The following is a 72,089-nucleotide window of genomic DNA, read 5'->3' as shown; positions in this document are numbered from 1 at the left end:
TCTTGCAAAAGACGTTAAGTTTGTCTTTGATGATGCTTGTTTGGAGGCTTTTGAGAATATTAAGAATTTACTCACTACCGCCCTCATAGTCCAGGCACCCAACTGGAACTTACCCTTTGAGATCATGTGTGATGCTTCAGATTATGCTATTGGTGTTTTGCTAGGTCCGGGAGAAAACAAATTACTTCATGTGATTTACTATGCTATCAAAACTCTGAATGATACCCAGTTGAACTATAACACTACCGAGAAGGAACTATTAGCCATTGTGTTTTCCTTAGACAAGTTTAGACCCTATCTCTTAGGTTCTAAGATCGTAATATATACTGATCATGCTGCTTTAAAATATCTTCTATCTAAAAAGGATACGAAACCTCGATTGATTAGGTGGATCCTTTTGTTGCAAGAGTTTTCTCCAGACACTAGAGACAAAAAGGGTGCCGAAAATGTAGTAGAAAACCACTTTTCTAGGCTAGTTGTTGATTCCCCTGATGATTCCCTTCCTATAAGGGATAGCTTTCCTGATGAGCAACTGTTCTTTGTTACCCAATTACCTTGGTATGCAAATATAGTGAACTATCTTGTTACTGGTCGAATGCCCCAGCATTGGGGTAAACAAGATCGTTGTAGGTTTTTAGATGAGGTTAAGCACTTCTTTTGGGATGATCCTTATTTGTTTAAGGATTGTCCAGACCAGATTATTAGGAGATGTATACCTAAGAGTGACCAGTCCAGTATTATTTCCTTTTTTCATGATCATGCTTGTGGGGGTCACTTTAGAAGACTGCTGATAAGATATTGCACTGTGGATTCTATTGTCCTTCGTTGTTTAAAGACTCCCATAGTCACTGTGTTACTTGTGAGCGTTGCCAGAAGTTAGGAACCATTTCCTGTAGGAACATGATTCCCTTGAACCCTATTTTAGTTGTTGAGGTCTTTGATGTGTGGGGTATTGACTTTATGGGTCCGTTTCCTAATTATTTTGGTAACTTATACATCCTTATCGTTGTAGACTATGTCTCTAAGTGGATTGAGGCGGTTGCGTGTAAAACTAATGACCATAGGGTTGTGATTGATTTCTTGAAAGATAATATACTTACACGTTTTGGTACACCGCGATAATTCGTGATGGAGGGTCGCACTTTTGTAATGGACCTTTTAGGCTTTTGATGAAGAAATATGGTATTACACATAAGGTAGATACACCATATCATCCACAGACTAGTGGTCAGGTAGAGGTTTCCAATAGGGAGATAAAGCGTATGTTAGAGAAGACAGTTAATCATAATCGGAAAGACTGGTCGTCTAGGCTTACTGATGCCTTATGGGCTTACTGTATTGCGTTTAATACCCCCATTGGAATGTCACCTTATCGACTTGTGTATAGCAAGGCATGTCACTTACTTGTTGAATTAGAACATAGAGCTTATTGGGCTGTTAAGCAGCTAAATTTTTCCCTAGACAAGGCATGAGCCCATAGGAAACTCCATCTCAATGAGTTGGAAGAGATTCGCAGAGATGCATACGATAGTGCTAAGGAGTATAAGAACAAAATGAAACTTGTGCATGATAAGAATATTTTAAGAAAGTCATTTTCTCCATGTCAAAAAGTTCTTCTGTATGATACCCGCTTGTATCTTTTCCCTGGGAAGTTATGTTCTCGGAGGACGGGTCCTTTTATTGTTCGCACTGTCTTTCCTCATGGATCTGTTGAGATCGAGACACCGGATGGTGGTAGTTCTTCGAAGGTTAACAGTCAAAGATTGAAACCATTTTTAGAGCCCTTTCCTACAGGTGATGTTGAGGAGGTCCCTCTGGAGGACCATGTTTACCCTTGATTGACCATCAAGGCGATTGTATGTTGTATATTAGTTTTTGATTTCTTTCTTCACCAATACTATCTTTCCGACTTCTCTCTTTACTGATTCCTCATGTTACCTTACTTTTTGGTATTGCTCTTTCATTAGAAACATTGAGGACAATGTTAGATTTATGTTTGGGGGTGGGGAAGAAACTTTTTGTTAGCTTTTAGTTGCAGTAAATAAACTCCAGAGCCAGAAATTGATGCTTATTAAGGTTGGCACTAACCAATCTAAGTGGATGGGAACATCTTGGTTATAGGAGTTAAGGAACCAATCTGATTATATGGGATCATCTAAAGAATCTATTCATAAAAGCACAGAGCTCATGTGTTATAATTAAAAAAAAAAACATGGTAGTTTCGCCATATCTCGTTGAATCCTAATCCTTCTGTTTTTATTTTTTAAGTGACTTGGTGGGGCACACGATTCATGTTGTTACCTTTGCTAGGGTGAATTAGGGTGATTGAGATAACAAAATAAAAATAAAAATATTGATACCAGACCATCAGACCAACCAGAATAAATTCAATAAATTCGACCACTTGTGCCCTTGTATATGCCAGTTGTGTTGATCTAGAGTTAGGTTTATCGACCACTGGTCCCCTTGTATATGCCAGCTGTGTTGATATTAGTCAGACCGGTATCTCAATCCATTAGGATAGGTTCATCTTGGCAGAGTCCTTCAGACAGATATGAGAAACACCGTTCACTTTAAACCATCTATTTTTCTCTTTATCCATCTTCTTAATCTTTCCATGTGATTGGTTGACTCCGGTTATGATGTTTAGAAACTATCTGAGTAGAGCTCTCTCACTTATATATGAATTTTAGTATGCTGAGTGCAAACTCGTGTACAACAATTGGAATTTCGCATCAGGGTACTTCCTCCTATAGTCAATGATTGTATGCCAACCAAGGAGATTCTTTAGTGCCTTCCAAGGTTCTGCGTAGATAGCTAGGGTCTGGAGTAAAGGTTTTGTGGGTACACCTCTGGTAAACCCTCCGGAGACAACACTCCACCGCTAGGGCCACCTAGCGGTTTAACGGCTTGTTGCACGTGCTAAGTGTAATTATTTTATTTTCTAGATTAGTTTAAGTTTGGGGGTATTTGATAGACACATTTATGTGTCTATATTGTCCTTAATTTTTTGTATTGTTGGTACTCGATTTCGTACTTATTGTGGTGTTTTTTGAATTTGTAGGTATTTTTGGGAAATAAACATTTTTGGAAAATCCGGCTCGAAAAGTTGCTCGGGGCACCCCGGAGAAAAGTACTAAAGGCACCCTCATTTTAGATAAGGGCACCCCCATGCGCCCCTGCTGTTAAAGGCTCCTGCGTTTTGGATCAGGGAACCTCTTCTTCTTCATTTCAAATTTCAAAATTGGCGGGAAGATAGTGCAGACGCAGACAGCATTAGGGTTGAGGTTTTGATCGTGTTCTAGGGAGATTCAAGGGCTGAAACTCATTGGGCTTGTCCATTTTGATCCGATAGAGACAGTAATGGTCATCGTTCATACCAGAATTGTCTAGAACGGTAGACATAAGGGTTGCGCATATTCCATGGTTTTTCTTCCTGTGGAAACTCTGTTAAGATTTTGGTCACGTTGGAATGAGATTCGAGCACTGGATTTGGTTTCTTTGGGTCTGTTTGGACCAAAAAGGGATGGTATGGTCGATGGTTTCGGTTAGAGTTGGCTGCATCGTGAGTTTGAAGCAAACAGAGCAACACGTTCGTGGGAGAGTTTTCACGGGACTTGCTATGAATTTTGTGTGCTGTTGGGACTCTAATTCGTGTACTGCACATGTATGGAGAACTCTGAGTTGCAATAGACGCGTGAAGGACGTAAAAAAGGATTTTTTTAAACCATAAATTTAGAAATAATATATTCCCGAGTAATGGCTTTGATGTGAGAGAATTTGGAGACACTATTACGAGATATTTTGAAGTTGTTGTGTATATAAAGCGTGTTCTGGCATCTTAGATGTTTTACTGAGAGTTTGGGGAGAGTTTTGGAGAAGACAGAGGCGATAATCAGAACCACCAGAAATACTTTTCTGTTGCTGCTCATATGAAGAACACGAAGAACAGACCATCCAAGACAGTCGTTTTTCAACAGTGGAAACGACACACATGCGTGGGTCGAGAGCTACAGAATCAGCGACAGTACTGTTCTATCGTTCTTTTCAGTTTGTAACAAATATAACTGTTACAAACCCGGTTTTATCATTGTTTCTCTCATTTCATCTTTGTAAACACCCTTTGAGCAATAAAAATGAATATTGAACGTGTTTCCATGATGATGAGCTAATTCTCGCGCAACCAAGGCAATGGATGAAGCTATCTATGCATGAATGATTGGTAACAATTTTATTTTCTATAATTTACAATTTATAATTCATTCAATCACCGCTTTTGCGGAGTTCTAAATGTTCAAATAATTTTCTTAACTTGTGATTCAATTTGATAGATTATACTTTGTTTAATCGATTGATAGTCTATTCTTAGGGAATACAATTAATATTTGGGAATATGTCTGATTATGTGTGAATTAAGAATTAAAGGACTTAGTTAGAGTTTTGAAACATATTTGGTATCGTTCATTCATGTGTAATAGTGGAATCTAGTGTCTTGGTTACTTTTAATATCTTGAAATCAATTTTGCAATAAATTTTCTATTTTTAAGTTTTATAAGTCTGAAATCTTTTGCTTTCACAAGTCTCAACGAACTTATTATTATAACTCAATTGAAAATCACATCAGGAAGCTTTGCTGCAGTGTGATTGTCTTGACTAAAATCACTAATGTCATCAATAACAACATTAATTGATTCCATCATGACTTTGGTTCTGATGTTATATACCCGGAAGGCACGGCTATCGGATGCATAACCAAGGAAAATTCCTTCATCACTTTTGGAGTCAAATTTACCTCTGTGTTCTCTATCCTTGAGAATATAGCATTTGATACCGAAAACCCTTAGGTAGCTCATATTGGGTTTTCTTCCATACCATAGTTCATATAGAGTGTTTAGAGTTTTGGATCTTAAGTAAACTCTGTTTATTAAGTAGCATGCAGTAAAAATTGCTTGTCCCCAGAAACTTAAGGGCAGTTTTTTATTGTCAAGCATTACTCTTGCCATTTCTTGAATATTTCTATTTTTTCTCCCAGCTACGCCATTCGATTGAGGAGTAATTGGAGCAGAGAATTGTTGGGTAATCCCAAGAGTATTACGGTATTTATATACTTTTGTATCCTTGAATTCTGTACCTCGATCGCTTATAATTTTCTTAAGCTTGCGACCTTGTTCATTTTGTATCCTGTTTACAATAATCTTGAACTCTTCAAGAGTATCATTCTTATATTTAAGAAAAGCAACCCATGTGAACCTAGTATAGTCATCGACCATTACCAAGGCATACTTATTACCTCCAACAGAAGCTTTTTGAATTGGACCAAACAGATCCATATGAATAAGATCGAGAGGAGCACGAGTGGCTATGTCTCGAGAAGATTTGTGAGGAATTTTTCCTTTTTACCTTTTAGGCATGCTCCACAAACACCCTCTACTTTAGTGTTGATTTTTGGAACACCTTTGACAAGTTCACGATTAATGAGCTTTCCTAACATACGTTAATTGATATGACCAAACCGTTCATGCCACAAATGGGTTGACTCAACCTTAGTCAAGTTACAATACAGATTAGATTGTATATCAAGGAGATAACAATTATTCATGCTTCTTCGTCCTCAAAAAATTATTTTTCCGTACTTATCTTCAATATCACAGCTTTTCATATTGAAGATAACTTTGTTACCTTTATCACAAATTTGACTTACGGACAGGAGATTTGCTTTCATACCTTTAACATAAACAACATCATGAATTTCAGGAATGCCAGGAAGTTTGATAGTACCTCTCTTGCTAATAAGACATCTGCTTCCATCTCCAAATGTTACAGACCCTCCCTTATAGTCTTTTGTCCTTGTGAACCATGAGAGATCACCTGTCATATGTCTACTACAACCACTATCTAGAAATCACTGGAAAGGTGAAGTTGTTTTTAAAGCAAAATCTCCCAGACAGTGTTCGCCAGTTTTACGCAGGATTGTTAGATTCTTATGAAGATTCATAACACGATTAATCAGAGTTTTTGTAAAACAAATTTTCTGACATAGATAACTCCATTCTCCTTGAAAAAATTTCATGGACTGTTTCTTCTTAGTATGTTTACAACAACAAGATGTCGGAGTTGAACAGTTTAGAGGAATCTTGGAACCATCCAAAGTTTTTCCCCGTTTTTCATCACTCATGATATTACTGATCTCAGCAGCAAGAAACTGGTTTTGTTCCATTCTGTTGTCTAAGGTCTTGATAAGACTTGTGGAGTATTCATCGAAGTCTTGTGAAAGAACTTCTGAAAATCTTGAGACATTAATTAAATCGAACATTTAGATTTAATTCTTATAGGTTGGATCACACCAAATACAGATTGTTAGATCTTTTCGTGTTTGCCTGCTCTGATACCAATTGAAAAGGCGAGGGTACCCAAATATACCTCAAGCTAAAACTTTTCCTACATATAAGTCCTTTCTCCGAAAGTGATTGTCTATGGACTGAGTCGAGACAATACAACTAATCTGTTCACACTTCGTGTGATCGTCTATGGATACGAAATCGACACAATACAACAACGAAGTATGTTTACTTGATATAAAGGTTCAGACTTAACCAAACACAAAAGGATTGCTTATCAAGTAAATAGGAATTAACGTTTGTGTAATTTACTTTAATTATAATAAAACAATTATAATGCGGAAAATAAAAGTAAATGACACAGCAAGATTTTGTTAACGAGGAAACCACAAATGCATAAAAACTCCGGGACCTAGTCCATAATTGAATACTCTTAGGATTAAGCCGCTACACAAAATTACACCTAACTTCGTATAGTTGAGACCAAGTAACTAACTCTATAGTTTACCTAGTTCCGTCTGTATTCCCACGCCTCCGAATTGTGAATAAGTCACGTACTTGGAACAATCCCTTTGGTTCGTATTTCAAACAGTAAAGGAACAAGAAATATGTTTGGTATCAACTCTATTCAACCAAGTGATATGAGTCAGACAAAGGCTCTTCCGTTTATCTCAACATAAACTCCTTCGTCGGGTCCATATCTATCTTATGTTCAATCACCCAAAGGTAATCGGTTAAGATTAAGCCAACAACACCTTTAATCCAAATAATCTTGTTGATGCCGATCTACTCAATTAATCAATCCAATCTACCACAAGGATAAACCGATTATTAATTGGATCCTCTTTTCCCAAACAAGTATTTTGCACACCAAAGATTATAAAACCCAAGTCAGATCTTCAACATCTTCTTTGTCTTCAAATATTGTTAAATCTTCAATAAACACCTGCACACAATCACTTGAATCTCTTTCGATCAATCACGCACAGAACAGAGTCTGTTAATAATAGATTATCACAAGATCGTCTTTAGAACTAACAACAGTCTAAAGATCCCTTTCGAAATTCTGAACTAGTTTGATTGAATCTTATATCAGAATAGATCATTCTCAAGAATAAACAAACTAGGTGAAATCAAATTTCAACTACCGTTAGTCAATCAAATCAACCGAAAACAAAGATAAACCGCAATTATCTAGTTTCCCACCAACGGGTCGTGCTAGAGCTTCTCAATCCCAAAGAATACTTTAAAACGAGCGGCCGTAAGAGATTTCACCTAATTAGATTACTCTCCTCTCCGATTGGCGGCTACACCAGTAACAAAGACAAAGGAGGAAGTCTATTATTACGAAGGATTAGTTTGCTAGAAAGGAAAACTTCGTGTGTTTATAGACAAGGAAGTTTGGACACCAAGGAATTTCCAAAACCGAAAATATTCTCAAGATATTCATAAATGCACAGATTCGGTTTTCATAATTCCTGGAAATGCTCTGTCCAAAAATAACAATTGAAATCTCTCGGAAAATCTAATTAGTAAATGCACATTCCTAATTCCATAATTTCCCTACAAAGTTAAATTAATAACCTTAATTAAAAGATTCTTAACTTACTTATGTTTCGATCCTGGGATTATCTTCCCTTAGCCTTTAAGGAATATCTTTGAAAAATTATAGAAATAAACATTCACAGCACGTGTTCAAAGTTTGTCGACGTCTTTACTTTGTAAGTTCTCTTTCACACTTACAACATTGAAACCGGTTTGCCACACCTCCAAACAAGTTTAGAATTGGTTCATCAGACTTTCAAGAACTATGTGATTGATCAAACCAACATTCAATCACAATCATGGATTTAACGGTTCTATCAAAACAAGTTTTGGTTCTACCTCCATGTGAGTACTAGGCATAGTCACACTAGCTTTCCAAAGATTCGGTTGACTAGGTACTAGGATCGGTTCCCCACATATATATGGTATTAAACTTAAATGTGTTGCACATGTCCATAGGATCGGTTCCCCTTTTTTCTATAAACCTTGTTGCACCCATACAAGGATCGGTTCCCTATTGCACTGCACCCCTTAGGTTCAGTTCCCTTTCCCTCACTAGGATCGGTTACCTACCCCCAACAAGGATCGGTTCCCTTTCCCCAACAAGGATCGGTTCCCTTTCCCCAAGGCACACACAATCCGATCATACCAGGTGATTACTTAAGATTGGTTTTACTAATAAAAGTTATACCAACACAAAAGTCAGGACTTTGTGAATAGTTCTACTAAGAACACAACAAGTTGTGAGCGGTTATACTCTACCACACATATTGGTTGTTCATAAGATATGCAATGAATAACAAAACCAATAATTCCTGGCAATTTCCTTTTTGGTTCACAAACAAGTTTATAAACTTACTTCCTTAGAACACATGTAAACATTGTTCCCTATGATGAAATCCTCACCTTATACCCATACACAATCACAATAACATTCAAATGATTATGGCGATGTCTTATCTACAAAGTTTAATGGTTAAGCAATAAACCTCGTATTGTATTCCTTAATACTATGTCTATATAGAGTTCAAACATGCTTCGCAGTTATGTTTTCAATATGCACGACTTGAAAGATACGTTATGGAATGAAATAGTTCAAGTCAAATATCACTAACCTCAAGTGGAATGATGATTGTTGTCGTTGTAGCTCCTTGCTTCTTCACATCCTCAAGACTTCGCAATACTTGTAATGTCTCATATCCTAATACGTTCAAGCTAACCTATACGAAGTTTAATTATAGTACATAATCAAGCGACTCTTAACATGAGTTTTGATTTACTAAAATATGACAACCAAACTTGACATATTAACGCTTGGTGGGTTCAACCGAGCTCTGCTCTAACAATTATATATATATATATATATATATATATATATATATATATATATATATATATATATATATATATATTTGGGAAATGTATGCAAGTATTTGTTAAAATTTAAAGAGTAAGTGTTTGCAAATTCTTTATTTGCATGTTATGTATGTATGCCCCTCTTTCGGTTTCGGAAGCTGGTTATCAAAGTTTGTGGAAACAAAAGTAATTGCCCATGCGGAGTCTTCACTGGTGCACTGGATGAGCTTTGGTTATTGCTGAAGTTCGCTCTCAGCAAGTATTCACTTTTTGGACCGTCTTCCTAAAATAAAAACTAGAAATGTTTGCAGGCTCCATTTTTGTTGTATTCCATCTTCGTGCCACTATATGCCCCTTGTGTGCTGAACTGAACTTTTTCTTCCTTGGCTTCGTATGAACTTAGGTTGCAACAACTACTTAGCAGCGTCAATGTCTCTTGTTACTTGATTTATCAAGTCACAGCAGCTACGCAGAAGTTTTGCATCATCGTGGCCAGACTTTGGCTCATTGTCTTGGAAATTGGATCATCCTCGCTGGACTAGGTGCTAATATCGTTGCAAGGCTTTGAACGATTCTTGAGTGATTCATTTCGTAAGAAGTATGAAGTGCTGGAAGTAAGAAGGATCGATTGTTGAAGAATTATACGCTCCTCGTGGTTAATAAGAAGTACTGCCCATCATCGTCGTTTGGCTTTAGTTCAACGTAATTGGTCTTTGGTTCTTCGTTGGAAGATCCTGTATCAACGTCACAAGACTTTGGTACCATCGTCTTCGTACTTTGGATCTACGTCTTCGTACTTTGAGTATCATAAGAATAGTTGGACATTGATTTGTAGCTAGTTTAAACGAAGCTACGTCATCGGGACTTAGAATCAAAGCTGCACAAGAATGAAAGAAAACTTTATATGCGGGATCCTCTTCGGAAGATTTTTGAGTTGGACTACAACTCCTCTTCAATCGTGCTCCGTTATTCTTTTAGAAAAGTGAGCTGCATCTTCGTGATAGGATAGGAGCTGCATCTGCATTATCGGGTTGAGGAGCGGAGCTTGAGTTAATCCTAAGTTCCAACTGTTCTTTTAGGTTAGCAATCCAGCTTGCACGGAAGCTACATCTTTGTTGGGACCGTAGGTATATATCATCGGATTTGCATCGTCATTTGGCGTTGCATCGTTGCTAACGTACTTTGGTTCACCTGCATTCAGCTTCGGGTTTTCGCAAGCACCACCGGCATCGGACTTTGGCTCATCTATGCATGGCTTTGCAATATCGGCGTCAAAACTTGAATTCGTCCTCTGGTCTGCATCGTCTTCATCGAACTTTAGTTGCTCTGCAACGCTGGTGATGAGGGGTAATCATCGGAATTGAGGTGTTCTGTATCATCGTCACCCGAATTTGAACACTTCAAGTTTGCTTCTGTATCATCGTCACCCGAATTTGAACCATCGGAATTGAGGTGCTCTGTATCTTCGTCTTCGGTCTTGGATCATCGGGATACCGGATGAACTGTGCTTTGGTTTGTTTCCGTCGGCGTGGCGCTTTCCTGGTCATCAGTTCATCTTCATGAACTGACTTCCTTTGTAGATTTAACTGCATGTACACAACATTACTTCTTTCATCTTTATTGGGCGTGCATCTGGGATTGAGCTGGTCCACATTTGATTATCCTCACGTCTCAGCAATAACAAGCTCCTGCGTCATGAGAACTAGTCCATCGTTACAAGGCTTATCGTCATAGGCACAAGGACCGGATCTATCATCAAAGCTTTGGATCGAAGCATTATTTCTTAGTTCCTTCGTTGGGATGCTCGCACAAGCTAGAGCAAAGATTAATTGAGGGTGTACTTCTAAGTTTATTAATCCATAAAGACTAGGACATCATTAGGATAAGGTAGTACTTCACAAGATAAAGAAATAAAGTAGAAAAGATAAAGACATGAAGTAACAAAGATAAAATTAATAAACTGACATACATTATTCAAAACTTTTTGTAGTCCATAATCAAATCCTGAAGAATTCAATGATTCCCAAAAATGATATTGGGATGAAAAACAACATAACCATCTGAATTTGGTTTCCTAGCTTAACACAAAACAATATCTGGTACCACAGTTCATTGAGTCATTTTCTCAAACAACACAAAGGCACGGTTAGAAGTTCATTTTCTGGAAAACATCCCGGACTTGAGGACCCATTTTAGAAAACTCCACAAAAAGCACGAAGATTAAGGCATCAAAAGGATGATTCGCTGAATTGTTTTTGTAAACTTAAGCATACACACTGATAGAAGCTAGTACAAAGCTTTAAGTAAGTTGGAAAACGAAAGCTTCATAACACTTTTAATTTTTCAGCCACTAATGACAAATAAAATTCAACAAACCTTTGTCTCAAACTCTGGGTCAGAATCTTAGAAGACATTTGAAAGGATTTTCGTTTGGTATTCACGTTTTGAAGAAAATCTCAGGTAAAGAAATTAAATTGAAAATTGAAAACCAATTAAAAGATAATAGATTTGGGACGGGTAGAATAAATTCTTTACCCGTCCCTATTTCTAGCACCAAATTGTTACTAACATTAATTGATAGCACAACAAAATAATGCAATGATAAAACAGACTGTAAACACCAAATATGGATCGAAATCATAAAACGAAATTAAGATGCAGAGAAATGTAAATAAGAAATTGGACACAAGATATAACGTGGTTCGGCAAAGCCTACATCCACGGGGGTAAAGGAACTGTTTATTATTTATCTCATCTGTTTACATATGGTAAGATTGGTAATTCATTCATGAAGATATGAAAGAGATATCTTCATATCTCTTTCATATCTCTTTGGTCAGGGATATCTTCATTCATGAAAATATGAAAGAGATATCTTCGTATCTCGGTATCTTCATTCATGAAGATATGATGTTCAGAGAGTTGTAGAGGGAAGAGAGAGGAAAGGGTCTTCAAAAGTGTCAGTGGGAAGAAGGGAAAGAAAAGTCCCCCTTTGCCCGAACCTAATTGTTCCCTATTTATGGGAAAAATATCTTCTGGAAGATTACGTTTTTATCATTAGCTTAGGATTGAAGCTGTGTTGGGCCGATATGGTGCGCGCTGCTGTATAGTTGCATCATGCTTCAGCTTACGATCTCTTTGGTCAGGGATATCTTCATTCATGAAGATATGAAAGAGATATCTTCGTATCTCGGTATCTTCATTCATGAAGATATGATGTTCAGAGAGTTATAGAGGGAAGAGAGAGGAAAGGGTCTTCAAAAGTGTCAGTGGGAAGAAGGGAAAGAAAAGCACCCCTTTGCCCGAGCGTAATTGTTCCCTACTTATGGGCAAAATATCTTCTGGCAGATTACGCTTCTATCCTTAGCTTAGGATTGAAGCTGTGTTGGGCTGATATGGTGCGCGCTGCTGTATAGTTGCATCCTGCTTCAGCTTACGATCTCACTCCACGTCTCAAGGTATTTTTTGGTGTATACAATTTTCTATTTGAAAATTTCTCAACTTCTATGCTAAAATCGGTGATTCAGGTTCTACTTGCACTCTCTTTGAAAGGATGACATCTTCTCTTGTTATAGGGGTAAAGTAAAATGAACGTAATTGGTCAAAATGTAGACTTTTTTTCGGGGTTGATATGGAAAGTGATCATAATTCATGCAAGGAAACTCACCTGTAATTAGGAAACTCCCCTATAAGGCTATAAATTGGAAATTCACCTATCAAGAGGTTTGTTAGACTTTCTGTATCATGAGTCTATAAATACTAGCAGTTTGGTTATTGAGTTTCCATACAATATTAACTTACACTCCCTCCGTCCCAAATTAGATGAGTTAGTTGGTTTTTAATTTTGTCTCATAAACAGATGATTTATCTTATTAATCAAGAGGATATTACTAAAATTACCCTTTTAATCGATTATTGTTACTATAAGAAATATGTATAATTTAATAGCCATGTTTATATTCGTTACATAGGTGTTCTAAAATGTTTTTCAACGGTATAAAGTTTACGAACTGAGCTACCACGGGATGTCGTCCGCAGATGCGGTGGCCACTCACAGATTTATGGTCCTACACGGGGCCATTTTTCTGTGGCGTATCTCATAAGCTTGTGAGGGCCACCGATGGTGTGAGAGATATCCCCCGATCAATCTATCATTTTTGTTTCTAAGGCTTAGAGCAACTGCAGTGGTGCGAGTATAACCAAAGATCAAAGACCAAAAAAAAAACGACCAAATTTGAGTTTAGTCTGGTGTGTGACGCTACGGGTGGAAAACTAAATTTGATCGAGCGTAACACTGTGCATTCGCCTGATGTGGGGCGTGTGACTATACGTCCGCCCGTTGTTTTATAAAAAAAAAAAAAAAAAAAATTGGGGCGGAGGATTAAATCTCCGCCCGTCCCACTAAAGAATCAAAGTCATCTTATGGGGCGGAGGTGTAAACGTCCGCCCCATACAAAATTGAAAAACAAAAGAATGGTGCGGAGATTAAAAACACGCCTGGTGTGGGGCGTAAACTAAATGTACGCCTGGTGTGGGGCGTAGCCTTCAGGTTCCGCGCGATCAAATTTGGGTTTAGTCTTGGTCCCAGACCAAATATAGTCTGGGATTTAATCGATGGTCAGGATTTAATCGATAGTCCGTCCCACTACGTCTCGTTAATAAACCAAATATTTGGGTTTAGTCGCCCACCGTGGATGCTCTTAGTCTAATAGGATCCAATTTTCAACATTCACAGCTGAAAACTGTGGATGAAAGTGGTGATTATAGATTGCGTTCAATAGTTGCGTTGAACGCGATATAAAATTAACAATGAGACGCCAGACAATTTGGCGTCTCCAAAAGTTCCAAACGCCAAATGATTAGGCGTTTAGAAAATATTTAATGGAAATTCTAATGTCAGGAAGATATAGACTGTAGGATTAATAGTTCTGTTGGTAATCTAACGGTGGATAGATCAGACGCCAAATGGTTTGGCATTTTCGACTTGAAATCTTGAATTCTCATTAGGCTTAGATGTTGAATTTTAATGACGTGTAGGAGGCGTGAAAGTCGAACCATGGACACCCATTGGACCAAGCCTAAGCACAATAGAGTTATCGTGGGTCATACGTATCGCCCTAGTTAGTACTATTCTAAAAGGGAACACCCCTTGGCACTGTTCATCTACGGTAAATAAGCTGTAAATTTTGAAAATACAAATTTGCCCGTAATTTCATAACTGCGTTAAATATACTATCTAAATTAAATGAGGCTAAAAAGGTGAAAACGAAAAAAAAATAATCAGGAGAGAATAAATGAGTGGAGAGTTGGTCAGGTATGCAAGGGTCCCGTGAGCCTAGTTAGTAAGTTCGTGAATGATTCGCAAATCATTCGCGAATTTTTCCTTATCACGAATTTTTCTGTTTTATTCGCGTACGGTTGCAACTCCGAACCCAAAACGTGTATTATGTGGCATTCCCGGATTATTCGCGAATCGTTCACGAACTTTACATATCCCGAATGATACGTCCGCTTAATTCGCCAGAAATTCTTTAGCTTTTATGTTTTCAAAGGCCCTATTTTTTTGGGCTTTACTGCCTCCCAAGCATACACGGCCCAATATTAGACGTTGTTGTAATTTTTATGAAACAAAAATGACAAAAAAGATTTGAAGGTGAAGGTGAGAGAGATCTAAACCACTATACCACGTCCTCTTTGACGACTAATGTTGTATATATTATTAATATCATCATATTAAGTTTATTTTTTCTTTAAATAACTCACATGTATGCATAAAAAATAGTCTATGACCTTATAAATACTAATTATTTATTATATATAGATATCTAATTTTCAAATCCGAACTCACATTTATAAATCGAATTATACACGTACGTATGTCGTTCCGAATTACTGACGAATCACGTTCCGTTGACCGAGTTTTGGATCGAATTTGAGTTTTACAAAACCGTATAATACTCGTACATTTGCCGTTCCGTACGTTTGTCGAATCCCGAATTGCTAACTAGGCCCATGAGAGGGCAGAAAATAAAAGCACGTGTGAAGCGCGTGCCAGCATACAATCAAACCTTATAAATGAATTCCTTCAGAACCAAGAAAAAAAATTCGTTTAGCGGTACGGGTTATTAATTTATCGATAAATGAATATTTTATTTATTTATCGACAAACGAATATTTATTCATTTAGATAATATTTACTTTATTAAAAAGTTAAATTGTATAAGAGAAGATGTACAAATATATGTAAGGGGTAATGGATTGAGTCAGTAATGAATGATGAGAACGATTCTGAACCAGATGATGGTAGCATCGTACCAAATGTGTCATCTAAAAATGCCTTTCAAGCGATGGTTATTTTAAAAAATTACTTGTTATAACACGAGCAAAATATACCAGAAATTGTGCAAGCATTGCATAAAATTAAGGATGGGTGCATTTTGGTTTGGGTGGAAGAAAAAGACCATCAATCATAGATGAATTTTTTTGAGTTAATTCCTACACGTATTTTTATGTAAAATTTTCTAATAATGTATTTTGGTTTATTCTTATATCTGTATATTTTTATATATAATTTGGTGATTATTCGTTTATATTTCTATAGGGTCTTTAAGGAACGAATTTTATTTATTCATTAATGCATTAATCGAGGTTATTCATTTATCACCTTGGTTCAAATCGGGACCGGAGACAATTATTCATTTGGCAAGGTTATTCATTTGTCAAACATTCGTTTATCTCGAGGTTTGACTGTACTTGTTACTTTCAATGCTAACATCATTTACTTTATTAGTATTAGTTTTCTTATTTAAATATAATTATTGTTTCTTCTGATACCTTAAAGAAAGAAAAAAATCATGCGGAAAGTATAATTAATCTAATTGCAAATGATACATTTTTGTTTTGTGAGTTTATCTTCATTGTATAAATTGCATTTAACTGTATTGATATATTTCTCATGTTCATTTTTTTTTTTTTTTGATAAACTGAAATTTAATTCAGAAAAATTAACTGAGCTTTACATACCGGGGAAAAGCTCTTCCCCTAGCATCCTCCAGCAATATTGGACACAAAAAAGAAGGACGAATACAGACCCACAAACCATTTAAACATTCATTAACTGCTTTTTTTGCTAACAAATCAGCAGCCTCATTACATTCCCGAATCCCTGTAGTTATGTACAAAAAGTACTGTGTCTGCACAAAATGAACATCCTTCAAAATGTTAACAAAATACCAAGGACATTCTACAAGCCCCTTACATAGATTAGCTATATACATGGAATCACATTCAACCAGTATCTTTCGGTGATCCAACTTCCATGCAGTATATAATCCTTCTTTAATGGCTCGGAGTTCAGCCATATTGTTTCCATTTTTTAAAATATGTCTAGCATAAGCAGCAAGAAAGCATCCCGAGTCATCCCGCAGTACACCCCCTATACCTGCAAATCCTAATTCATTAGCAGCTCCATCAGTATTTAGCTTAACAAAAGAAGACGGAGGACAATCCCAGCTAACAATTATCATGGTCTGGGTCTTCATACAGTTACTCAGAGGAGCCTGGGCTTGGATGAATTCAAAAGCTTTCTGTATAGCTGAAGCAATAATAGCCAATGGGTCAAAAGTTGTACCCTGGAAAACAACAGAATTTCTATTACACCAGATGCTCCACAACAGAAAAGGGAAGAAACAATGCTTAAGCTGATCTTAGTGAGGTGGGTGAACTGAAGCGTTAGACATGATACTAGTACCATCACCAATAGACCATTTAAGGCTAGTTCTTAAGATGTCCCTGCCCTTGAGAATACTCCTCCAGCACCATGAAGCTTTACTAGCTCATGTTCATTCACTTTTCCAGTGCATCCTTGGCCGACAAAATTGTAAGATACTGGTGGAAACTAATATATTTCAAAAATAAAAATGGTTATCAGTTAGATATAAGACCACTTTGGAATTGATTGTTAACAATGTATTTCCTTGTCTTGGATTTATTTATTTTGTGGGAAAGGCTGTGATGAACATTTCTTAAATGTAAGTTGTGATTTTAGTTAGCTGTTACATTTGGGAAAGAGATTCAGTATCCTTAATCGTAACCATTTTCTGTGATGTACTTTTTTTCTTTTTTGTTATGTTTCAATTTTTATAGTTGTAGTGAGCAACTTAATTTTTATTGACCAAGTCAAGCCAATTTTCACTTCTCTTTTTTTTTTTTTTGACACGAACTTTTCACTTCTCAACTAATGAAGATGGCGTCAGTCATTAAATGGTTGTCTTCACTTTTCTTACTTGCGTAGTCAATGAGGTATCATCATCCATCCTTACTGTTAGTGCTACAAAACTCCTGTCCGACTTCTGTTTAAACAATGCAGAACTTAGCCAAAAACACAGTTGACTACACAAGATGCTCCTGTACCAAACTTAATTATGAGTAATCGAAAATCATTTCTTGCTGAAAATCAAACTTAATTATATTTTGACTGGCGCCTATTGTGGTTGTGTGTTTTGGTTTTGAGATGCCACTGTCATCCATAATTGGACGGTTCCAACTTCCAGCAAAAACAATTTGGAACGCATTATATGACCATGTTTACTACCAACAGAAGATATAAGACCATAATCAACAAGCAAAAAACTGATTCCAGTCCGGTGCTTTAAAGGCAGGCATTAAAGGTAGAAGAACACATGCGAATAATCAAACCAAGTACACAACATTTATTATTAACAACAATTATCAAAATGAAAAATTGATGCACTTAACTTGAAGGTTCAGCTCACTAGTGTTGCAGTTTCTTCTAAACAGGCAAAAGATTTTCCACCAAAGTTGCACATTCAATACTGCAATCTTCCGGGGAGGAAATTCCTTTGACTTTAAACTTCCTGAAAGTCTTCTTTATCCGATTGTAAGAATAAAAGCAGGAAAACTTTACACCCTTCTGAAAACCACCATATACTTGTTCACACATCCTAAGTGGTGGATTACAGGTTTCTAAGGTCATCTGGTCTTTTCCAGCAATTGAATGAAAGAAAGCAGGCATACGAAAAGATATATAAGAAGGTAGCCTGATACTCCCTTCAGTCCAGTGCAATAGTAGATGTTTCATTCTCTTTATAATAATCATGAAATTTACACATCCTCACCGTGTGATCTCTTCGACGTATCACGGTTGGACACCCATCCATTTCTAAGAATCCGTAGCAGTTATTCTCAAAATACTCTAAAAGGGTGTATTTGGGAATTAGGATCACCCTGAACTTCTCAGATCCAATATCAAATGCCATTATGGATTCAGAATACTCAACTGCCTCTCCCTAATCATGGCCACCACTCCAAGGTGCAGTTCTATTGTACATCAACCATTGGCATAAGCACTGATATATTGTCCCCTACAGTCAAGACCTCATAAACTGAAAGGTTTCTGGATTTACCTTCATACTACAGAAAAATAACTTTATGCTTTCCAGTAACATTGGAAAATAACATTCATAAGTACTGTTGACCTGATGCTCATAAGATTTTATAATGTCATTCTGTTTCTCCACATTCATAAGTACTGTTGACTTGATCCATGGTGTTGCTTCTCGGGTGCTGACATTGAATATCTGTACAGCAAAGATGTCAACCAAACAGATGAATCCTTTAACGGGTCCTCAAATTCTAAGATTTTGCAATCGACTGTATTTTCCTTACACTGTGAACATTGGCTCTTCTGCCAACACTTGAAGCATTGTATGTCTTTTCTCAAATCACATGCAACTGAAATAATCTAAACTCACAAAATATACGACTGCAAACTATTTTAAAAACAAAGAAAAGAAAAATTGGATCCAGAAAAGATCACATCAACCAAAATGATAGATTGAATTGTAACTGCTCAACTAGGCAGAATTTATGACCCCCCACAATTCTACTGTCCTCATCCCTCCCTCTCCCTCTCTAAAACTCTCTCGGAGTGTCGAAAATGTTCGATTGTTGATTTCACATATAACTGACAAATAGTCAAAAATAAATTGGACTCACATAAGATGAACATCAAGTTATAAACAGCAGGAGCTCACTTGTCAAGAGAGCACCTTCTGAACCTCTGAAGTCACATCTTTTGGAGATTTCTCGGCATGAAGTGCAGCAACAACGCCCTTCTTCCCATAGTAATCAATGACCTGACAAGTTCAAATGCACAGATGACCGTTAGCAATTTTGCAAAGAAGAGAAGAGACAGTAAAATCTTGTAACAACATTGTATTGTACAAGTAATAAAACTAATAGCTTTGAAGAGGAGATTTTATTGAATGAAGACAAATCTTTCATCTTTAGATTCTTCTAAGAACAAGCTCAAATTTGTAAGAACATATATAACAAGAAAAGCATGCTTACCGGCTTGGTTTGCCTGTGGAATGACTCCAGCCTCGATTTGAGAACCTCAGCAGTATCATCTTTCCTCTGAATCAAAGGCTCTCCAGTAACCTTCAGGTAAATAGGGGTTTCCGTAAGAATACAAGCCAAATTAACTAAATAACACCAATCAGTGACCAGTGACCAGTCTATAAGTGAAAAAAGCTGGATTGGTCGCTTCCAAAAGAAGCAGATGAAACTTATAACAAACTAATTAACTCCACTTGTAGTTAGCATGCCTTCTAAGACGATGGGATTTAATTTTTATTCGCTATTATCCTTGACTAAAAAACACAAGTGGTAAAGTTTAGAAGTGCATCAAATGTAAGATAATCTCAAACGTGTGTGGCAAACATAAAAAAGTATCACCATATTCCAATGACAATAAAACACAAAAAAGTTGGGAAGTAAAAAAAGAGGAGAGTCAGATATACTTACATCATCAACACCGGGAACTTTAGGGGGTGCAAATTTTGTGTGGTAGCTCCTACCACTTGAAGGATGGATCCACCGACCAGTAATTCTCTCCTCCAAGATGGAATCATCAATCGCAAAGTTCAGCACTTTGTCAATTTTAGCTCCCTGCTTCCCAAGCATCTCATCAAGCTGCACCAAAAATTAAAAATGGAGTGACTAGCTGCCGATGAAAAACTATTTTGGACAAGTAAATGGAAAGAAGTGATTACAAAATAGAGAAAAGAAGGGACAAGAATAAGATAGAGATAAGACCTTTTCTGCTTGAACTACTGTTCTTGGGAACCCATCAAGAATGAACCCTTTTTGACATGATGGTTTCTTCATTGCCTCGTCAATGATGCCAACAACTAAGTCATCAGAAACAAGATCTCCCTGAAAATTTGAAATGAAGCGATGAGGGATGCATTGGATTAATAATCACAAAAAAAAAGATAAACTGGAATATGATGTGTATCGTGTCCCAAGGTGAGACAGTTCGAAAAGAAGCTCACTCTGTCCATAGCCTCTTTAGCCTTAACCCCAAGAGGTGTCTTAGCAGCAACAGCAGCTCTTAACATATCCCCAGTCGCTAAGTGACACAAACAATACTCATCCTTAATAATAGGTGACTGAGTACCTTTCCCTGACCCAGGTGGACCTGCCGGACATAAAACATTAAGATAAACTGTATACATCAATATAAAGATATGCCGAAAAGATAGATAAAACAGTAAAAAAGTGGTGAAAGAAATTCACTATCAGCAATTGGATACCATTCATTCAACAGTTTCAAAGAAACATTTATACACCTCCTTCCTTCAGTTTTTCCAACTACAGCGTTTTTTTCAAAAGAAAAATGGAAATCAAAGGTTGTAGGGTAGAAGGGAAAAGCCAATTATAAATGGTGCTTACCATGTGCTCATTCAGACTGTTGGGAAATAAGATAAATGGTATAAATTATGACCTTTTTACATCAAAAGTCCAATTATAGATCTGTAAAGAGCTGAGAGCATCTATGTAATAGAGGGATAGAGCTGCATCTTTCCACATAGTCCAGGTGAACAGCCCTATATTTCTAGCTTAATCGTCAAGAACTGCAATTCAGAGTTGCGATTTCCTTTGAAGTTTACCGTTTCTATAACAAAACCAATAATCTTAAATAAGACATCAAGAAAGGCGCACAATACATGGTAACTAGAGTCTAGACCCCAAGCACTAAACTACCACCGAAACCACACACAGGCACATGTTAACAATTTTGGATAAAATAGTTAGCAATTTTTTTTAGTTTACAAGTACCATATCCACAGATCCAGCAGAAAACTACCTTAAACTAAAGAAGTTATATTTTTTTAACGACTAAGTAAATTCAAAAGGGAACCCACGCATCCAACTGAATCCATAACTCAGGCTAATAAGATGTAATTTTTTATAATAATCGCAGAAATTTTTCATGCTGAAAACCCATCCAATCCCAGCAAAAACCCTGACTCAAACTACCATTATAAGCACTTCTAAAAAGGATTCTCTAGTTCTGGAAGACCAAGTACTAAAAAAAAGATGCAATTTTGCTCGGCCTAGAAAAGATGCAATTTTTAAGATCTCCAGAGCTGCAATTCCTAATACAGTGCAAACACATTACAAATTCCAATAATCCTCATACGGTACGCAAATATCTTCAAAACTAGATCCCCATTAGGAAAAAAAACAGGCTCCTTGTACTTGAATTCACAAAAACTACCAGCCCAAATTCCAAAATCCAGCAATAGTCAACAAGATGCAACTGGATCCAGTGATCGACCAAAAACCCTAGCTCACAACTGAAAAAGCTACAATTTTTAAAATTGGTTCAGACATAATCTACAAAAACAAACTAACCCACATTACAAAGCTCTATAATCCTCCAAAAACAACATTTTCTCACCGATTAAAAAAAAAACTTAAAAGAAAAACAAGGTTACAAAAGAAAGAAAGGTGCATATACAAATAAAGAGAAAGCGAGAGGCTATACCGATGAGAATAAGACGTTTGTCAGGTTTGGTAGAACACTTCATACGACGAAGAACCTCAGTCATGAGACTAATAGAGTCCACATTCTCCAAGTCTACAGATGACATTTTCGCCGGAACAAAATCTCTCTGGTCTGTGTTTCTTTGGGTTTGTAATAAGGTTTACAAGGAGAGATGAAATAGAAGAAGCAAAGAATTGATTCTCCCAATGCTTCCTTATTACCCTTCTGTAACCAAAAAGTGTTCTCGAATTACCATTATAACCTTTTCATTAATAAATTATTTTAAATAAATTAAAAAAAATCTAAGAAACAACACGCCAATTAAAGTAGATAGGATTAGCAAAGATCATACCTTGGGCATTTCCTAGTGCTAATTCAGAACTGACTGAATCACTAATTGGGGATAGAGGCGATGATAAAGAGAGAAGAAGGTAAAATTTTCTTTGAAATTCTCTCGGTTTCAATCTCAGTCTGAGTCAAACTCAATCGCTGATTATAAGCTCTGATTTGTTTTTGTTGCAGAAAAGTATGAAAAAGATGCGAACAAGTATTGGGATTTTTGGCATCAAGATAAAGTTTGTTCCTTTACTTCATACACTCATTCATTCTGCCAGTTCTATTCTCAGAATCTGATCATTTGTGTTCTTTTTTTTTTTTTTTTTTTGAAAATTACAGTTCTTTAAAGATAGGCATTGTTTAGATAAAGAATGGGGTCATTATTTTCAGGAAGATTCAGAGACAAAAACTATTTTAGAGGTAAAATTTTAAGTTAGCTAATCTTAATTTTTGATTTTTAGGTTTGGGGTTTTGTGTAATTAGGCTGAAAGTGTGTGTTTTGTTTTGATAATAGATTGGTTGTGGAGCTGGAAACACTATATTTCCATTGGTTGTAATATCTTCGTGCAGGCTTGTGATTTTTCTCCTCGGGCTGTTAATTTAGTCAAGGTTTGAGTTTGTTTCATCTTTAGGATGTACTCAATTGTTTATGTTTAATGGTATATCGTTTAGTAACTGGGCTGAGTTAATGAATTGCAGTCACATAAAGAGTTCACAAGTGACTGTGTTAATGCATTTGTTTGTGATCTTACGGCGGATGACATTAGCAAACAGATATCACGGTCTTCAGTTGACATGGTGACCATGGTACATGAATTTTCTCAGAATTGATCTCGCTCAATTTTTCTTTTCTTTGATGTCAACCCAGCTGACATTTTAAAGAGATATTTGTACTATCTGCAGTTTCTCCTGAAAGATGAAATGGTAATATAGCAACGATTGCTGTGAACATTCAGTTGTCTCATACTTCGTGGTCAACTTTCCTACTGTGATGTTAATGTGCAGCCAAATGGTCTTGTACTGCTGCGGGATTATGCTGTTGGAGACCTTGCTCAGGTTAATCCCTTTCGTGATCTTCATTACATCTTTTCTCGTTGTTCGTGTATTATAATGACCCTAGAAACTTATCGTCTTAGATTACTGATTCTTTATGTTTACCAAAATCGTCCGACCTTATAGACATAGTAACTTTTCTATCTTTTTTAGAGGATATTATAGACATAGTAACTTTTCTATCCTTTTTAGAGGATATATTGGTAGAAACAGTTTCTTATTCTCCCCTAACATCAGTTGTTTAGGTGGTGAATGAAGATCTGAAGATGATATCCTCATCCTGAAGTTCATGCCTTCCAAGATTCACTAAATCATGAAGCTCTAATCCGAAGGAACCGAAGTGCAAGTTGTTCCGCTCTAGGCTGTTCAATTTTGTAAGTTACTTTGGTAAGATTTAGTATGACTAGAAATTTTAGTATGCCTCATTGTGGTGAAAATTGCGAGGTTTTGCTCTGATGTTACCGTGAGATCTGGTTGATCTACTTAATTTTAAAACTGAGCGGAAAAAAATACCAATATCCTCAAGAGCTCTGCTCTGTACGCGAAACTGAGCCTCTAGAACTTAAGTGGCTTCCTAATTCTTTCTTTTTTGCATAATTGATAACTCCAGAAGTTCTCTTTGTACGTTTCCCCTTATTATCCATTTTTTGAGTTTTTCATGTTTTACAGGAAAGATTAACTTGCAAAGATTTCATGTTTTACAGGAAAGATTAACTTGCAAAGATCAGATGATCAGTGAGAATTTCTATGTCAGGGGAGATGGCACTGTAAGTTCTCGACGCTGATTATTGGATTATTTGAATCTTCAGATCTTGAAGGCTTGGTAAGATTCGTGCTATGGAACTGGTGGAAGAACTTAGAACACAGAGGGCAGACAAACAGGTGATCTAGACTTATTAAGGAAATATATAACTTGTCTTGTCTTGTCTTGTAACTGAAGTTTCTGGAGCTTATTCTCACATTTGTGTTTCGTATTGATATTTTGAATGCTAATCAATGCTTCTTCTCAATGCCTTCAATAAGGACAGAGCTTCTTTACAGCAGCCGCTTCCACCTCCTCCACCTTTGGCTCCATTGCCTGTGCTTGCTCCTCCAGATCATCGAACTCAAGAGATGATCAATGAGAAGTTGAAGATCTTGGTACGTCAACTATTACCCATTGAGCTGTTGGTTGAACTTTCGCTATTTTAATTATTTTAGTGAAGATTTCAAAAGGTTTTTGACCTGTTAATTGTTAACCTTCTGTATGCCCTTGTCATTAAGCTCCTTCAATGTCTGTACAGACAGGGTGTTGCTGATTGGTGGGGGAGGAACAGTGGGCCTATCTGCAATCCAGCTTGCAGTAGCTACAGGTTGCCATGTATCACCTACATGTGGAGTTCAAAGTGTCGATCAAGTTCTTGCAGCTGGTGCTAAGCAAGCTGTTGATTATACAAGAGAGGTAATTATAGGGAGGGTTGGGGTCTATATTTTATCAATTTGGTTCATCGTCTTCACATATAAAATGTTATTTAATGCTTCCAGAAAACCTTGCCACTTCACTTCTAGATTTGAAATCGACGTTAGCTTCTTGGTGGTCAGATTGTAGGATCAAGTCTTTTTGTCTCAAGTTTATCGCACTTGGAATAAGAGTAGTTTACTTTGCCATGAGAAAGCGAATTCCTTAGCTTTGAACCTGTTACACCTTTATTTCTCCCGACATTTTCTGGACCTTTTAAGCTCATATGCAGCTCTATCTAGTATACTGATATATCGACGCTTCTAGCTGTAAGCTCTATTTTGTGATGCATTTGGCGTTGAACAGAGGCTTCTCAAACTTGATCACATAGGAAAGTCATTCATTAGGTGGAGGAAGAAATAGAGAGTTCAGTGAAAATTATGTGAGTTTAAGTTCGGGACTCTTTATGTATTTGGTTATCCCTGGAGGGCGAGCCCCAGAATATCTCGCCATGGACGAATCCGTTCTAGCCTTAGTAAAAAAATTCTCTGACTTGGGAAGGCCAATTGCCTCTGTTTGCCATGGACACCTGATCTTGGCAGCTGCAGGTGTTGGTAAAGGAAAGAGGTGCACAGCATTTCCCGCTGAAGCCCACGCTACTTTCTGTAGGTTCTCACTGGGTTGAACCACAGACGATGTCAGCATGTGTTGCAGATGGCAATCTTATAACTGCAGCAGCATATGAAGGACATCCCGAGTTTAACCAACTTTTCATTAAGGTTTTAAGAGGAGCTATGTCTGGTTCAGATAAGCGAATTTTGTTTCTTCGTGGGGTGTGTGGTTTTTTTCCTTATACATTTACACCTGACTGAGTTATTCATTTCTCTAGTAAAAGTTATCCAAGCCAGTAGTTTGTTTGGTGCTGAAATGGAGCATCTGGTTTTATGCATTGGTTTTCCGTGATTGCTAACTTCTGGATTGTAAACAAACTCTCATGGTTGCAGTTGGTCAAGATAGATGGTGGAATAAGGTTGATGTTGTCCGCTGTGTAAAAAGAAAAAAGAGAAACTGCAAATCTATGTGAAATCTTATTTCTGCACCCTTCTTCAATAGACTAGCAAATTTACAAGGATAGTTACCGAAGGACACTAAATTGATAGATCGTTCAAGTAATGATTATGGCTTACACATTTCTGCACCTTTTTTTATGTGAAAACTTATTCCTGCATCCTAGTAATACCAATTTCGTATCGCTCAGAGTGATAACAGTGTTGTAGTTGTCAATTTTTGTGGTTTTTGTAGAGAACTGAATTTAGTGGTAAAAGCAACTTTAGTTAATATGACAGTTTCAACGTATGTCTACTCAATTGCAACAAAAAGTTCAGAAATCTAGCATTTGCTCCAGTATTTGTTGATGAAAAAGAAATTGTAAACCTATTGTAATATATTTGCTAGTTAATATATTTACAGTTTCAATTGCATGCTCATTCTTTAGAATTTTTTATACCTAAAGGTCATTACACTTTACAAGTTGCTTAAGAATTGTTTATGAATCCTATTATTGGGGCGATTGGGGATGTACTTTTGGGGGCTTAAAATACTAATTGCAATCATGGGGAGACCCAATTTATGTAAAAGTTCAAAAATATCCTTAATTATTTTAACTTATTATCCTTCTACCTTTCCATTGATTAATCAATTTAACAAAAGAAAGAAAAAACTAAAATCATAAAAACAAAAAAACGGAAATTCTCATTCCCTTCTCCTTCTCTTCTTTTTCTTTTCTTCTTCGTTGGAGACGATTAATCGTCGATTCAAAAAAAAAATCGTCCTCGGTTAAATTCATTGTATAAAACCATGAAGCCGAAAGAAAAGCTAGGTCAATCGTCGTCGAATCCACCTCCTCCTGAAGCAGAGAAATCTACTTCATTAATTGAAAATGAAACTGAAGATCAAGAAGAAGCAAACGAAGGAGATGAACCAGCCGGCGGGACTCCTGATATGACTGCAATAGGGTATGAATTGAAAAACTCACTCTTTATTTAAGCGTTTTAATGATTATTCAGTTGGTTTCGAAAAATTTAGTTATGAAAAAACAGTTTCTGAAACTGCTTACGGCTGGGAGTTCTTGTTTTCCCAGCCGTAAATTGGTCTTACGGTTGTGTTATCTAAGAATAGCAAGCCGTAAATATGTCTTACGGTTGGGATCTCTAAGAACTCCCGGCCGTGAAATAGTTGATGTGTATGAGAATTTAGAAATCCTAGTCGCAACAAGTTGTTTACGGGTAGTTTATTCCTAGCCGTATATTCTCCTGTGTTCGATTTTTTTTCAGCGGTAGTGTTTACGTCCAGGTTTTCTCAATCTGTAATTATGTTTCATAACCGTAAGTGTTTTTTCGTAGCCGTGTTTTAAGTAACAGATAGGTTTTTCCTTGCCGTATATATTACTGTGCTGAAAATTAAACCACCTGTATCTTTCACGTATAGGTTTTTCTATTCGTAATTTTAGTAACCAAGCCGCAAATTATGTTTCCTAGATGTTAAATGTTTTACGTCTAGGTCGATTACTAAATATCTCATCCGTAATTGTTTTTGCATCTAGATTTCCCAACTGTTTTTTCTTATTTGCTTTTGTTTTTTGGTCTTGTTTGTCTTTGAACAGAGCAAAAGAAAAGATCACAAGAAGTAACACCTTGTAATGACCCGACTCTGCAACCTCGTCACACAAAACCATTGGGTGCATACGCAAGGAATACAAGTGGAGTTGTGACTAATGGAGGAAGTGAAGGTAGAGGAAATAGAGTTGGAGCTGGAACTGGAACTGATGGAGGAAGTGGAGTTGTAGTTTTCACAGGTGGAGGAAGTGAAAGTGGAGTTATTGTTACTGGAGGAACTGAAGTTGTAGTTGCCACAGGTGGAGGAAGTGAAAGTGGGCTTGCTGTTACTGGAGCAACTGAAGTTGGAGTTAGTGGATGAAGTGAAGGTGGACTTGTTGTTACTGGAGGAACTGAAGTTGGAGTTGGCACTTCTAGAAGAAATGAAGAAGAAGAAAACTTGGCCGAAACAAGTGGTGCTGCTATTGATAAAGGTAAATCTATAGTTGAGGAGGACAAGAGGGAAAAGAAGAAGTATCCACCAAAAGAAACGGCAAGACGAATCACTGATCTATGGTGTTTTTACCTCCCAAGAAGAATGGGAGACCTTGGGAGTGAGCCAAAAGATAGATTCGTCTTGTTTGGTTACTAGACATCATGGGATGCTAGGGTCTGTGCCGCAAAGGTAATAAATCAAACTTAATATATGTTATTTTCATTTTATTATGGATATTTAATTGTAACAACGAAAATTTTATATTCTTTGTAGTTTTGCGATAAAGTGGTCCCTAAACTAAAGCACCAACAAGGAAGGTTTTGGCCGTTGGAGAAAGAGCATCCAGATGTGGTAGATTTGGTACAAGCTTCGGGGTTACGGTCTGGAATCGAGGCTTTGCAGAAGACCTATGATGTTGTGACAGTTTGTGGTTTAGAGAAAGATTCTGGCCCGAAACCATGAATTTTCTACTCCTGTTCGGCGAGATGACTATCACTCCAGATGATGCAAAGAAAATCACCGGTCTTTCTTTGGAAGGAAAGGCTGTGTTTGAGGGTTTCAACAATTCTATTCCTTTTGATCAACTTTGTGTCTTGGCGAAACGTTGTCTTGGGTGGGGCAAAGATGAAGCGGAAGAAGAGTTTGAGATAGGTGGCGGAGCCGTGCCTAGAGCTGAAAGGGAATTTAGTCTACCGGGTGAACATCGTGAAACAGTTAATATGGCAAGGAAGATTAACACGGTTCTTCTGAGGGAGAAGTTTGAAGATTCTGTCCGCAAGACTACTAGTGGAGAGGTGGTGATGGACGCAGAAAGAGCTCGACATACATTTATAGCTTACTTGTTGCACGCTCTTGGGACCGTCTTTTTTCCCGATTTCTCAGGAAATAAGGTAAATTCTTGTTATTTGCAGTGGTTGAAGACTCTCGGTCTCGATCCGGAAAAAAAACGAGGTACCTAGGTACTCGTGGGGAACCGCCCTCCTTGCTAGTGTGATGGATAATCTTTGCAAAGCTTCTGGGTGGAGCGAAACACAAATTACGGGATGTGTTGCTCTTATATCTAGGTATCTTTTTGTTTTAATATAACAAAATATTTATTTATTTTACTTTTATATATTGGTTTCTGTGTAATATCTTATTTATAAATATTTTTTTCGTTGTCATGGGCTTACGACCATTTTAAATCCTTGAGGCCTTCTCGGGATAAGAATTGGGTTCTAGAGAAACCTACATGAGGAAGATAGCCCTTTCGAGGGACCCAACACAAGGTTAAAGAGACAAAAATGGTCGAAATGAGGAAAAGGTTGGATGCTTTGACAATCGATGATGTGGTTTTTGATCCGTATTTGAAACTTGATGAGGATGGAGAAGGTGAAGTTGGTGATAAAGTATTTTCTGACGTGGCGACCTATGTGGGACCTTTGTTTCATTCAACTGGGTTCGTCATTTTAGATCCTCGTAGAACACTCCGCCAAATTGGTATTGTCCAGCCTCTCGTTATAAACTGAGCGTAGCCAACTCCCAATTTAAGAACAAAGATGTCAGATTGACCTACGAACCAGCACCGTTGATCGAGCATTGGAATGCTCGTTCCGAATAAGTAAACCAAATGAGTAGAAGAGCGCTTGAAGATTCTCATGGGACTTCCAAAGCGAACACAAATTACATGGAATGGTATCAAGAGTGGTCTCATCTTTATGTGGAAAATTTGGATCCGGAAGCGAATAGAAACTTCAAGAAGGCAGAGAATTCAAAATCAAGGACATCAAGGAATGAAGAAGATGATTGGGAGAAGATGGTGATACGTATACTACTAATTATGTTTGTATATGTTTTTTTTTTAATTATCTATGAATAATTACAGTATGTGTATTTGATATGAAAAAATAGCTTGAACGAGTTAATTGGGTGGTCAAGGACATGACCCGTATGATTAATTAGGGTGACAATTTAACGGTCCATGAACCAAGGTTACTCCGGAATCGAGTTAAAGGCATAATAATCCCTGAAAAAGGAGGTCTATATACTTATGAAGAGGACCGACCAAGGAGAGGTAAGAGGGATAGGTCTCCTTCTTCTAGCGATGACTCAAATACTCCCTCCGGTGAGCAAGTTCAATCAAAGCAAGGAAAAGGTGGTCGAGGTTGAGGTAAAAAATGTGAAAAATATGGCCGTGGTCGAGGTGAAAAAGGTGGTTGTGCTGGAACAAGTGCTCGATGTGGACGTGGTGGAGGTAAAAAGACTTCAATTCAAGGTGGCAGTGAAAGAGGTAAAAAAGCTAGAGTTGTAGAACAGGAGCAAGAGGACGGCGATTTGGATGCGTTTTTGCGCTCGGATTCAGAGGAGGAATCAAGTGAATGACTATTTAGTGGCTTTTTAGTATTTTACTTTATGGATTTTTTTATTATCTAAGATTTTGTCTATTTACTATTTTCGTTGTTTGGTTATGTATTTGGACGGATGAATTTTTATAATTTTGCATGTATAAATGAATGTTAGTTTTTCCATTTGTCTAATCTAAGAACAAAGAGGAAAAAATCAAAATTATTGAAATTTTTGGGCACTTTCCGCTAGGTCGATGCTTCACATAACCTAGTCGTAAATGCATATAATTGATGTCAAATAAACTTGCACTTTTTATCGGTTAGAAACTCTCGGACGTTACCAAGAAAACGATTAGGAAAAGCATCCTTAAAATGTTTAAGGATGGGAAATACCTATATGTATATTACTCTGGTCTCCCAAAAATAAAATGACTTATGGTTACGACTACATATCCAGGCCGTTTATCTTTGTTACGGTTTGGAGTCCAAACCGTAATTCTGACATAAAGTTACAACTATAGTTTACGACTTGGTCGATATTTCTAGTTCCTGGCCGTAAAATCAAAACGGTTAGGAACTACATCCGTAATTTGTTTACGATTGGGAAATACCTAGCTGTATATTACTCTGATAAACCAAAAAGAAAATGACTCCTGGTTACGGCTATATATCCAGGCCGTAATTCTAACAGAAAGTAACAACTCTTATTTACGGCCAGAAATACTAGCCGTAAATCTGACACACCACAAACCCTGCAGGTTTATACTTAATTACGTCTTGGTCAACCTATTGATTTCCTGGCCATAAACACCTATAATTTCCTTTTATACCTCATCATATCAGTTAGTTTTTTGAATTTTGAAAAATAGATCTGTTTGAAGACTGATCTATAGAAGGTTCTAACTGTTCAACCACTTATTTAAACTTGAAATAACTCCACCTGCATATAACCACCCGTTTTAAATCAAAATGACACCTTCTACATCAATAATCTCCACCAAAACTCCTACAAACTCAATGATACTCAAAGTATAAACCCAACTTTACTTTGGAAGAAGAATCTCTTTGCAAAATTTTTGTACTATGCGATCCAAAGAGGGAAGAAGAATGAAGGAAAAGTGGTTTACCAAGTCAATTGTATTGGAGTAAGATTTTTGAAATTTTTTGTAATGAAAGAGGTAACACTAACAACCGCGATGGGGTTGAATTGTATCTTCGATTTTCAGACATACGCAAAAAAGTGGAAGAATATATGGCTTTATTTATCAATTGAATAGCTAGAAAATAATTCTAATCGCAATATTCATCAATTGAATACCTAGAAAATAATCTGTTTTTTATCATAATATCTCATTACCCGTTTCATGGCTTTTCTCAGCTAAATTCCATGGATTAGTAATAGATATTCACTTTTCGGGAATTTAGGCTACTATCGAGTAAGCCCCGAGAAAATGGTGTGAGTGTACTTATCACTAATGCACCAACGAGCACCTAAAAATATGGACGAACGAGGAAATATGGAGACCTATGCAAAATAGGAAAGGAAAAAAAAAAGAATTAAGAGGCGTGCAAAGGATCGAGCCGACCGGTCATGTCGCCGTGGCCGGTCCAACTCCTCTCCACTTTCTTTTAACCCTATTTTATTATTTTTGCTGATCTCTTGAAAACTCCCTTGTTTGAGCAAACTTCCTCGTTTGAGCAAAACTCCTAGTTTTCCATATTTCTTCACGCAATTATAATAAAAAATAGGAAAGAGCGTCACGAGACCGGGCCCACCGGCCCGCCGTCCATGCCACGGCCGTGGCTGGTCCCACGCCTCTCTAATTCCTTATTTTATTATTATTGCTTCTCTCATCTCATGAAACTCCCTCGTTTGAGCAAATTTCTCAAAGATTGCTCAAATCTAGGGGAGGAAAACCCAAAAAGTCAAATGGTCCCACGACCGTCCAGGCTTCTCACGGTAAATATTAAAATATCAATATTTTAATATTATTAAAATATTGGTCACACGAGCAAAGTCCTACTTGCTCATTCGTGCAAAATTGAGAGTTTCAGTCAAGATCAAACTCTTCTGAAAATCGCTCAAACGACCAACAAAACACTTAAAACTTTCAGGAATGAACGTGTGATGGACATGGTGTCCCGTGCTCGGACCTGGCCGGTCCCTTGGCCGTGATGGCCTGCCGGTCCCACGCCTTTCCATTATTATTTCAACAATAATAATTCATGTTTTCATGATTCTCCAATAATGAATCCTCGTTCAAGGACATGTCTCCCCACTCATTAGTCGGCTATCATGCCCATTGATTGGTCAATATTTCTTCATCCACGGTGAACAACTCTCTATCTCCAATCCAGAATTCTCAGAAATTAGGGTTTCGAATTTACGATAATTCGATAAACATCGATAACTTTTATATTGATCCAGCAATCAATGTTTTAATTTATATTTAATGTTCGGTCCTGCTACCAACATTTTTGCTTGATTGAGCAACATGGTTCGAACGGACGACCATCCAATATTTACATCGAATACTCTGATCCTTACTTTGTCATTCGACCATAAGATTAGGAATGAGCATTCTGCATAATTCAACAACATATCTGTCAAATACTCGACATATCATAATAGGTTCATGATTGAGCAATCTCATCGTACGCGCGTCGATCCAGATTATTGAAGCATCATTATTACCTCAACTGGTAAAATGATATATCACAAGTCATCAAGACTCAACTTATGTCCATTATTCTGTCTCAGCAGACACCTTATGCTCAATCCATGAGTCTATGAGCATACCACATTCGTTCATTATGCTAGACTCATCAAGGCTAAGACTCGTGTCTAGTCAAGTCAACAATTGATCAATTAAATACACGTCTTCCATGCAGACTTCACATTCATGAGACATCAATTATGTCACATGGTGGGATATTCACTAAGTTTTTTGTCTGGCAGCCTACGGCACGTGCACGACTTACTCACATTTCTCATCTTGTGTACACCCACGATGAGAAATGTGAGTAAGTCGTGCAAGTAGTTGAAGGAGTTAGCAAAGTAGTGGATGGACAATCAACCAAAATACCTGCACGGTGGTTCAAACACAATTTCCATTTTCCCACTGTTCCACTCCTTTGCAACCGTCACACTTACTGGGATCAATGTGTCTAATACTCCTGCAATATAAATAAGTTTCTCAATCCACGATTGAAAAATAATAATTCCGATCTGAATAATAACTCTCGGCATAACAGAATTCAATCGATCAAAATTTACCTTATTCGAACTCAACAGTTCACAGAAAACTTGCAAAAGTCTCCAACACATCCACAATCCTTGATCATCATTGATCTCACACACTTCTCAGCTTCCATCCTACAGATCGACCCTCATCTCTCTTTGTGACCGAATTGACTCTGGAACGACTATTGTCTTGGTTTAGGCCGGAGTTTTATATATTGATCTCTCGATCTCAAAGCACTCCCGTGCAGTGCATTTATTTCCTAAAGGTTAAGGCAATTTGCTCGTTCGAGGAACCGCTCGTCTCACCGATTTTCTCCAAGAACCAGAAAATCATTTTCACCCGTCGACAGTAGTATTTTAAAGAATATTTTTGTCATTCTAAATTTGACAATTCCAGACTTTACGCACAAATGTGTACATGTTCAATTGCGCAATGTTCTAACGATCTCTCATTTGTCAATTTTAGTGACAAATTTTATACAAATATGCTTTTACACAAATTTAAACATTCAACTCTTTGTCATATACTTTGAATCCCAAGGCATTCTCTGTAACTCTTCTTCAATGATTATGCACGTGATCATTAGCTCATTTCTTGAAGCTTTGATAGGCACTTTTATCCCGCTTGGATATATTAAATCTATTTTTAGTTATAAATAATATTCTTACTATCAAAGTTAGCAATAACACTTTTACTATGATATTTATACCCTTTATACTTCTTTCTGCGAGATGTATCGTTAACCGCACATATAATTCTCTCTCACTGTTAAACAATGCTCTGCATGCAAGTCTTACATGTCTATAGTAGTTGAACTACTAATATGTCTACCCTTTTTAATTTTTTTACAAAAGTTAACAAAAGTAAGAATTAATTTGGATATTAAGAGAACTCAATTTCATAAGAATTCGATTATCCTATAAGGGATGAACTCAAAACTCTTTGCGAATATATGTTAAATCTATCAACCAATCGATTTATAAGAAGATAACAAAAGGAGGCAATCAAAAAACCTAGATTATGCATTGAAAATGTCCATGTAAAATGATACTCAATTTCAAATCTTCTTTATGACTTTCAGACATGATTACTGCTAAAATGGAGGAGTTATCTGAGATAGAGGAGTTATCAGGGACTGAAAGTATATCACTTCATTTGGGTGTTGTATATATATAGGCGGTAATGCATACAATTCAAAATCTAAAAACGTACAATCCGAAGATACATAAAAAAAACAATGGAAGTATACATCTGGCAAACAGAGATTCAAAAAAAAAAAAAACATCAACCACCGAAAACGGGACCCTCAGTAGAGGATACTAAGAAGTAAAGAAAGTAAGTATTCATATATCGTTACCAAGAGATGTAAAGCTTGAAGGTAAAATTAAATCATTTCATCCAAAGGACGTGCTTGATTTATATCACCAGATTATGATGGTGGAAAAAAAAATATTTTTATATATCATTCATCGATTTTAAATTTGCTGGTTATAAAAGAGGTCTTTTTGTGAAGAAACTTACTTAATTAGTATGGAGTAGTTTAGAATTACGCCTTTTTCACTTGCAGTGCTATGAGAAAGCTGCATTTGAACTTGTTATCAACATGCGTCGAGTTTTCTATATTCTTCATGTTTATTGCTTTTGTAAACAATAATATATACCTGAAAACACATCTTCAGCGCGTTATACAAGCCTCTTTGAGAAAGTTTTCCCCAATCGGTATATATAAACTTACATGAACATCGATATTTCAACATATCTTTGTTCGAATTTTCAAAATATATATTACAGTTTGCTAAACCATAAGCTTGCTTCCATTGCATGGTCGAAAATATGATAATTTGAAAAGGACTATCCTTTTGTATGACATATCCTCCATCATTTAAAGAGCAATATCCTTTTGTCCCATATAAGAAATACTTCGGGAAAAAAAGTATGTTTCTCCAGAAATAATGTTGTAACAATTAACAACCCAAACGTGTGGCGTAACATCCCAGTGTCAAAAAAAGATAGAACTATAAGGTCATACCTAGTTGCTAAATATAAACATCAGGAACGTGTAAAAGTATTGTGAAAGATTTTCATGTTGGACTTACATAAGTTTTGTCTCATTTAGAAACAAAAAACCAGTAAGAGATAGATACTTGAGAGGAGAATACAATACGATGGTGTTATTATTCTTTTCCCCTCTTTGGTTCTTTTAATGTTCTTCTTCTCTTCTCTCTCTAGTTTTTTTTCCATTGCGATCACACAAAATAACATTATCCGAATGTGTTAAATTTATCCATAAAATAAGTGAAGTCAAAAGGTGTTGAGATATCTTCACTGAGAGATGTAAACTTGAAGGTGAAGCGAAATCCTTCGATTTTGGTGTTTTTAATATATCACTAGATGATGGTGCTAAAGAGATCTATTTTCATCGAAAATCCGTCATGTTCAAAGTTAAGATAAGTCTTTATGTTGATGAAAAAATTGAGCTTCGTATGATTTGCGACATGTAGTCTTTATATTGATCGAACTCAAACATTGTTTGCATACACAACTTTTAAAATTAATAATTAATAATTATTATTTGTAAGATTATTAAATAGTAATTTTACAGAGTATTGTAAACATAATTATATGTAGGATACATAAATATTCTTATAAAGTATTGTAATAATCATCGTCAAACATAAATATATGTAGGATTTTCCACTATACATCATTTCATTTTTATCCTCCTATGAATATTTATCGATATCTAATACAAAATATTTATTTCAAGATCTTCGGTTCTTGGTTAATATATAAAGAAATAGTCAAGAGACAATATTTTGAACACATGAGACGAATAGAATTTTAAGAAACCAAATATTAACTTCCAAACATCCATTGGTAAGTTTGTCCATACTTGTGAAAAAACCAATTTGGAAGTGATGATCCTTAAGCATTCCCTTGTACGTGCTTTCACGGTATAAAAAGACAACAAAATAAATCATATCGTGTAAGGAAAATTGTGTGTAAGAATATATTCGTATGCAAAAAAGAAAATCATGTAATGAGACATTGTATTTTGAGCATATGAGAGGAATATAATCCTACGAAACCAAATATTAACTTAAATGAAGCTTCTGTTAAGGTTATCATTACTTGTGCATAAAATAAGTTGGAAGTGATGATTCTTAAACGTTCTTTTGTAGATGCTCTTAAGGTACAAAATGTCTCATTAACTAACAAAAAGTCCTTATGAAAAGACTTGATGCTAATAAGCCTATCTTTATATTTGATCGGTATTAAGGTACAATAAGAGGAATGAGGATAGTCTTGCTGATCAAGAAGGTTTAACGCGAATATGAACTTGTTCGTATGTACTACATAGTTATCAAATTTATGCAAAATATATTTCTATGTATATCTTTATTCTATTAACAAAAGTACTCTTTTATTAAATATTGTGTTCACTAATATTGAAATCGGTTGGAAAAATTGCAATACTTGTTCTTTATGATTATGTCTTTGTATAGCATGGTGTCCATGAGATAAGTTTAGGAGATTTTATAGATATGATAGAGAAATTTGATTAAATCTATTCAAATGAGAAAGTAAGATTGGGAACTTAGTATTGGTATATTTAACGTTAATTTTGATTTAAACGAATTCTTATGAACTTGATTCTTGTCCTAAACTAGACAACTTGAAATGCAAGATCCCTTCTGTATTTTAAAAACACAACCTATTTTTAGATTTCTCATTCATTTCCTCAATAAGTTACATTGCTTCATATTAAATAGGGTGACAAAACTCTAACCATGTGAGTCCCCTTTCAACCATGATACAACGGTTCAAATATTCCCTAGTTATTACAGCTGTTAGATCATAATTAACGTTAAGTAACTATTTAATTAATCTAACCGCTATTTTTATTAACCAAAAGACCAGATACTTAATTAATTACTTCTGTGTGCCTAAATCCTGGCCTCCCTTAGTTGGTATGTGACATTTCCCTCTCCTTCTCAACATCATTATCCTCAAGGATGATATCTGCAAAATGAGCCTCCAAATTTTTCTTTCTTCCCAAGTAACGTCTGTGGGGGATAAGTTGGTCCACTGCACCAGCAATTGTTGTACCGATGCTTCATTCCTAACAATGACCCTCTGATCCAGTAATACTTGTGGATTAACTTGAATTTGTCCTTGATGATCAAAAAGAGGCAAGGTACACATGGTAGCAGCTGTAGATCCAATCCTCTTTTTCAGTTGGGAGACATGGAATACATGATTAATTTTGGCACTCTCAGGAAGTCTAAGATTGTAGCAAATGCTCGAATCTTCTCAATTACCTTAAATTTCCCATATTATTTAAGCACTACAGAGGTCTGTCTATATGGTTGTAGCTTCAGATAGACCCAGACTCCTACTACAAAGCTTCTATCTGTCCTTTTCTTGTCAGCATACAACTTCATCCTTTCTTGGTCTTTGAGCAAAGACTCTTTTAACAGCTCCAACATGTGGTTCCTTTGAGTCAAGTATTCTTCCTAATTGTCAACTAAAGTTGTCACCATGTGGAACGTGAGATACAAGGTCTTGAATGGTGTCATCTATTGGCTTGTATGGTGGTTGGTATTGTGGCACCACTCAGCTAAAGCCATCCATTTACTCCATTTTTTTGGCTTATTCCTTGTCATGCACCTGAGGTAGTTTTCCAAACATCCGTTCACCCTCCTGTTTTCCCATATGTTTGTGGATGTTAGGCAGTATGAGGTTGAGAGAAGCTCCTAAATTATTGAAAAGATCTTGCCAAAAGTTGCTGGTGAAGACCCCGTCTCTATTAGAATTAGTTGAAGATGGTAACCCATGTAACTTGAATACATTATTGAGAAAAGCTTGATCTACAATGGTTATTGTGTAGGGATGACTCATGGCAATAAAATGACTATACTTGGTTAGCCTATCCACTACAACAAAAATCCCCTATTTCCTATCTGATTAGGGCAGACCTTCTATGAAATCTACTGTAACATGTTTCCAAGCATGCTCTGGTATGGGGGGGGGGGACACCGAGTTGTAGTCAACGGTGATGTCAAAGGCTGCATCCAATATAAACGTGTTTTGCAAGGCTCGGAATGCAAGACATTGGAACTACAGGTAATCCATACTACCTCCAATGGGCGGAATTGAACACCGAGATGTAGAGGTCTGCATTGAAAGTCGCCACTGTTACAACATCCAACTGACAAAGTTTGACTATTATTATACAATTTTCCAGATAATCCTTCTCATGATTTTTTCTTTCGCTTCCCCTGTTTTTTTTTTGTGAAGATTAAAACTGAATCTTCTTCTTCCCTTTTTTTATCTCCTCCAAATATCAAGATCAAGTTTTATTTTCACAATGAGATATATAAACAAAAGTTAAGAGTTCTTGATTGATCAACATCCGAACGTAGACACCTATAATTTTTTATTATCATATCTTTCATAGATCCAGATCAAGTTTCATGTCTTCTGTAGATTAAGATCATGTATATTGTATGTTCTTGCTTGTTATCTCTCTCTGAAGGTTAACAATTTTTAGTTTCTAGGGTTATGAATTTAGTAAGCAAAGGGAGATCTTTATGGTTTTGAAACAGTATTCCATGGGAGATTTGTAGGGTTTGAAATTCAAATTAAAGATTTTCTGGGTTCTAATTCAATCTACAACAAGAGATTTTATTTATTTATTGATGCAATCTACAACAAGAGATTAGGTTAGGGATATATGATCAGGACTCAATTTTTCTTTTTCTTTTTTGATTAATTTGTTCTTCCCTGTTTATTTTTCTTATAAAATATGCAATAAATGAATCTTTACTTCTTGAAATGTGCCAAACAACAAAACCACAATACAAGTGATTCAAATGTCGTACCATTCAATTACCGGCAGTTCTAACTAGCTTGCGTTGAAAAAAAATCGATGCCAAATGGAACCTGAGTCTTTCTTCATACCCGACCAATATAAATATATAGGCTTTGGCTATAGAGTAGCTTTCTTGGATACAAAAATGTCCTCCAATGGATGAGGAGTGAATCGAGTCCATGATCTTATTCCTCATGTCATCTCCAAAACCCACATGAAATTTGTCCTTGTACCTTAGCACCCGTTCCTTGAATGAGTACACCTCACTGGCTTCTTTAGACAAAATCAACTTGGGAATGAGTAATTAGCCATTGAGTCTCCCTTGTAGCTGGAAATCAAGTCTTGAGTCTCTGGTTGAGAGATAGTGATAGCTTGACAGGCAGACATTCTTGAAAGGGCATCAACTGTTTTGTTCTCTAGCCCCTTCTTATACTTGAGGATGTAGTCAAATCCTAGCAACTTTATCAGCTATATCTGTTGCAAGACTGTTGTGATTCTTTGCTCCATAAAGTATTTGACACTTTGTTGGTCCGTGTAGATAGTGAATTTATTACCAACCAAGTAACCTCTCCACTTAGTAACTGCTAATACAATTGTTAATGGCTCTCTCATGAGTTGGGAATCCATAGACTTAATTCCTAGAGCGTTGTTACTGAAGAAAGCAATAGGTTGTCTTTATTGCATAAAAAATGCACCAATTCCTTTAGCACAAGAATCCGCTTCCACTATAACTCTTTGTTGAAGTCGGGAAGGGATATAATTGGCGCATTACACACAGTTTCTTTGAGAGTATTAAAAGCTTTTTGGGCTTGCTTATTGGGTAGGCAGTACTTGCTGTAGGGAACTACTGAAATGATTTTTTCTTAAGTAACTTTGTAAGTGGCTTGTTGATTATTCCATACCCTCTTACGAACCTTCTATAATAGCCTGTCAAACCCAGAAAACCTCTTAATTCTTTAACATTCTTTGGAACTAACCACTCCTTCATACTAGCAATTTTAGAGGGATCTGCAGCTACTCTTTGGCATGCGATGATATGTGCCAAGTACTCTAACTCCTCTTGAGAAAAACAACACTTTTATTTTTTTTTGTAAAAAGTTGATGTTGTCTCAGCAATGAAAGTACAATTGTTGTCCGTGGCTGCATTGGTTAACCTAAATGGCATCACTCTAAACTCATGGTGGCTTTGGTGTATTTTAAATGCAGCTTTTGGAATGTTTGGCCCATATACTCTTATTTGGTGATAACCAGATCTCAAATCAATCTTGGTGAATACTTTTGCTCCATGAAATTTATCTAAAATCTCATGAATGACTGGTATGGGAAACTTGTCTCTGATAGTAATCTCATTTAATTTCCTGCAATTGGCACAGAACTTCCATCTTTCATCCTTCTTCTTGACTAATAGAATTGGTGATAAAAATGGGCTATGGCTGGGATGAATGACCTCATTGAGCAGTATTTTCTGAATAAGTTTCTCTACCACTGTTTTTTAATATATGGACATTTATAGGGTCTTTGGATGATAGGTTCTGAGTTGGTCTTGAGAGGAATCTTGTGATCAAGACTTCTAGTGGGGGGTAGATTAGTGGGTTCAGCAAACACATCATTGTAGTTAGAGAGTAAGGTGTTGATTTTTGGTGGTATTGGAGCGGTATTGGTATCTGGAGTAGCAGATATAGAAAAAAATTGCCCAATGATCCTATGGGTGTTTTTCTTGAAGAACTTCTTAGAAACCTTAAAGATCATTGCCATCAAGGAAGTGTTGTTTGTTGTTCCAGTGAGAGTTATCTTCCTTACTTGATGCTTGAATGCAATCCTGAGCTTTGAAAGATTAAACACCACATCTCCTAGCCCCCTCAACCAGTCATCTCCTAAAACCATATCACATCCCTTGTGAATGAATTCCCTTACATCTCCCACTTCAGGTTAGCGCACATGCCAAAGTTGATTGTTCTTTCTCCATTATATTTTTTCGCCAACATGTGAGTAGTGGGGTGGATTATACAACCAATTTCCTAACTAAATCACTATCTATGAAGTTATGAGTACTCCCTGTATCAATCAAAATGGAGATTCCATGTTTCTTAATAGTACCAGGAATTCTGATGGTCTCCCCATTGGCTCCACCAGTCAATGCATTTAAGGAAATTTCCATATCAGTATCTATGGGTATAGGAGAATCTTCTTCAGTAAGTGTCTCTTCTTATATTTCTTCCTCCTTTCCTTCTCCATTAGCCGCCAACATAAATAGTTATTGAGACTTGCATAAGTGACTAGGCTTGTACTAATCATCACAATTATAACACTATCCCCTGGCATGTCTAGCATTTATTTGATCTTGAGTAAGCCTTTTAATAGCTTGGATAAATGGTTTTTGTCTGAGTTAAGAGATAGATGGATTAGACTTGTTAGTGATGAGCAATCTTTAGGTGTTGGGGTTTATAGTTGTAGCTCTGGGTGATATGAGACTTGAGTTGCTGGTATCATATCTGGGGTATGAGGAGGTACTTGGATTTATTTTTAGTGGTGATTTTGAAGTTTTTGGTTGTATACCCACTGATCTCTTGCATCTTAGCTAAATAAAAGCTTGTGATAGGGTGGTTGGCTTAAACATTTGTATAACACTCTTTATCTCTTCCTTCAACTCACTTAAGAAACTCAAAAAAAAAAAAAAAATCTTCTGTGAGATGTTTATTTGTATTCAACATCAAGGCCTTTAGAGTTTCAGACTGTGAATAATATTCCTCTACACTTGTCATTTGAGACAGATTATTGAATCAACCAACATAATTGTCGTTTGCTAAATCTTCAAATCGGAAACAAATATCTTCAATAAATTCAAGCCAGAGAATAAGTTCCTTAATTATCAGTTTGATAATATAAGAACCATGAGTCAGCTCTTCCGTCTAGGTACGTGGAAGCTATGTTCACCTTCTTTATATCGTCTAATTGGTAGAGGTAAAAGAATCTTTCACACTTTCTGATCCAAGATCTGGGGTTGTCGCCTTCGAATATGAGAAAATTAAGCTTAGGACTCTTAAAGAAAGATCTGCCTTTATCAAAGATATTATATGTAATAAAGTCTCATTCCTGCTCTCTTGGTGTAAAACTGACGTTCCTAGCTGCAAAACTCTCTTATATAGTTAAATGATTTACTAGTTATTGTAAAGCTGCGGTACCCTGCTTAATCTCTTTTGTGTTTGTTTTAGCAAGATTCACGAGCTCATGTAACAGATCCGAGCTTTCTTTTAATTTCTTTGAAATTTCTTGTGCTATCACTCTCGTATTATATGCTTCACGTGCAAGATGATTACTCAAATTCGTAATCTTTTATCTTACTTCCTTCATGGTGTTGTCAAGATCATTCATAGTTTCTCTAGCCATCATAACCTGCTTTTGATACCAGTTGTCCTAAATTAGACAACTTGAAATGCAAGAACCTTTTGTATTTTAAAAGCATAGTCTATTTTTAGATTTCTCATTCATTTCTAAACAATTTACATCGCTTCACATTAAATAGGGAGACAAAATCCTAACCCTACGAGTACCCCTTCAACCATAATCCAGCGGTCCAAATATTCCCTATTCATTACTGCCGTTAAATCATAATTAATGTTAACTAATCAAAAGACCTGACACTTAATTAATTACTTCTGTGTGCCTAAATCTTGTTTGCCCTTCATTCGTATGTGAAAAATTCTCTTAATATCCAAATTAGTTCTTATTTTTGTTAACTTTTGTGACAAAAAGGGAGAGAAATATTAGTAGCTTAACTATTATATACATGTAAGACTTGAACGCATAAGATTTTTATAGGAGAAGAGAATTATTTTTGTGATTTCATGATATATATTGCAGAAACAGAGGAGTATGTATACACAAAAAGGGTAAACATATCATATTGGAAGTATTATTGCTAAATTTGTTTGATGAACACATGCAGAACCATTAAAGAAGAGTTGTTGAATATATTGAGATTCAAAATCATATGACAAAGAGTTGAATGTTTAATTTCGATCTAATATCAACCAAGATAAATATTACCGAAATAACAAATCTTATTTTACAAACTGTCAAAGCAATTATCAAAAGAGAAAAAACTAGATAGATTTTTGATCTTTACGACAAGTCTAATATCTATCAAAATAAACTACTTGTTTGGATATTTATTTTTGAGGTCGTCCAAGAACACTTCTACACAATCAGGTATACTAACCTTTTGTCTATACATATTGATCTCGGAAGAGAAAGATAAAAAAATCTATATGCAATCTTGTCCAAGGGTCTTTGCTTTGACCTATTTGTGATTGTATTAGGTTTTTTCCATACAGGTAGTTGAACGAAAAAGATGGTGGTGTACTTGGTACCCTCTTCTTTTCAGATGATTACAATCACCGGTCATCAACGGGTAGTGTGACCTGTGAAGCCGAACCCGACCTACCTGACCCGTTGTGCTCCCTTAGGGAATAGTCATTCGAATAAAACTAACACTAATAAGGATGATTTGTGTCAAAAGAGTATAAACTTTCACGTGGAGCGGATTCTAGACATCTATATTATAAGGAACATTGGTGTTTTTCCTAATGGACGGAGATCTACAGTTTGGACACATAAAGGATGGCCCAGATTGAGATACATATTTAAGTTATTTAACTACATTTCTTGTATATAAAGAATGGTCCAGATTAAGATAAATATTTAAGATTTTCAATCCACATTTTAGACATATAAAGAATGGTCCGGATTAATTCACATATTAATTTTCCACATTTTAGGCATATAAAGAATGGTCCAGATTAATTCACATATTAATTTTACTTAAGACAATGAATGTAGATTTTTAATGTCATTTATTTGGGAGTTATACCTCACATTTAATGTCAAACCATTTCTTTTATTCTAAATTAACAACTATATTCATCCTTTGCACAACTCTACTATCAAGGTATGATTCTTTTTGTTTTGGTTGATTGAGATAATTTTTGTTAGCTTTTCTCTTTAATTTTTGTTAATTTTTGTTAGTTTTTCATCTTTGCACAACTCTATTTCCAAGGTATAATTCTCTGTTATTTTGTTTGATTGAGATAATTTTTGTTAGCTTGGACACATAAAGGATGGCCCAAATTGAGATACATGCTTAAGTTATTCAACTACATTTCTGGCATATAAAGAAAATGGTCCAGATTAAGCTAAATATTTAAGATTTTCAATCCACATTTTAGGCACATAAAGAATGGTCCAGATTAATTCACATATTAATTTTTCACATTTTAGGCATATAAAGAATGGTCCAGATTAATTCACATATTAATTTTACTTAAGACAATGAATGTAGATTTTTAATGTCATTTATTTGGGAGGTATACCTCACATTTAATGTCAAACCGTTTCTTTTATCTAAATTAACAACTCTATTCATCCTTTGCACAACTCTACTCTCAAGGTATGATTGTTTTTTGTTTTGGTTGATTGAGATAATTTTTGTTAGCTTTTCTCTTTAATTTTTGTTAATTTTTGTTATCTTTCTCTTTAATTTTTTGTTTAACATCAATGGATTCATGGTGCCTCACGCCTAATATTTGTGTCATTTATGCAGTTTAATTTCTCTAGATAATTTTTGTTAGCTTTTCTCTTTAATTTTTGTTAGCTTTTCATCCTTTGCACAACTCTATTCTCAAGGTATGATTCTTTGTTGTTTTGCTTGATTGAGATAATTTTTGTTAGCTTTTCTCTTAATTTTTTGTTTAACATCAATGGATTAAGGGAACCTCGCACCTAATATTTATGTCATTTATGCAATTTAATTTCTCTTTGTTACTCTTCGTTAATACTGTATTTTGTTATCTCGAATTTTTATTTCATTTGTAGTCAAAAGATACTGATCAGATACGATTGCTATCTATTCATTTTTATTTTTATGTTAGGTTCTTTTTAATCCCATACCATTTAATTTCTATTTTTTTACACTAAATTTTTTATTTTTCCCTGGACAGGAAATTGTCCAATTAGACTTTGACTTCTTCCGGCAAAAATCATAGGATTTACATGGAGTGAAAATAAATGACGAAGAAAACGATGTTTCCATTGTTATGCACTTAACTTGGGTCGGTAAATAGCATTTTTTAACTGTATTGTTACTGCTGTTAGAGAGTTCGTACTCTTTGTTGGATTAGAGTCGTGTACATGTTCGTATCAAATGGATTAAAGTTTCTTGATTATGTGTGTGTGTTATTCTTCAAATTTTTGGATCATGTGAAACTTTAAATTACATTTCTTCATATTTATAACCTTTTGATGGTTTACAAAATGAATATTTTTTTATCTTAAATTCTTCCTGCATAGTCAAATAATGATCTTTCATTTTCTGATTTCAAGAGATTATTTTTAAGCAATGAAGAAAGCGGTTTAGGGAGCAATACAATAATACAATTTTTTTTTGTGTGATGCGTCACTATATCTATATGTGTCGGGACTACACAAATTTTCATTGCATGCATTTTGTCATTGATGCAAATGAAGAAGTTTTGGTATTCTAGAAAGGTACAAGTATAATTTTTGCTAGAAGATGTGGTTCATATACACATATGTGATTGCGATGACTAAATTGTCGAGTTTTTTTAAAGATTATCTTGGTTTAAGAGAGCTTAGTGCATAGGAAGTCATCTACATTTTTCATCTAAAGATACCATGACTAATACTTGACATTACCTATCTTTTACTATGTGGATGTCATATAATACTTAAGCTTCTTTTATTTCATTGAAGATACCAAGTAACCAAAGTCGGCACAAATATCTTACACTTTATAGAAGTTGATTTAAAAAATATCTTAATATTCAATTGTATTTTCATGTTCATTTTATGCTAGAAAATTATAAAATTATGGATGTTTTAGGTCTCTTATGTACTCTTAGGTTAAGGTGTAATATCAGTTCCATTTCCAAGTTTTCATACCATTCATATTTATACTGGGTCTCTTATTTACTTCTAGGTATCAAACACATATGCTGATAAAGAGCAACTCTCTTATACATGTATCATATTATAGGGGAAGATTTCTTTTGTTTGGATTTATTTAATGCGAGTCTTTCACTACTAAGTTAAGACAATAAGATTGTATTATTAATTTGCAAGGAAAATCATATTTGGCACATGATATATGCAATATCATCACGCGCGTCATTTTTCACCGCTAAGAAAGATTCAAGGACGCTTCATATCACTAATATCCAAGGGAATGGTGTAGGATTCAATGTTTTACATTTTTTTATTTTTTTGTGACGTTGTAAGCTGAGCGTTTTTCATATGTTAGTTTAAACCATAAATGTATAGTTATCATTCTTTATCAAGAGGTTTCATATTAAAGTATAACGTCTCTCAAACCTAGAATATTGTAGGGAATGCTGACGTTTAATGACCGTAAAATGACTGGCCGTAAATTATATTTACCTAACCGATTAATTTTTTTACCATGAGTTCAAGTATTACTAATGTGTAACCATGCCAATTATACATTGATACAAGCACAAAGTCAATATTTGTATTTTAAAACAGTTACAGGTTCCAAATATTAATGTAGATATAATACTTTTTAAGGATATGAAAGAAGGATTCCCAACTCATATTCCACTTTTTGAATTTTTAAAAAAAAATTACTAATTTTTTTAGCATAAAATGATAATCTATCTAAATGATGACTGAACTGCATTTGTAATTTGGAATGCAATCGACAAGTTACTTTTATTCATACCTGGAATTTCTACGTGTTCCCTTTTGGGACATTAGGTTTTCAAGTTTGTTGGTATTATTTGCAACAACTATGAATGGATGGTTATCTCAATTACCATAAATGAAAATGGATGAAGATCCCAGTGTACACACTTATATTGGATATCTTAATCACCAAAAAAGTACTTTTTGCTGTATATATCTCAGTGTACATCCATGTGGACATCTTAACAAGAAACCGGTCTGGTTGATGTTAATAGTATAGATCAAAGCTTCGAATTCAGTTTGAGACAGATTATAATTCCATCAGGGTTCCCACGCTCAGCTCTTGGTAGTCTCACAAGAAAAAAAATATCTAACCAACACAAAAACAACTCATAGCCCCGTGCCGTTACGACACGGGTCATATCCCAAGAGTTCACCCATTTTAGTACTACTCTCGCCCAAGCATGCTTAACTGCAGAGTTCTGATGGGTTCTGGTGCATTAGTGCTGGTATGATCGATTGTTGAAGGTATTTTACCAAGTTATGCAAAGGATAAACATGTGACAAAGGAATCTAATTTTAAAAGGGATTAAGTTAAGGGAATTTAAATTAGAATAAAAGAAAAGGTTTGACATTAAATGGGAGGAATAACTCCCAATAAATGAGTGACCAATGCACATTAAAAGTCTATATTTCATTATCTTAGGTAAAATTAATATGTGAGTTAATTTAGACCCTTCTTTATAAGCCTAAAATATAGATTGAAAATCTTAAATATGTAGCTCAATCTGGACCATTCTTTATATGCCATAAATGTAACTGAATTACTTGTATTTGTGTCTTAATCTGGGCCGTCTTTTATGTGTCCAAACTGTAGATCTCCATCCAAATAGAAAAGCAAACTTCATGAATCCATTGATGTTAAACAAAAAATTAAAGGGAAAAGCTAACAACAATTATCTCAATCAACCATAACAATAGTGAATCATACCTTGAGAATAGAGTTATAAAAAGGATAAACATCTGACAAAAGAATCTGATTTTAAAAGGGATTAAGTTAAGAGATAAGTTAAAGGGCATTTAAATTAGAATAAAATAAAAGGTCTGACATTAAATGAGAGGAATAACTCCCAAATAAATGAGCGACCAATGCACATTAAAAGTCTATATTCATTATCTTAGGTAAAATTAATATGTGAATTAATCTGGACCCTTCTTTATAATCCTAAAATATAGATTGAAAATCTTAAATATGTAGCTCAATCTGTACCATTCTTTATATGTCAGAAATGCAACTGAATAACTTATATTTGTTTCTTAATCTGGGCCGTCTTTTATGTGTCCAAACTGTAGATCTCCGTCCAAATAGAAAAACACCATTGTCCGAACTTTAGAAGAATAACAAATATAATTAAGAAACTTTAATCATTTGATACCAACATGTACACGACTCTAATCCAACTAAGAGTTTCAACTCTCCAACAACTGTAGCAATATAGTTAAAAAATGTTATTTACCGACCCAAGTTAAGGGCATAACAATGAAACCATCGTTTTCTTCGTCATTGATTTTCACTCCATGTAAATCCTCTGATTTTGTCCTGAAAAAGTCAATGTCTGGTCGGACAATTTTTTTGTCCATAGAAAATAAAAAATAGAAACAAAGAGAAATTAAATGGTATGGTATTAAAAAAAAAACTAACATTAGAATAAAAATGAATAGATGACAATCATATATGATCAGTATCTTTTGAGTGCAGATGAAAAAACAAAATTGAGATAACATAATACAATATTAATGAAAAGAAACAAAGAGAAATCAAACTCCATAAATCTATTGATGTTAAACAAAAAATTAAAGGGAAAAGCTAACAACAATTATCTCAATCAACCAAAGCAATAGTGAATCATACCTTGAGAAAGTAGTTATGCAAAGGATGAACATCTGACAATATGAAAAGGAATTTGATTATAAAGGGTTTAAGTTAAGAGCTAAGATAAAGGGCATTTAAATTAGAATAAAAAAAACGGTTTGACATTAAATGCGAGGAATAACTCCCATATAAATGAGTTACCAATGCACATTAAAAATCTAAATTTATTGTCTTAGGTAAAATTAATATGTGAATGAATCTGGACCCTTCTTTATAAGCCTAAAATATAAATCAAAATTTTTAAATATGTAGCTCAATCTGGACCATTATTTATATCCCAGAAATGTAATTGAGTAACTTAAATATGTGCCTTAATCTGGGCCGTCTTTTATGTGTCCAAACTGTAGATCTCCGTCCAAATAGGAAAACACCATTGGGGATCAAATGAGAATCCTTCTTTAATCTGGACCCTTCATTTCAGATGATTACAATCACCGGTCATCAACGGGTAGTGTGACCCGTGAGGCCGAACCCGACCTACCTGACCCGTTGTGCTCCCTTAGGGAATAGTCATTCGAATAAAACTAACACTAATAAGGATGATTTGTGTCAAAAGAGTATAAACTTTCACGTGGAGCGGATTCTAGACATGTATACAAAAGGAAAAAGGTTAGTCTTTGTGGGATTCAACTATTATAAGTTGGAAATGAAAAAGGAGTAAATTTTAGATAGATTTTTGGAAAAACTCATTTCTCTTTCGTATCATTGACCAAAATGCATTCATACTTATCTCTATAAAGGGGGCTGTAGTTGATGAATTTATTTATGAAGACAAATGGAGAATTCAACTTGAGCATCGTCCTTATGAAGTGGAAACAAATGAACTCACCAATATGAAATTTTCTAAGAAGCCTTCCCTCTTCAGATGCCAATAAGGACTCAATATAAGTTATATCAACTCTAACAACTACTCTAGACTAAAGAAGGTTACAATTATCAAATACAACATATGCATTCCTCCAATGTGGGCTCTTATGATTACGTGTGGAGGGAGTGTATCTGCCTCAAAAGCCAACATTTTGTTTGGTTAGTTGTACAGAACGTTATCCCCACTGTAGATAATTTGAACAAGAAAAACGTCAGATTACCACATCCACTTGATATTTTTGCTCTACTGTCCATGAAGATGTCAACTACATAATTCTGGATTGCACATTCTTATAAGCTATCTTGAATAAGTGTGTCTTTATAATAGACTCTACCTGGAATCATAAATATATGGTGAAGGAATAATTTGAGTCTTTTCATACCATGAAGTGTAAGAAGCTGGCAAAAAAAAAGTCAAGTACATTATTCCTTTCGTAATTGGTTAGGCGTTATGGTCGGAGGGAAACAATAAAGTCAGACACTCGGAGAGGAAAAAAGAAAAGAAAAAAAGACTAAGATACAAACGTGGTCGTAATTATGACCAAAAGATTGATATATCAATGGGGATCACCGAAAGTGTGGTTTAAGTTGATAAGCTTCAGAGATTTGATCACAAAACTGGGTTTCAATTTTTGATAACCTTTAGCCACTGAGCTTGTGTTGCTAATGTCAGGCCTGGTATCCTATTTTCCGGTCCGACTTTTAATTTAATTTATTTCATTTTGTTTAATAAAAAGCGAAAATGCTATTCCCTTCACCATTTAACACTCTACTCACCACTCAAGTGACGTGTCACAATAAGATAATGAAACGTGGGAGAGAGAGGGTGCTCGGTCAAACTTTATTTTAATATTATAAAAATAAAACCTATATTTCTCTGTCTCTTTATTTATTACAGTTGTTGGAAAGAGAAAGTAAAAATTAGATCTCGCTTCTATTTATATATCTGAGCCGAGAGAGAAAATATGAGAAATAAGTAAAGATCTGCTGAAAATTTTCTTCTTTGGTTGTTGAAGAATAATCGAAATCAGTAAATGATTTCACGGATTCTCTTAGATTCATATCTTGTATTTGATTTACAATAAGTGATTCCACCAATTTTTTCTTAGATTTATATTATCTAATCGTTTGTCAATTTTTTCATCATGGAAATATGAAGAGGAAGAGCTGGATTTCTTAAATTTGATCAACATAGTCGAGATTAAAGTAAATCTTAAATCATCTCGTCTATGCCATCAATTTAAATAATTTCGGTTAATTTTGTAACTTATTGGGCACATGTATTAATCACATAGCTTTGATTTGTGTCGACATCTGTACTCAATGATTTTTCTATTTAATATTTGATAAGATCAACGATTTCTGGCCATCAACGTCGGTTATGGATTTAATTTTTGATAAGATCAATGTAGTCATTCACATAGATAGGCTATTGTTGCTAAAGTCAAAAGCTTTATTCAATCTTTCATTTATTTTCTTTAGTGCTAAATTATTTCTCACCAGTGAGTATTTTCATTGATATACTAGTTCAAGAGTTTCATAATTTGTTAACATTTATGAATCTGTTTATGATAATATGCAGATATGTATGTAGATGTGTGCAAAATTAATGAATGTCAAGGTGTCGAGATTTTGGATGTCATTAGAAACAAAGACCAAAAATATGAAGTTACAAAATGTCAGAAAGTTGAAATGAAAGCTAAATTTGAATTTGATAAGGTAAAGCAGAAAACGGGAATCATAACCCACAAAAGCTTCCATGGATCAGTGGTTCAAGCAGCTGGATATGAGAACATGCATTCCCATTATTGGTCGATGTAGGATTCTTCTTGTTATGTTTCCACATAGTTTTATATGTATTAGTTTGCGGTCTGCCTAACCGGGTTTTATCGTTAGGATCAAGTACATCCACGACTGCCATATTATTAATTACGACATTCATGGTTACGTTATCCATAGCTTCTTCTCCCGGCGAATCTTTTTCTTGTACTTCAGGACTCTGTGCTTCAATCCTAAGAATTGTTTTATTTGTTTTTTAGTAACTCCAACTGTAAGACTAACAATAGCTTAATATAATTGAAAGTAAGTTCTGATTTTACTGCCATATCTGCAACCTCGCTGAAAAGAATACTTAAGTCATTATAATGATCACACTCAATGGTGTTTCGCCAAAACTCGGTATTAGCTTTCATACTTGTGTGAGACGGAGACCTTTTCACATCTTTCTTCCATTATGCTTTTATGTATTTATCAGGTATCAACTTAACTCCATGCCTGATTAATACATTAAGAGCATGTCTACATAGTATCCCTTCAAACTCAAACATCCGAAAACTACAGAAAACTTCGCATTCATTTGAATAAAAAATCACATCAAAGTTCAGGTGTTTTTCAATTCTTTGCTCATCAATCCCCTCAATCCACACAATTGCACGAGTAACATACTTAAATGTTCCAACAGGATCCTATTCTTGTTTGATAAGTTCACAATACATTTTCGAAGTCAATTCAATTTGAAACTCTTTAAACCTCGACAAAGTATACAATCCTTGTATCTGTATTTCCATTTCAAAAAATGTAGCAGTAAGAATCAGTTTGTGAAAAGGCGAGGGTACCCAAATATACCTCAAGCTAAAACTTTTCCTACCTATAAGTCATTTCTCCGAAAGTGATTGTCTATGGACTGAGTCGAGACAATACAACTAATCGGTTCACACTTCGTGTGATCATCTATGGATACGAGATCGAGACAATACAACAACGAAGTATGTTTACTTGATATAAAGGTTCGGACTTAACCAAACACAATAGGATTGCTTATCAAGTAAATAGGAATTAACGTTTGTGTAATTTAATTTAACTATAATAAAACAATTATAATGCGGAAAATAAAAGTAAATGACATAGCAAGATTTTGTTAACGAGGAAACCGCAAATGCAGAAAAACCCCGGGACCTAGTCCAGAATTGAACACTCTCAGGATTAAGCCGCTACACAAAATTACACTTAACTTCGTATAGTTGAGACCAAGTAACTAACCCTATATTTCACCTAGTTCCGTATGTATTCCCGCGCCTCCGACTTATGAATAAGTCACGTACTTGGAACAATCCCTTTGGTTCGTATTCCAAACAGTAAAGCAACAAGAAATCTGTTTGGTATCAACTCTATTCAACCAAGTGATATGAGTCAGACAAAGGCTCTTCCGTTTATCTCAACATAAACTCCTTCGTCGGGTCTAGATCTATCTTATGTTCAATCACCCAAAGGTAATCGATTAAGATTAAGCCAACAACACCTTTAATCCGAAGAACCATGTTGATGCCGATCTACTCAATTAATCAATCAAATCTACCACAAGGATAAATTGATTATTAATTGGATCCTCTTTTACCCAAACAAGTATTGTGCACACCAAAGATTATAAAACCCAATTCAGATCTTCAATATCTTCTTTGACTTCAAATCTTCTTAAATGTTCATTAAAAACCTGCACACAATCACTTGAATCTCTTGTGATCAATCACGCACAGAACGGAGTCTGTTAACAATGGATTATCACAAGATCGTCTTTAGAACTAACAACATTCTAAAGATCCCTGTCGAAACTCTGAACTAGTTTGAGTGAATCTTATATCAGAAGAGAAGATTCTCAAGAATAAACAAACTAGGTGCAATCAGATTTCAACCACCGTTGGTCAATCAAATCAATCGACAACAAAGATAAACCGCAATTATCTAGTTTCCCACCAATGGGTCGTTCTAGAGCTTCTCAATCCCAAAGAATACTTTAAAACGAGCGGCCGTAAGAGATTTCACCTAATTAGATTGCTCTCCTCTCTAATAGGCAGCTACACCAGTAACAAAGACAAAATAGGAAGTATGTTGTTACGAAGGATTAGTTTCCTAGAAAGGCAAACTTCGTTTATTTATAGACAAGGAAGTTTGGACACCAAGGAATTTCCAAAATCGAAAATATTCTCAAGATATTCATAGAAGCACAGATTCGGTTTTCATAATTCCTGGAAATGCTCTATCCAAAAATAAAAATCGAAATCTCTCGGAAAATCTAATTAGTACATGCACATTACTAATTCTGTAATTTCCCTACAAAGTAAAATTAATAACCTTAATTAATATATTCTTAACTTTCTTATGTTTCGATCCTGGGATTCTCTTCCCTTAGCCGTTAAGGAATATTTTTAAACAATTATAGAAATAAACATTCACAGCACGTGTTCAAAGTTTGTCGACATATTTACTTTGTAAGTTCTCTTTCACACTTACAACCTGGAAACCGATTTTCCACACTTCCAAACAAGTTTAGAATTGGTTCATCTGGCTTTCAAGAACTATGTGATAGATCAAACCAACATTTAATCACAATCATGGGTTTAACGGTTCTACCAAAACAAGTTTCGGTTCTACCTCCATGTAAGTACTACGCATAATCATACTAGCTTCACAAAGATTCGGTTGACTAGATACTAGGATCGGTTCCCCACATATATATGGTATTTAACTTATATGTGTTGCACATGTCCATAGGATCGGTTCCCCTTTCTGCTATCAACCTTGCTGCACCCCATACAAGGATCGGTTCCCCTTGATGTACTACACCCCTAACAAGGATCGGTTCCCTTTCCCTTACTAGGATCGCTTCCCTTTCCCCAAGGCAGACATAATCCGGTCACACCGCAGGAGATTACTTAAGATTGGTTTTACTAATAAAAGTTATACCAATACAAAAGTCAGGACTTTGTGAATAGTTCTACCAAGAATACAACAAGTTGTGAGCGGTTATACTCTATCACACATATTGGTTGTTCATAAGATATGCAATGAATAACAAAACCAATAACTCCTGGCAGTTTCCTTTTCGATTCACAAACAAGTTTATGAACTTACTTCCTTAGAACACATGTAAGCATTGTCCCTAGGATGAAATCCTCACCTCATACCCATACATAATCACAATAGCATTCAAATGATTATGGAGATGTCTTATCTACAAATTTTAATGGTTAAGCAATAAACCTCGTATTGTATTCCTTAATACCATGTCTATCTAGAGTTCATATATGCTTCGCAGTTATGTTTTCAATATGCACGACTTGAAAGATACGTTAGGGAATGAATCAGTTCAAGTCAAATATCACTAACCTCAAGTGGAAGGATGATTTTGTCGTTGTAGCTCCTTGCTTCTTCACATCTTTAATACTTCGCAATACTTGTAATGTCTCATATCCTAATGCTTTCAAGCTAACCTATACGAAGTTTAACTCTAGTACATAATCAAGCGACTCTTAACATGAGTTTTGATTCACTAAAATATGACAACCAAACTTGACATACCAATGCTTGGTGGGTGCAACCAAGCAATGCTCCAACAATCTCCCCCTTTGTCAATTTTAGTGACAAAACTCTTACATCATATGGATAAACAAATTACAAGAATTCATTACACTCCGCTTGATTCCCAATTCAACAGCACAGTAAAACTGCTTACATTCAATCCTTGAAAACGCCATTGTTGACATTATAATAACAAAGATAATAGTCCCCCTAAGGAAGATAGGTAGATATTCAATCCACACGGCTTTGTTATACCAATCAATATGACATGTTACTCCCCCTTAGTTTGTGCTTTCACTCTTTCGTTAGATAAAACATTCAAGTACCATATGTTCTTTTCCTTAATGATACCAATTAATATAAAATCAATGCAAGTATCACTTGTTTACTCCATATATTTCTCCCCCTTTTTGGCACAAAAATGACAAAGAAACGAAAAAATAAAGGACAACACGAAAGAGAATCTTACAAATCTCAGAATAGACTTGCAAACCTGTAGAGTTAGGCACGAGGGTTCCACACATCATGTTCTGATAACCAATATCAAAACCGAAACTACAAGTAGTCTTATTTTGATATGTTACCCATTTAGTTTATCAAACCAAAAAACAACTAATCACATTAGTCCCTCTGTTAAACCGATTGTTAAAAAACAACCGCTTAATTCGATAAGACCAAAATAAAGATAAACTCCATTTTTCTCATCAGGTTCTAATTATCCATAAACTTAGACCTTTCAATTTTAAACAAACCAAATACTATGTTAGTTAACTAGCATTTCTTTGTTTAGGCATTCGATTAGACTTGAATAACCGAAACCTCACTTTGATAAGACAAACTAAGATCAGAATTAACTTAGTTTCTTATCCGGAATCGAATTGGACTAAACAACTCATCCCGTACACATATTATTTCGTTAAGCCATAAATAATTCATACAAACCAAAATAAATCAACTTGCATAACTATTCACCTCAACCGGAAGCAATTGAAACAACATAGACATTAAATGCACCGCAATTGCACCGTAATTTTGTAAGCCTAAACCATTGATACTATACAAAAGCAAGATAACAATAGTATTTCTTAACCGGAACCAATTGAATCACAAACACATCAATTGTACCGAAATTTTGTAAGCCCAAACGAATGATACCACACAATAAAGCAAGATAATAATAGTTTTTCTTAACAGGAGCCAATTGAAACACACATCCACACACACATCATGGAATAAATATCAATTCAACTTAAATTTTTTTAAGCAAAAGCAACAAATATATATAATATAAACTCAGGCTTTTCTTAAACAGGAAAATAATTAACTAACAAGATTGTTACCTCAAATTTCGCATCCACTTCTCCAATATGATAGCATCTTCGCCCAGGGAGAATTGATATGGAAATATCACCACGTTGTCATCCTTATGCGTAAACAAAATAATAACATCACACCTCAATCTTTACCAGAGAAAGGTTGAAAACCGGTTTTAACAGTTGCAAGTAAAAGTTGAAAACCGTCGAAACACATATGCTTTTATGCTAAACCAAAACCGATTCAACATATTGTGACTTTTTCACATACTGTTTCTATTAGAACCCCTCATAATCCTTTGATAAATCCTACCTACTAGGGCTAGAACTTAATCCCGATCAATCAAAAAGTCACCCAAACCATGAGGGTTCACCATATATGAGATCGAATATTAAGGTAGTAAAACCGAAATCAAACATCCCATAAATAAATTTGCAATACACCATAAATATTCAACATAAAATCAAGTATTTAAATTACCTCAACCTTGTAGGAAATATAATTGTGAAAACAACGCAAAAAGAATGAGGTCATTCCGAGTTCGGTCGAAGAAGTGATGGGCAAAACAGTTTTACACTTCTTCGTAAGGGGACCTATCACTAGGATCGGTTCCCTTCTATGACATGGTAATAGGATCGGTTCCCATGAGGGTACTAGGATCGGTTCCCATGAGGGTACTTGTGACAGATCATAATACTCAACTTTTTTCGACATAACGTTTGCATAGGATGTCCGAATTCAGTGATTTTTGGCTCGTTTTGACCACAAAAGCAAGAGCTACACATATATGATCAGTAGATATCAACATCATCAACTCAAAATTACCGTTTCTATCAAAATCTCAAATATAGATAGATGAGGTGTGAGTATAGAAGATAAATCTCCCTAAAGATGTTAATTAGTCATATGATAATCGAGAGATCATGTGCTCAGTTTTTCATGTGCTTCATCACCTTTAAAAAGGTTGAGCACTAAGGTGAGCATGCACATTCTAACACAACTAGGTTGTGTTAAGTTGATCCTTGTCTTGTTCGTCACAAGTGACTAACACCGAATCATCATTCTTGACCTCTTGCTTGGTTTGTTTTCTCTTGTTCCATCTCTTGTCTTTATTCTTTGACTTGTGATGAAGAGTGTCATTATCACAACCTTTACTAGTACAAGAGATTTCAGACATAATGTCTTTCTTTAATCTTTCAAGAAGACTCTTGTAATTATTGTCACCAACAATTAATAGCTGAGTCATTCTTGTGACTAACTTTTGGTCCCTTCTTGGTTATGGAGGACTTAGGGACCCATTTAGAGTTCGGTTTCGCAAGAGCAGCTTTCTCCTTCATACCATTCGGATAATTGTCCTTTTGAACATTTTGTGAATCACCCTTTCTCCAATTTGGAACATCAGATCTTGTTTTTGCATTTAAAAATTCATCTCTCTTTCTATAATTTGGCCTTTTATGAAATGACCTTGTCGAGTGATATGCAAAATTTGAACTATCATTATAATAATTCTTTTGCCTAAACTTAGGACAATTCCGATCTGAGTTCTTATGAGGAGAAAACTTAGCCAATTCGTTTGATACACTAGAAAGTGCATCTTGCATCTTACGAACTTTGCATCCCCATTGCAAGTGTCCTTTATGACTACAATAAAAACAATGCTTAGTATAAATATACGAAGTATGAGTTTTAATGTTACCTCTTTGTGGATCCTATTGCATTAGAGCACGACGAGTTTTCTTCTTCTTCTTCTGATCCTTGTTCAACGTTGTTGTTTTCTTGACATTAGCATAAGTACTCTCTTTGATTGCTGCTGGTTGAACATTATTCTTAGGCTTGACAGACTTTTCTTCTTTACAAGAAATAAGAGCATCGTTGTCATTAGTGGAAGCCTCTGATTGAGAAGAATTTGTAGCATTAAATATTTTTACCTCTTTTCTAATATTTGAAGCATTTATTCCCTTATAGCCCAATCCTCGTGTATCACGATAATTTATACTTGCTTCTAACGTTGAGGTTAAATTATTTGAGCTGGCATTGAACTTTTTAAGGTCCAAATTTTCTTCTTCCAACATCTTGATCTTATGAAGAGCACTTGCTAGATCAGCCTCAAGGCGTTTTTCTTGGGAGAGATATTCACCTTATTTCTCTTCAAAACTCTTTTGTTGAGAGTTAATCCTTGCATCGGATTTAGCAAGTTTTTCTTCAAGACCCTGTATTTGTTGAGAAGTATCTTCCCTAAAATTCTTGTGATCTTGATGCATCCTTTCAAATTCAATTTTTATTGCTTTAGAAACATTCTGATTTTCCTCAAATACCTTTTTGTAAATAAGCAATTGTTGTGAGGATTCTTCTTCCAGCAAGTTATGCTTTTCATTGAGATTTTCAAACTTTAAAGTTAAATCTTGTCCTCTTTCTAGTGCTGAAAGAAGTTCATTAGAACTAAAAAGAAATTGTTTTCTCAATTTCTTTAGTTCGGATGTTTTTACACTTGATCTTCCATCATAAATCTCAAGTATAGAACTCAAAAAATTCTCGTTATCAAAAAGATAATTTTCAGAGTCTGAATCATTGATTTCGAATACAGGGCTTAACTTAGTCTCGTCTAGAGGACATTCAGACTTATTCTCAGACGAGCAAGTAGAACTTGATGAAGAAGCTTCTTTTAAGAATTTCTTAAAATAAAAACCTTTTTGCGATACGTTAAATGAGTCTTTCTTTAATTTTCGCTCTCGCTTAACTTTACTTTGACCCATATCTTACAGGTTGGATCGCATCAAACACATATTGTCAGATCTTTTCGTGTTTGCCTGCTCTTATACCAATTGAAAAGGTGAGTGTACCCAAATATACCTCAAGATAATACTTTTCCAACCTATAAGTCCTTTCTACGAAAGTGATTATCTATGGACTGAGTCGACACAATACAACTAATCGGTTCACACTTCGTGTGATCGTCTATGGATACGAGACCGAGACAATACAACAACGAAGTATGTTTACTTGATATAAAGGTTCGGACTTAACCAAACACACTAGGATTTCTTATCAAGTAAATAGGAATTAACGTTTGTGTAATTTACTTTAGTTATAATAAAACAATTTATAATGCGGAAAATAAAAGTAAATGACACAGCAAGATTTTGTTAACGAGGAAACCGCAAATGCAGAAAAACCCCGGGACCTAGTACATAATTTAATACTCTCAGGAATAATCCGCTACACAAAATTACACTTAACTTCGTATAGTTGAGACCAAGTAACTAACCCTATAGTTCACCTAGTTCCGTCTGTATTCCTACGCCTCCGACTTATGAATAAGTCACGTACTTGGAACAATCCCTTTGGTTCGTATTCCAAACTGTAAAGGAACAAGAAATCTTTTTGGTATCAACTCTATTCAACCAAGTTATATGAGTCAGACAAAGGCTCTTCCGTTTATCTCAGCATAAACTTCTTCGTCGGGTCTAGATCTATCTTATGTTCAATCACCCAAAGGTAATCGATTAAGATTAAGCCAACAACACCTTTAATCCGAAGAACCGTGTTGATGCCGATATACTCAATTAGTCAATCCAATCTATCACAAGGATAAACCGATTATTCATTGGATCTTGGTTTACCGAAACAAGTATTGTGCACATCAAAGATTATAAAAGCCAAGTCAGATCTTCAATATCTTATTTGTCTTAAAATCTTCTTAAATCTTCAATAAAAACCTACACACAATCACTTGAATCTCTTGTGATCAATCACGCACATAACAAAGTCTGTTAATAATGGATTATCACAAGATCGTCTTTAGAACTAACAAAAGTCTAAAGATCCCTGTCGAAAATCTGAACTAGTTTGAGTGAATCTTATATCAGAAGAGACGATTCTCAAGAATAAACAAACTAGGTGCAATTAGATTTCAACCACCGTTAGTCAATCGAAAACAAAGATAAACCGCAATTATCTAGTTTCCCACCAACGGGTCGTGTTAGAGCTTCTCAATCCCAAAGAAGACTTTAAAACGAGAGGCCGTAAGATATTTCACCTAATTAGATTACTATCCTCTCTGATAGGCGGCTACACCAGTAACAAAGATAAAAGAGGAAGTCTGTTGTTACGAAGGATTAGTTTGCTAGAAAGGCAAACTTCGTGTATTTATAGAAAAGGAAGTTTGGACACTATGGAATTTCCAAAACCGAAAATATTCTCAAGATACTCATAAAAGCACAGATTCGGTTTTCATAATACTTGGAAATGCTCTGTCCAAAAATAACAATCAAAATCTCTCGGAAAATCTAATTAGTAAATGCACATTACTAATTCTGTAATTTCCCTACAAGGTAAAATTAATAACCTTAATTAAAAGATTCTTAACTTTCTTATATTTCGATCATGGGATTCTCTTCCCTTAGCCGTTAAGGAATATCTTTGAACAATTATATAAATAAACATTCACCGCACGTGTTCAAAGTTGTCGACATCTTTACTTTGTAAGTTCTCTTTCACACTTACAACCTTGAAACCGATTTGCTACACTTCCAAAAAAGTTTAGAATTGGTTCATCTGACTTTCAAGAAATATGTGATTGATCAAACCAACATTCAATCACAATCATGGGTTTAACGGTTCTACTAAAATAAGTTTCGGTTCTACCTCCATGTGAGTACTACGCATAGTCACACTAGCTTCCCAAAGATTCGGTTGACTAGGTACTAGGATCGGTTCCCCACATATATATGGTATCTAACTTATATGTGTTGCACATGTCCATGGGATCGGTTCTCCTTTCTTCTATAAACCTTGCTGCACCCCATACAAGGATCGGTTCCCCTTGATGTACTGCACCCCTTACAAGGATCGGTTCCCTTTCCCCAAGGCAGACATAATCCGATCATACCACAGGTGATTACTTAAGATTGGTTTTACTAATAAAAGTTATACCAATACAAAAGTCAGGACTTTGTGAATAGTTCTACCAAGAACACAACAAGTTGTAAGCGGTATATTCTATCACACATATTGGTTGTTCATAAGATATGCAATGAATAACATAACCAATAACTCCTAACAATTTCCTTTTCGGTTCACAAACAAGTTTATGAACTTACTTCCTTTAAACACACAGTGTTCCCTAGGATGAAATCCTCACCTCATACCCATACATAATCACAATAGCTTTCAAATGATTATGGAGATGTCTTATCTACAAAGTTTAATGGTTAAGCAATAAACCTCGTATTGTATTCCTTAATACTATGTCTATCTAGAGTTCATATATGCTTCGCAGTTATGTTTTCAATATGCATGACTTGAAAGATACGTTAGGGATTGAAACAGTTCAAGTCAAATATCACTAACCTCAAGTGGAAGGATGATTATTGTCGTTGTAGCTCCTTGCTTCTTCACATCTTCAAGACTTCGCAATACCATCAATGTCCCATATCCTAATGATTTCAAGCTAACCTATACGAAGTTTAACTCTAGTACATAATCAAGCGACTCTTAACATGAGTTTTGATTTACTAAAATATGAAAACCAAACTTGACATACCAACGCTTGGTTGGTTCAACCGAGCAATTCTTTAACAGTTTGGAACACGTTTCCGCACAGCATTAGTCTCTTTCTCTGCCTTATCCCTTGATGTACGTTCAAATTACTCTACAAATTGTTTCAAAGTTGTCTTCGGACCAAGGTATCCATCGAAAAACGAGTTCATACTTTTGCTTCTTTGTGTAGATTGTATTCCATCCCAAAAACAGTCATTCAGATAAAAAGGTATCCAACGACGTCTTGCTTCATATAATCCTCCAATCCATTTATTGTCTAACAATTCATACTTCTGTAACATCTCCATCCATTTTGTCTCAAATTCTGATGGATATTGAAAATTATAGACAACCTTTTTCATTGTATATGTAATGCGCAAATACTTGTTATAACTTTTAAACTTCTCCAGAAATTTTTTTAATCACATGACATATGCACCACCTATGTCTACTATTTGGGAAGACTATTTCAATGGTGTTTTGCATAGCCTGGGCTTAGTCAGTAATTATTGCAGGAGAAGGGCATCCATACATACAATCAAGCCACTTCGTAAACAACCATACAAAAGATTCTGTATTTTCATATGTTACCAACCCATAGCCAAATAATATTGATTCTCCATGGTGATTTACCCCAACAAATGGAGCAAGCCGCATATCATACAGGTTAACAAAGTATGTGGTGTCAAAAGAAATAACCTCACTAAACTCTTTATATTCTTCTCTTGACCTAACATCTCCCCAAAACACGCTTCTTAAATGACCAGTGTCATTTACATCAACACTTGAATACAATCCAGAACCTTGTGAACCCATCCTTGCAAAATACTTTAGAATAGCAACTGCATCTCCTTCTCCAAGCCGTGACTTTCGTAACTTATCATTTAGATTTCTACAATCCTTTTGAGAACACGTTATATTCTCATGACCACCGGCTTCATTTACACAAACATCATAACCTTTGCATAACCTCACACCAGATTGATCAAGAGGATCAAGTTGATTCTTTACCCGGGAATTAATGAAGCGATTACAACGAAAATATCGAGCCTTTTCTGGCTTATGTTCATGATTATGTTCCAAATTGACACTACACCATTTTAAGGTATTTGCAACCCAATTTTGCAATGGCACTAGTGTCGTTGCAAAATTTCTGTTGTTAATACCTGTTGCTAATTTTTTGCAACGGCGAATATTGCAACCGCACCAGTAAGGTTGCGAATAGAAACTGCACTGGGTTCAAGCGTGTGAAGCACGTATGTGGTCGGGAACACTAGAACTGATAAATACGCCCCAGTCAAACTTTGGTCAAGCCTTCTGTTTTTTTTTTTCATTCTTAATCCCAACATAACTATATGTGCCCCTTAGTCGATTTCATCTTCATTTTTTCTCCGCCACAACCATAGACTCAGTCTTTCCTCTCCTCTCCTCTCCTCTCCTATCCATCTTCATCTTCATCTCCATCTCGATCTGCTCAGCTGAGCTCTTTATTCTATTCTCAATCTCTGAACTTTATCATCGTGTAGCAGTGTACCATCAGGTATAATCTTTGACGTATTTTTTAGGGGTTACAGATTTTGATATCTAGGGTTTCAGTTACGATTTTTAAGGTTTAGAGATGTTGATTTCTAGGATTTAGAAAATTTGATTTAAGTTTATTGACTCCTAGGGTTTCATTTAAGTTTATCGATTTTAGGGTTTAATCTTTGATTTCATTTGTGAATCTGATTTTTTCAATTTCAGTTTTTTAATTTCTTCTTTGTATTTCGGTTTTAGGGTTTCATATGTGAATCTAATACGAGTTTATTCTTTCCATTTTAGGGTTTGTCAAGGTTGAAGAACTAAAATGCTTTGGAGATCTAAAGAACATTGAAGGTATAAGTTTGATATGTTCTTTTATGTTAAGATTTTTTAGGGATTTTGATGTATTTTCGGTTAGGGTTTAATTTATATTTTTAGGTTGTAAAATATAAATTGATTTTATGGTCTGTTGTTGTAATGTCATTTTAGTTCATCAGAGTTTGAAGAAGAACTGGTCGGAGTTGGTTTAGGAATAACTAAGAAGGTATATCCAATTATAAAATTGTTTTGATAGTTTTTGGTTCCTTTTATACTGTTTATCTGAAGTTTGATGATAATAGCATGTTTTGAAGATATGGGTGATCACTGAACATGATAGATAGTCCTAGATCATTATCTCTTTGTTGAGAGGATGTTTCTTTCGACCTTAACCTGAGGGATCCGGCAACCCTACAACTGAGACTAACTACTTAATTTGTTTGATCTTGTAAAGTCATATGATGAGAACAAGAAATGTATGCATAAGTGGATATGATAGAATTAGTTAGTAGTTTATTGTGACTCAGTTGAAGCTACATGTTAGAATTGAAGTGGATATACTAAATTCATGATATACACTTTAATTCTAACACGTAGCTTTAATTTTTGAGTGAAAAGAAAGTATATGTTTCTATGGTTTGGATAGACAACTATCTCTGTTGTTTGGTTGTATTCATTTGTTGTTAGAAATGTACACTCGGGTTATAATTGAAATAGATATATCTATTTCATGAAATGGATTTAGTATAGTTTTAAATGTTAGTATTTTTTTCATTAGTCTGATGCTGTGTACATATCAAATTCGTAGGTATATGTTAGAATTGAAGTAGATATCACATCAAAAATGCTGCTGATTTTGTATTGATGTAATGTACATATACTATTTGAATTTTAACATAGATACTGTCTTTAGGGTATGTCATCTATGGTTGATAAGGTCTGGATGATATGTCCTTGTAAGTCTCCTCAGTACATAGAAGGTGTTAGGTCATTAATAGAGTTTTTTAATAGAAATGGTGGCGGAAATCCTAATTCTCATGCCCTTGTAGTGGATGTAAAAATGGTAAAGGATTGGGGCCACTTAGTGAAATTTCAATCCATTTGCTTAAGTATGGTATTCTTTCTACATATACGACATGGCGTTTTCATGAGGAAAACTTAGAAGTAGAAGCACGGCCACATGTGGATAACACTAGTAATGGCGATGTAGCTGAGAATGTAGAAAATGTTAATGTAGGAGATATAGTTGTTGATCCTGTTATAGGTGAGGGTGAAAATTTAAGAGATGTTGTTGAGGATGACGGTGCTGCTATATTAGATGACAATATTAGAATAGATAGTGGGGTTCATAATGATTCTGGAACTAGGAAAAGGATGAAAAATGAATTTGTCTATGGGCGTGCAAAAGAACCGTCGTACCCTAAAGGAGTGACAGCATTGTATGCTTCTATCAAGTTGAATCACATAAAGACACAATATGGGTTTTATGATAATGGTATGACTGCACTCTTAGAGTTAATGAAGGAGTTGCTTCCCGAAGAAAATACATTGCCATCTAAGTACCCAGAAGTGAAAAAGATGATCCAAGAACTAAGAATGGATTATATAACATATGATGCATGTTTAAATGACTATGTTTTTTATTGGAAGGATCATGCATCGCTAGTGAAGTGTCATTTTTGTCAAGAATATAGGTATAACAAGGTTTTTAATGATGAGAGGAAGCTTACTACTGTTGTTCAGAAGACGGTTAGACATTTTCCGTTGATTACAAGGATGAAAAGGTTTTACAGCAAACCATGGATCGCGGAGGCAATGACTTGGCATTCTAGATAAAAGTAGGATATAAACGTCATGCGTCATCCCGTCGATTCTTCAGCTTGGAGATGTGCAAATAATTTTTCACCAGAGTTTGCCAAGGAACTAAGGAATGTTACACTTGGGATATCAACTGATGGTTTCAATCCGAATGGTTGTTTCGGTCTTGCACACAGTTGTTGGCCGGTGATTATGTATATTTATAATTTGCCTCCTTCATTGTGTATGAAGCGGGAATTCTCATTGTTGTCGTTGTTGATATCAGGCCCAAAAGCACCCGGTAAAAACTTTGATGTTTATTTAGAAATACTGGTATTAGAGTTAAAGCAATTATGGGATGGTGTACTAGCATTTGACGCTTTCAACAAAACTGAATTTTTGATGAGAGCACGGTTGTTGTGGGATATTCATGATTTTACAACGTTAGGGACTTTAGCGGGATGTGTAACTCATAGATATTGTGCTTGTCCTACTTGTGGAGAAGGTATTGTTATTGATTATCTGCCATTTACTAAGAAAATCTGCTACAGGGGACTCCGAAGATGGATACCATCGAAACATAAGTATCGCGATGATAGGACAAATTTCGATGGACAGGTGGAGCATGGTACAGCTCCAAGGCCACTAACAGGGATGCAGATACAATATATTGTAGGTAAAATCGTTCCAAGAAGGGCAAGAGAAAACAACCACCACTATCAAGTCTGAAACATAAAAGGAAAGATGATACCATCAAGGTTAGTCCTCTGTGCTTTATTACATTTGATTGTCTTCATTAGTTTTTATGTTTCCGTTTCTTTATTACTAATATGGATGCACTATTACAAAAACACCACCTTGAACCCTTAGTAGGAGTGTCCTAAATAGATGGACCTTTTAAATTCACATACTCAAAGTAGAAACTATTTTATTTATGTTTTCTTTTTACCTTGGAGATTTGTTAGTTTTAAAAGTGCTTGTTCTGAATTTATAAACTCTTTCACTTAATTTGGAAGCATTTTGATTTGGAATTTGAAATTGACATGTACAACAGTTGGTCAACTACACGCCTAGTTTATAAAGTTTATAAAAATAAATAAAAAAATAAAAAGAACTATATGGCCAAATTGCTTAGTACAGATTTATCAACTCCAAATAATTTGTTGATCAAGTTATGTGATTAATAAATTCGATAGCTTGTCTATGATTATGTGAACTGTATCATGGTTCGTGGTTCAACCACCAAGACCTGGTACTATACTTCTAAGTCTAACAGTCTAGCAAAAGTTCAATTGCTCTTCTAAGTTCAATTACTTTAACCAGCAACCCTGCTTTTACCTGTTTTCACCTACCTCCAAACAATTTGTTTTTTGTTCAATTAGTCTACCTCCAAAGTCACCTGCTTTCCCTTCTTTCTTCCCAATGTCATTGGTGTGGTTTGAATTTCAGTAACTTGAACTTTGTTCTTATGTTATCTATTTTCAGGAACTTGAAGATTACGCCAATGTTGAAGATGAGTTTAATGACCATTCTTTGTTCACTCGAAGATCTATTCTCTTTGATTTTCCCAATTGGGGTTCAAATGCGGTTCGACATATTATAGATGTCATGCACACATAGAATAATATAATGTAGCATCTTCTGAATACTATGATGGGAAACAACAAGTCAAAAGATAGTCCAGTTGCACATCAAGATATGGAAGATATGGGGATAAGAAAGAAGTTGTGGTTGAAATAGGATGTTGAGACTGGTAGAACAACAATGGAAAAAGGATCATTTGAGATGACGAAGAAGGAGAAAATTGACTTTGTACGGTTTTGAAGAATCTAAGGGTGCCTTCCGGTTTCTCTTCAAATCTTGGCAACTGCGTCAGTGTTAATCCTCCGGAGCTAAGGAATTTTATATCTCATGATTACCATGTAGTAATGCATCATTTGCTTCTGCTACTGGTTCATACTGCAACATCGCTACCTAAAGAGCTACGAGTTTCTCTTCTCCGGATCAACATCTTTTTAAACATTTTGTGCGCGAAGGTTGTAAACCGAGAACATCTGCTAAAATCAAAATCTATCTTTGTAGAAGCAATCACTGTTCTGAAGATACATTTTCCTCCATCGTTCTTTGTTATCAGTATTCACCTGATGATTCATCTAGCAGATGAAGCTTTAATCTCCGGTCCGTTGAGATTCAGGTGGATGTATCCCTTTGAGAGGTAAATTTTCACAACTGACTTTGTTGTTTAATGTCTATAACCTAAGTAATTTCTAGAACTTTAGTAATTGATTATGTTGTTTAGTGTATGTAGCTTGAGTGTTGTCATGTGGTAACTGACTTTGTTGTTTAATTGTTATTTTTTAGGTTAATGAAAGGTTTCAAATGGTTGGTGCGCAGTAAAAGGTATATTAATGGGTGCATCGCAAGAGGGTATACGCTGCGAGAAGCGAGATTGTATGGCATGGAGGGCCTGTCAAAGGATGGTGATGGTACTCATAAGCATACTCGTCAGGCATTTTTTGATGATGACGATGAGTTTGCTGATGAGATGCCTTTAAGTAAAGCTAGGGATATTACTCTAACTCGGGTGCAGTTTGAACAAGATCGCAAATGGATTCTCTCTAAGTATGATGGATAGATGATTGGCAAAGGTATGGATTTTTAATTTTACACCTTTAAGTATTTTAAGTACGATGGATTGCAAAGAGTTTTCTATAACTGTTGAGATGTTATATGTATATCGATATAATTGTTTTGAGTTATCCTTTGATTGTAGGAAGTATGAATCATATGTTAATGGTCAGAGAAACTGTCCCTCAAAGATTTTTCTTTTGTGGTTACGCGAAGAGGTAACATATTAGACTACATTATGTACCTTGACTCTCTTTCTCTAATCTATGCAATTACAATTTATATTTTACCACTACTCTGTGTATACTGGGTTTGGTACTAATTAGCTTGATTACACATGTTCTCTTGCAGTTGTTAGAAGCTAATGAAGCAAATTCAACAATTTGGCGACTAGTGCATGGACCTATCTTCAAGGCGCAGTCGTATAAGAGATACTAAGTGAATGGATTTACTTTTTGTGCTGAAGATTACGAGGGGTTGGTTATATCACATAACAGTGGTGTGTCGATGAGAGCTATTACAAGTTATAGAGTGAAGTCCACAGATACAAATTACAAGGAAACATAAATGACCTATTATGGAGTCATTAGGAAGATTATCAAGCTGAATTTTATGGAATTTGAAGAAACAATATTTTATTGTGATTGGGTGAAGGTTGAAGACAAGGCTAATGGGTATAATGTTGATGGAATTACAAAATTGATAAAGGTTAACTTGTCTTAGTTGAAAAGCATTGATGGGATTATGGATGAGCCATTTATTATTGCATTGAAAGCGACACAAGTGTTCTACTCAAAGGATCTGTCTGAAAAGGGTGGTCTTTGGTGTTTCATTCATCACAAGGATTGACTTCCTCTATAGATAATATTGAAATTCCTAGTATTTATGAGTCAGCTTTTACTGAAATGAGAGTTTAGAGAAGCTTATATGTGTCGATTATGTAGTTTAAAGCTTTGTGTGATTACAGATCTTTTTCTGACATGTGATAATGATAGTTTAGACTTGCTTTTTTCTGATAAATTTTGTTTTATCACTTGCAGATTATCTGATATGTTCTGTTTGTTCTCTTTTCTCCTAATTTTTGTGTTATCACTTGCGCATTCTTGATAGGTTCTGTTTGATATGTTTATGTGGATAGTGACAAAGGCTAGCTATTATAGGTTTAACTTCTTTCTCACATAGATGTTGGTTGTTATTTTGCAGGTTATATTATGGAAACAGTGGATGTAGATGAGAATGGTCTTCCCATTTCCAGAAATTCAACAACATACGGCCACCTAAAAGGCGTCTTGGCTCGTACTCATGTCCCCATCTCATTCAAAACATGGAAGCATGTGCCCGATACTTACAAAGATGATATTTGGAAGGAACTATATGTACAAATATGATTTCTGTTCACACTTTTTATTAAGATATTTAGTTTTTGGAGATGATTCGATTCTTTCCATACTGGTTTGATCGTTAAAATGAGCTGAGCACAAGAGGAAGCGAGAACTATATAATCTCACACCTCCGGCCGTAAACCTCATTCTTTGATCAAAGTTGAACTGGTATCTATATTGATTTCAGTAATGTTATGATTTATGATTCTCAAAATATGGCCATTATGATTAGTCTTACCCTTCTTTAGATTGATTAATACAAATCGACTCGTCATATTGGTAGGAGCGCGGGAATCTTGATGTGGAAATCAGCACCTCTGATATGTGGATTAAAGCTCATACTCAAGAGGGAGGGGCAATTCTACCTAGTGCATAAAAACACTTTGTGATTCAGCTTGTGTTTCATCTGAATTTTAGTACTCATATGTATACTGTTAGAGCAATGCTCGGTCGAACACACATGCTTTGCTATCTCAAGCATGTTTGTCAATGTTAGTGATCAAAACTATAAGTCTTGATTTCTAGCCTATTTATAGATGTCTCGGACTAGAACATAGTTTGTGTAGTTGAGCTTAGACTTCACGACGTTTATCACTTGAAGACAAAGAACTACTAAGGAGAGCTTGTGGAAATTCTTCGACAAAAGGTATGTGGAGACTTAAACTCATCTATCACTTGGAAAGTCTATTTCTACTCTATCTCTTATATTGAGACATAAGTCGTATTATGATATAGTTTTCTATATACACATTTGAGATTTCGAGCTGAGTATATCTCGCTTACATATTTCTTGAAATATGTATTGGTAAGCTTTCGCTTCGACCAAGTTCATCTTATATCATGAGAAAATTTCCGAGTAACATCTTACATAGATTGTGTGATACAATCATTTGGTGTAAGACTTGGAATGTTTCGATAATGATTATTTCAATATCTTGAAAATTGCTTTGATGTTAATAGTGTGTGAAAACAGCTATTATCATTATAGAAGAATGTTTCACTGATTGAAATAAAGAGTTTAGAATCTTGTAACCATTTTTGGTTATAAGCATAGTGTGTTCGCACATTAGTGTATAAGTCCAAAACCGGGAACCTAAAGTATGCATACTTGTGTGTTTACAAAAAGTTTATAGCAGACTGGGTAAGTATGCGTACCCGTATGCATACTGGCGGAAGTTCACGTTTGTGAATTTCTGCTGAGTTTGAAAACTAAAACAAAAATTATCCGGTTACCTAAAGTACGCGTACCGGTGCGCATACTGGCGAAAAGTTCACGTCCATGAATTTCTGCTGAGTTTGAAAACTAAAACAAACTCAAATCCGGTTACTTAAATACGCATACTTAAGTAGGCTACTTTCTAAAATCAGTTGTACATGAACCTAAACATTTATCAATAAGGAATGCAATCTTTACAAACCATGTCTATAATGTTCATGTATTGATTCGAGTGAATCAAACTGATTTTGCTTCAGTTGTGTTCTTTTATAATTCTATGAGAATATAGCAATTGAACAACTCTTTAACTAGTTTCATTTAAGTCATTTGAACTAGTTATGCTTAAGATGAATAAGGTTGATATGAGAGTAATCATATGGCTAACCTCGGTTAACTATTTGTGAACCAACATGGTGTACACGTTTGGGTACGATTATATAAACCTAAATGAGGGTACATTTCATTTGTGTGTAACAATCTAAGTTCAATCTAACGGTTGAAAGATATTAGCTTGGTTGAATCAGGTTTTTCATATAACAGTGAATATTGAAAGCTTTGTTACCAAGGTAACTTGGATTGCAAACCCTGATTTGAAAACTATATAAATTAGAACTATAGCAACTAGGAAACCTAATCCCCATACCTCCTGTGTGTTATTAGTTGCATAACTAGAGTCGATTCTCCTTTAACCTTAGGTTTCTTCTCGAGATCCTGTAGGTTAACGACTTGAAGACTTCATTGGGATTGTGAAGCCATACCCAACTATTCTCTTTGTAGTTGCGTAATCTGATCTTGATGTTTCTATCGCATTGAGTACAATTGAAATAATTGGAGATTTTATATATCCGATAGGAAAGATAGAAAAGTAACCACAAACACCTTCGTCTCATCGTTTGTAATTCCACAATAACTTGTTTCGCTAGTCGATTAAGTTTATTGTGAGGTGATTGATAATACTAAACTGTTCTTCGGGAATATAAGTCCGGTTTATCAATTGGTTCCTGTTCACTTTGATTTATCAAAAGACGGAACAAAAACTGTTGGGTAT

At 35.3% G+C, this 72,089-nt stretch overlaps 1 protein-coding gene and 2 pseudogenes across 1 annotated transcript; 1 reads left to right on the top strand and 2 right to left on the bottom strand.

Moving 5' to 3' along the window:
* Positions 1–19,057: 19,057 nt before the first annotated feature.
* LOC113318054 (adenylate kinase 4) lies at positions 19,058–22,290 on the bottom strand. Its single transcript, XM_026566178.1, has 6 exons — positions 22,096–22,290; positions 20,597–20,742; positions 20,358–20,477; positions 20,067–20,234; positions 19,611–19,700; positions 19,058–19,396 (listed from the first exon to the last, which is right to left on the bottom strand). The coding sequence occupies exons 1-6, from the start codon at positions 22,199–22,201 to the stop codon at positions 19,298–19,300; spliced, it is 729 nt and encodes a 242-aa protein (XP_026421963.1). The 5' UTR covers positions 22,202–22,290; the 3' UTR covers positions 19,058–19,297.
* Positions 22,291–22,416: 126 nt separating this feature from the next.
* On the top strand, positions 22,417–26,403 carry LOC113318055 (annotated as a pseudogene).
* Positions 26,404–47,574: 21,171 nt separating this feature from the next.
* LOC113319751 lies at positions 47,575–47,695 on the bottom strand (annotated as a pseudogene).
* Between the last annotated feature and the right edge of the window lie 24,394 nt (positions 47,696–72,089).

Source organism: Papaver somniferum, chromosome 10, assembly GCF_003573695.1.
Source record: "Papaver somniferum cultivar HN1 chromosome 10, ASM357369v1, whole genome shotgun sequence".
NCBI classification, from domain to species: Eukaryota; Viridiplantae; Streptophyta; class Magnoliopsida; order Ranunculales; family Papaveraceae; genus Papaver; species Papaver somniferum.
The sequence above is the reverse complement of the archived record's forward strand: the minus strand, read 5'-3'. Positions and strand labels throughout refer to the sequence as shown.

Bases quoted from the DNA above. Each gene is read 5' to 3' on its own strand.
- LOC113318054 (XM_026566178.1), bottom strand. From the start codon at position 22,201: ATGTCATCTGTAGACTTGGAGAATGTGGACTCTATTAGTCTCATGACT. The intron at 20,743-22,095 runs GTATAGCCTCTC...TATGTCCGGCAG, and splicing joins CAAACGTCTTATTCTCATCG to GTCCACCTGGGTCAGGGAAA. The intron at 20,235-20,357 runs GTCTTATCTCTA...TTTTTGGTGCAG, and splicing joins CAGTAGTTCAAGCAGAAAAG to CTTGATGAGATGCTTGGGAA.